Below are 53,578 nucleotides of genomic sequence, written 5' to 3'. Positions count from 1 at the left end.
CTTTTGTTTTTTAATATGCACCTTTTAGTTTTTAGCTACTGTTATACTCCATTTGCTACTTTTTGCATTTAGCTAACCTTTATTTATTTTGACGTAGCATGTTATATTTTAGCTTTTAACTAGTGGTTTGATACTTAACTTTTTGCCTAGCCTTTTGCAGCTTTTAGCTTCTGTATATAAATATATTTTTTTGTGTGCAAATTTTAGCCTTTAGCTACTGTTCTGTTTTTTAGCTAATCTTTTTTATACTTTTAGCATTTACCTAGAACTTTTACTACTTTAGATTTTAGCTACCCTTTTGCAGCTTTAGTTTTAGGCTAGCCTTTTGCTACTTTTAACTAGCGTTTTGCTCTTTTCTTTGCTCTATTCAGCTAATGTTTAGCTTTTTTGCTTTTGGCTAGCCATTTGCCGCTCTTACCTTCTAGCAAGCCTTTTGCTACTTTTAGCCAAACTTCTGCTACATTTTGCTTCTAGTTAGCATTTTTCTTCTTTTAGCCTTCAGCTAGTGTTCTGCTTTTTTAGCTTTTATCAGAGTTTCAGCTTCTTCATCCAGTTTCAGCAGTTGTTTTCAACATTCACTGATTTCCTGATTTTGTTTGTTATTCTCTCTTACCTTTACTTTCTCCATCACTCTCGATGTGCTCCTCCACTGTTGAAAACACCCCGAGATAAATGAAGCGTTTACGGCAGAAACATGAATGAAATTTATTATACTTCAAACATTTAGCTCGTCCCTCCACTTGTAAACACCATCTCTTGCTGTGAACAATTTTTATTTAATTTTGTTTGTTAGCAAATTATGTTCTGCTCTTTACATTATTTAACTAGTTTTGAAATTTATAAAATCTATAAATTAATAAATTTAAAATGACTGTTTTATGCATAACTTACCAGCTCCATCTAGAACAGCCTCTGTGAGGGTAAAGGTTAAAAATGTGTTACCAAGTTATCGGCTATTTGTATTTTTAATTATTTTGCATGCAATCATCATTTTAATGAACCTTACCAAGGTTACGGCCGTCTTCATTTTGTTCTTCTGTAACTTGAGAGGAAAGTATTTTATTTATTAATTACTCCAACTAATTTATTTTTGGTTCTTATTATTTAAACTTACCATTGATCTGAGCTGCCTTTTCTTTTTGGGCTGCCTCAAACTCAATCTGATCTGAAAAAACAAGATAAATTTATGCAAAAACAAGAAAACAGGGGAAACTACTGAGAACAAACACAGTCACTCTAAACATTTAAAACCAATTAGTGACACATTTTGTTCTGGAAAATCGAAAAAGGGCGACATTTCGGTTAAAAAGTCTCCAGGATCTTTAGTGTAATCAACTTCTTGTTGTATTTTACCTATTTTCTGCAGCTGAGTCAGCTGATCTGAATGGACAGAAAAGTTTTCAGTCACACATATTCCACTCTTTTGATATTCCTTTTGTCGTTTACTGAATAAAAGCACGCCCTCACCAGATGGAGTGACTTTTTCCTCCTCTTCTGCAGACTCCAGAGATGCTGAAATGACTGAAAACCATACAAACTGTCAGCTCAGACAGAAAAACTAATACTCTGTTAGGAAAAATTCAGATTATCAACACGAGTTTCACATATTTGTCATTTTTAACTTTACATCCACTCCTCTTACCAGTGTGAAGCAGTGCCACAGCACCGAGCAGTGGCAGTAGAAACCTCATCCCGGCTGCTGCTCTGGTTCATGGAAGATTTTGGGCGTCTGAGCTGTGAGGTGGTCGTCACCTCCTTTTTAAAATCTCCAGTCCTGTCACATGTTCTTGGTTGACAGGCGGCTCTGGTACCATTGTGCCCCCCCCACCCCCCACCCCACCTGAGGGGACAGCTTGGTAGACAAACACCACCAAACAGACATATCCTTATTCAGATGGTCAATGCCATCCATTGTTGCCCCCATGGGTCACATGAGCCTTTATTTGGGATTTCTGATAAAAGGAAAAACAAGTCTCCATATATCAGAGCTGGGAACAATGTTTGATTATTTTTTAGAAATGCGTCACAATAAAGAGGTTGTGACATTTGAAAAAGCTCCAGGACACCAAAATGTAGATGAAAACAAAACAATTCATCTGAACCAGGCTTTTTCAACAAGTGGCTCCTGGTTTGGATACGACCCTTTAAAAGATAATTCTGGTCCACACAAAGTCAGAGTTTTTTATTTGTCATTCCACCATATGTGGTACATGTGGTGGAATGAAATCGTGTACACAGGGTCCCAGTTACATCCAACAATAAAATGTCAAAGAAAAACAGTAGAGATCTAAGATAGGAGCTAAGAAAAATGTTAACTAAAAATACACAAAGCACTAGCATAGAAACAATACGTCTAACAGCAGCACGAACATGAGTCTGTGTGAGCAGATGAGCGAATGAACACAGCAACATGAGATCAGCGGCATGATGTGATTTTTCACAGTGATTATTCTGGTTAGAGATTCATGAGTCTAACAGTCTCAGGGTAGAAGCTGTTCCTCAGTCTAGTGGTTCTACACTTAATGCTCCTCAACCTCCTGCCTGAGGGGAGCGGGGCAAAAAGTGTGTGCGCTGGGTGAGTGGGGTCCTTCATGATGCAGGTGGCCCTTTTCCTGCATCTGTAGGTTTAGATGTCCGTGATGGTGGGGACGCTCCATTGCTACCAAAATCTGGGATTTGATTAAATGTAATGCTGAAACTATACATGTCAGAGTTACTTCTAAACATTAAGCATCATTTTAGACTAGTGCATCTGCTTCAAACAGACAATATTTGTTGAACCATGACAGCAGAGGGATGGGGGAGGTAAGCATGCACAGAAGCAGTTTGATTGACACGTCCATTTGATCCATGTAAAAGGCTGTGAGGCTGCAGGACGGACAGAAAATAACTAAAGTTAAGCTAAAAAAAACAGACGCACTTTGCCAACGGGTGTTTAGGAAAAAACACTGTAGCCATTTTGGTCAAATATTGAAAATACCGTTACTCACGATCTCATCCACACAGTGAGTCAGAAATCTCAGCTATTACATAAAATTTTAACTCAATATCTGTAAAGAATCACGAGTTAGAGACTTTTGTGTGCTTTTTAAGGTCAGTTGTGGTGGCCATCTTGAATTGTCCCGTCTTCAAAAAATATTCTAGATTATTATTTTTTTTCTCTGAAAGCTTTATTAGAGTTTATGCAGTGATTCACAAGATATTTTGCTAACAGACACATGCAGATATGGGCACAAACAGTCATTCATGTTATCCCATAACGATATTTACTACATATCTGGTTCTCTAACAACTTCTCTTGAAGTTTGATAGAAATTATCTAAACCAGTTAAATAAAAACGAATGTTTGCCGTTTATTATGTTGTAAATTTGTTTTCAAGTTACAAAAATGTCCTAATGACTTAAGAGCTGCACTTTGTACAACACATATGGTAACTGTTTTGAACATCTTTATCCCTGCTCTTAAAATACCAGAAAAACACTGACTATTCCTTTAAAGAGACAAATTACATTAGAAGATGAGTTCAAATTAATCTAAACCTTTATGATAAAGTGGATAGAAAATTAAAAATAAAGATTAAATACCACTAAAACACGTTTAGTTTATGAAGCAGACAGTAAAACTTTGCAACAGAAACTGAGCTCCTGATGAAAATATAGTTTTAGCTGAAAGGATTATACAGAAGTAGAAAGTTTAAATACAGATGAACTCTTTATTACTTTATTGTGATTGTAAACAATTTAAAACACAATAGTCTGGGAATTTTCAGTATTATCTTTTTCTAATCCACATGTAAAACTAATAAAGTGCGCAATGAGCATTTTGCGAACTCCTTTAAAAATCTAGAAAATAAATTAATCCTTAATGGTGATTAATGAACAATTTGTGTCCAAAACAAGGACCTGTAAATTAGTGATGCACAATATTGGATTTTTGGCCGATATCTGATATGCCAATTTATTAAAATTTATTTGGTTGATAACCGATAACAGTACTTTTTTTTTTTTTTTACAGACTACACAACTTTCTCTGCCGCGGAATTAAAATACTACATTATTCAACATGGTATTTGGATGGATGGACTGCTGGTGAGGTTTTGTTTCTCCGCTCTCTTGCTTTCCTTTCTGGCCACCATGAACTCATCGTAATGGTCAGAATGCTGGTTCTTGAGATGGTTAATTAGATTTCAAGTGTTGTAGGACTTCGTTCTCGCTCCTCCTCGCATCACTGACGCAGAGCAGTCATTGCAAATAGCAGTTCTATCAGTTTCCGACGCTCGTCCGATATTTAACTTTATCACTAATAACGGCCGATACCATGACAATATCGTGCATCCCTACTGAAAATACAGAACAAGCATCATTTCCCAACAAGACATCTGATAAAGCACAGGTGGAAAAGATTTCTCATTATTCTTAATTTACCTAAATGCATTATGAACTGAAAGACGTTTTCCTTGTGGTCTGGCTTTTACGGCAAAAAGTGGAAAAAAGACCAAATGCATAATTACAATGACACATAAATCCCCTTTGATATTAAGGCATAATCATATATTTCACCCCAAAAGCTGAATTTTTTGCACAGAATTTAGATTGGGGTTACTCACTCTTGATTATAGTTGGGTTATTGATTAAAAAAATAATAAAACAAATCATTTCTCGTTGTTTAGTGCAACAATAAATGCCCAGTAGTCTGATGAGGGGACAGACTGGAAAGCTATTAGAAAACACTTAAATTAGAAAAGGAGACATAATTAGAGGACCACAAGCAAAGATTTAACTAGTTGGAGAGGACATGGAGGTAGGACAGAGAGATGGAGGATGACTCGCTGTGGTAACCCCTGAAGAGGGAAAAGGCTGAAAGAAAAAGATGCAAAGATTTAGCTAAGGAGAAACTCAAGCAAATTTGACAAACCGTGTTTGTAAAATAGAAAAGTGACTAACAGAAACAGGGAGACTTGCATGTCTGCCCTTCAGTGCAGCTCGATTCACAGTGTTTAAACCATTCAGCTCAGTGATATTTAATTTTGTTGCACTGCTGCAAATAATCTGCTTCAGTCTGAGAACGCAGCACCTCACCTCCTCAGAGAAGCACTACTTTAACGAGAACATCGGTAATTAAACAGGTAGGTTTGATTGTACCGACTGCATCCTTTTTCTTTTTTTCAAAGTTCTCCTCTCAGTCGGGTGTGTAGGTCTTCCTGGTCGATCTTCCCGACCTGCTCGTGCCAGCGGTGGTGTGCCAGGAGGGCCGCGTTCCTGGCAGCGATGGCGCTCATCTCCATGGCGCTGGCCGCCCACTCTACAGCGTTGAGGTAGTACATCCGGTCGTGCAGGATGAAGGGAGGGGTCTTCCTGTGTGGCGGACGGTAAGCCGGGTAGGCGAGCCACGGAGTCTCGGACATAGAACTGTAGGAGAGGAACATCTGCTGCAGCTGCTCCTGGCTCAGAGGTCGTGGGGAGAACACCTTCCAGACTGTGGTATGACTGGCTGACGGTCGTTTATAGCTGTCGGGGATGTGCACGGGGTCGAGAGAGCCTAGGCTGTTGATGGCGCAACCTTTTGAGTCCGTGGTGAGGATATCTGACACGGTGAACTCTGAGGCCGGCTCGGAGGTACCCAGGTAGGACACGTTCAGCTTGCCGTGGACCATAGTGGTGACTGTTTGGTGGTAGAGACCAGAGTAGTGAGATGGTATGGGAGGGGAGAACCCCGAGAACACAATGTCAGATTTGCCCTGATGAAGTGGCGTTGCTATGACTACAATATCATACAGAGAGTGTGCCGAGCCCGATTCCCCAACATAGTTAACCTCATAGAGACTGATCGTGTTTCCTGAAAACGGAGAGCAGAAGAAATTTGGTGAAAGCAGAGAAGAAGAAAAAAGTCTGGTGCCAAATGAAGCATACGAATAATACCTTTCTTGGATGGTCGAACTTTTACTGAAATAGACGTCACTCTGGCTGGGATGAGCTCACTTTTACTGTTATAAAGCAGTCCTGTGCACACTCTCTTATTGCCACCATCCACTGCCCACAGACCTGAATCTGCCCCTGCTAGAGACACGGCCCCTAAACAACAAGATCCACTTTTATTTTACAAAACAGATTACAAAAAATAAAACAAACCATCGTCTAAAATAAGCTTCTATGCTGTGCAACTTACCCACAAAGCCATTGACGCGAACACTTTGGCCGTAGTTGACGCGAGTGATGGGTGCAATGACATCATTGATGAAGACCTGAGAAAACCCCTCTCCTATCATGGCCTCCTCCAGAGTTTGATTCATTAGAGTAAGAAAGCCGTCACCCCCCATGGCATGCAAGAGCCTCTCCACAGTGGAGAACGAGTAGCCAAACTGCTGATACTGGTAGATTCTGCAAATAAATATAGAATTTAAAAGAATCATTAGGACCCTTATGGTAATATAAGAGAGCCTTAAAAGATGCATTTAATGCTCACCTCATGAATTTGTCCAAAATACTCTCCACCCACATCTGCATCCGAAGAAAACCAAACCCATACCGCCACAGCATGCGGAAGAAGTTAACAAAAAACCAATCACTCTCTTCGAACACAAGCTCCTTTCCGTCGAAGATCGCCATTTTAGAGGGGAGATCTTTTCTTGGAGGAATACCTGACGAACAGAAAACATAAGCCGCTTTCAAGTTTTTAGACTAACTTTTTAATTCACACTTAAATATTTATGTATTTGAGCCTGTTATTTGTCTCCGTTTGCATTGACATCACCTAGTTTTTCAATAAAATGCTTCATGTGGAGGTTTAGGGGATGGATCACGGCGCCTCCCGTCTCGTACTCGTGCTCCCCAATTTTGACTGTCGCAAGTCGGCCTCCGACGGCGTCAGGCTCAAACACATCGATCTTGACTGCGGGTCCAAACTCCTGCCTGAGGAAATACGCTGCTGCAGTTCCACCGATGCCTGCTCCAACCACAGCTTTAAAAAAAAGAGCAAGAACAAAATTAAAGCAGGATTATTTAAATTTACAAAACAGAAGTTTGGAGACGTTTGCCGAACTCCCATTTACATTACTTTCCTATTTGTAATAACAGAAATGAGTGGTGGAAATCTTTTAAACCAGAGGAAGCAGCCCTAACGCGAGTTCTTTTTTTAAATATAAATTTTGTTACTCAGTGACTACACTTGTACTTACAAGCTGTCCACATACTGCACAGTGCAAGCTTTCAGCCAAACCTTACTTATTTATATTTTATTTACAGAAAATCAGATTTTCATGTTCGCTTTTAAAGTGGTCTCCAGGCTGTTGCAGCAATTAGAACCTTGAGAGTTGATAATCCGGGATGGAGGACCTGCATTAGCACTTTACAAGACCCCCCCGCCCCTATTTTTCTTATTTTAAGATATTATTCACATGCTGCATATAGATTTTTAGGCCTGACACATCTTCTTTGTCCTAAACTTGTCAAGTTTACTTAATGTTTTTAAGGACACTGTGCACAGTTTATCGACATCACGAGTTTTAGGATATTAAATCTTCTGGAATCACTATTTTAATGTGATAAATTGTTTATGCTTGTAAAACAGTATGACATGTAGTGATGTTTTATCCATCAATGGCGCAAATAAAACTGAAACAAATGATGTGTTGTTGTGACAAGATGCAAGGAGCATACAGATGTTGACACTTCTGGTTCATGCCATACATTGCATAAATAACATAAATACCCAGAAAGTGTAAAGAAATATTGCTAAATTAAAATTAGGTGAGACTTTCTACAATTCCCAAGAGATCTGCACATTTTAAGTGATATCCAGGATGTTTGTATGTAGCTTGAGACCCCAAAAAAGCACATTTTAAGTGGGTGCATGAACAGAATTACATGTTAAAGTCAGGACTGGGACTTGCCTATATTCTTGGGTGGCTCTTGAAAGCTAGCAGCTAAGATGAAGCTTCTCCTTCCGGGGTGCCAAACCCCCAGAAGGAGCAGTGCTCTCAGTGACAGAGTGCTGAAGCTCATCATTGTGGGCATCTTACTGATCTCTGAAGCATCTGCAGCAAAACAAACAAACAAACAAATAAACAAACAAACAAACAAACAGGAGCCACTCATATTATTAACTACAAGTCATCAGTTTTTATCAGCACGGGGCAAAGTTCACACACAGGACTGGAAAACAAAGAAACAAGTCATGTAAATTGTAGAGCTAAGCCAAACGTCACGGTTTTTAGCTAATATGAAGAGCGTGCACGCACTATTAAAGTCACAGGAAGAGAGTTGATTCAAAAGCAGCTTTCACGGAGTGAAAAACAACTTTAAAGCTCAATAAACATTTCTTATAAACAGTTAAAAGCACAAGCTAACAGCAGAAAATGGCCCACAGTAAAAGCAGAAAGTTACTAACTTCAGCAGCTGAACAGTTGATTTGAGTCGAACCGTGAACGTTGCACACACTTCCGGATACGCTTAAATTTGAGTTTCACAATAAAAGCCTACAAAGGTCAGCTTGTTGAACCACAGAAAATACTGTACTAACAAAGAGATGTTTCTTGGCAGAATTCTTACAATTAAATCAAAATTTAATCTAAACTAAGCAAGTGTTAAAGCCACTATTTAACAAATTCTAACCTCACATCATGAAGATGACCAATAACAAATAAATCTGTTAAAAACTCTTAGATGGTTACTTCATTGGAAATATTTCACTATATGTATCCCTGCTTGGTAATTTTTCATGTCTGCCATTTTTTGTTTATTGTGTACTTAAAAACATTATAATTTTTATTAACATATTACATGTTATGCTCAGATATGCACAGTTTCTCCCTCTCTCTTTTTTTGTCTAGTTGTTCTTTGAGCATCACCTTGTTGGTTAAAAAAAAAACTGCTTTGTAATTGACTGAACATTGTTTTTTTGTTTGTCTTTTTTACCTGGATTATTGAGCATGAACCTTGATGCTTTGTAATTCTTAATTTGTCATGATTACCATTTTTCACTAGAAGCAAATAATGAAATGTGGATTAATTGCATTTCTTTGTGACAAGATGACCATTGGGACATGGTGCTGATAAATCAGTTTGATAGTTTTAAAATGCTTCTTTACTAGAGGACCTTTTTATATTCAAGGATTCAAGGTTCTTTATTGGAATGAAAGTATGGGGTCCCAGTTACATGTTACAAAAGAATTAAAATGTAAAAGAAAAGCAGAAAAACTTATATTTGAATTATCCAGATTCAAGTAAATTTATAAAACCCTTGTCTCCAGTCCATACTAGTTTATTAATGGTTCACATTTTTCAGCGTTCGTTTGTCTCACATCTTTTACTATCAGTTTTCACTCATAATGGAACATCATCTTTTATTTTGAAAGTTGCCGGAGCTGTTTGGAAGCGGAAGTTATTCAGGAGAGGCGGAAGACAAGCGGAAGTGACGCAAGTCTCTCGTCTTGAAACATGCTTGAATGGAGGTGACCTTAGATAATAAATTGTACATAAACTTAGCGACAGCTTCTTAGAAGACATTACTTTTCCACTTTAGCAGTTCTGTTCTGTCTGATTTAGTTTGGGAACCCGTTTTAAGAGTTTATTTTTTACGGGTTTTTTGAGTGTTCAAACCGAGTGAAGATGGCAGAGGCACATCAGGCACGCGTTTCGAATGTGGTCGAAGAAATGGTCCAAAGTCTGGAGAGAGACCACATCCGGAAGATGCAGGTAGATGTCATATATTATGTATTGTACTCCTTTACAGAAGAATATGTCCTACTGATATATGTACCTTCCTGCTGCAGGGCCGGATGTTCAGGTGCAGTGCAGACTGCTGTGATAGAACCTCAGACTCCATGACTCGGATGCATCAGTGTATCGACAAGTGTCGCACTCCTCTGGCTCAGGCTCAGGGAATAGTCACCTCAGAGCTGGAGAAGTTTCAGGTGAGGTACACGGTCTTCACTCTGCACACTCACGGATCTTTACATCAACTAAAAACGTGTTTATGCAGGGATGGTAATGGATAAAAGTAGTGCAACTTTTATAGTTTTTAGATTGGTATGTCAAGAGTGTGTGGTAGCAAATCTGGACAGTATAAACCAGATGTAGGTGAGAGTAAAAATTTGAATTTAAAGTGGACAAAAGCATTATTCAATATTCAGTTTATTTATAAGTGCCAATTCGCAACAGAAGTCACTCTCATCACATGACATCTCATGGCAATGGATTCAGATTTAAAGCGCTTTGGTGATAATGAACAGGAATGACTTTTTAACAGGAAAAAAAACCTTCAGCAGAACCAGACCCAGGATGAATGGTCATCTGCCTCAACCTGCTGGGGTTTGAGAAGACAGGAAAGAGACATGGACATAGCAGCTATTGGTCCATGTGCGGTTTCTATGGGAAGAAAAACAAGTGAATGGCTGCAATAATTGGAAAAAACAAACGTGGAGAGTAAAGGCAGCAACAGAGTTAAGAAATTTCACTTTGTCCTTTACCAGTCTAGACTTATAGGAGTTTAACTAAAGGATAGCTCAGGAAACTCAAGCCATCCCTAACTATAGGATTAAAAAACAAAAGCGTTGATCTCACAGACAAACAAACAAAAGTTGGCTCCACAAGACAGGAGCCTGAATCTTGAATGTTCTGCCTCTTGTTACTCATTTAGAAACTATAGGAACCACATGTAAACCTGACATCTATGAGCATAAAAATAATAATGCTACGTTAGGAACATATTAAACAAGATTTTTAATATTAGATGGAGTTTATTAATTCTCTTCCTTTAAGCCCATGCTTTTATCTCTTAGACCATTAATATGTTTTAAAGGGTAAAACTACAAATCTGAGCAGGAACTCATCTTTCAACTTGTTCCATAATAATTATCAATTATAGTTGACCATTAGGAAATAAAGAAAAAAGAATGACTTTGTTTAAATGAAGAATAGTCATATAATCGTTTAGTTTTTGGTATGTGGCCATACTTCACTGGATAAAGAATAAACGATAACCTTTTTAAAGCATTTATCAGATAAGTTAAGTTTAAAGAACTTGGCTCAGTTCTGTGGTTTGAAAGTTTTTGCAAGATGTCGAACAGAATATGTGATGTCAGCATTCTGCGGCATCACCTCTTGCTTCAGGATCAAGATTTAGGTCTAAACGTTCGTGGTGTCTTGCATCCAAAAGCTTGTATAAGACTGATGTTATGGAGGAAAACCTAAACCTTAATTTTTCTCATGTTTGTAAAACGAGAAGAATCAAATTCTCGTGACTGATCTCGAGGCTGAACTCCTGTAACTTTCTGAAGTAGAAACCCTCCTCCTTGTCCTCAGGATCGTCTGATGAGATGCACGATGCACTGCAACGATAAGGCGAAGGATCTTGTTGACTCCGGTGCAAAGGAGCCGGCTGTTCATTCGCTCATGGACCGCTGTGTGGGCAGTTGTGTTGACGACCACATTAACCTGATCCCCAGCATGACCCGCAGACTCAAGGAGAATTTGGACTCTATACAGCAGTAAGGGACAGTTTGGACAAGCTAAGTCGGTCTTCGAGGCGGGCTGGATGAGTAGATGGACAAACAGCAGTCCGGGGTTAGAGACCCGAGGAATTCAGAGCTAGAACCACAAAACAGCGTGAAGTTCAAAGACTTCGACGTTTAGTCTTGTGAAAGATTTTGATATTAGGTCTTAATTTAACTGCATAAAGAGAGACATTCAGGAATGTTCCTTATGTCTTGTGTGTGTCAAAGACATTCATGGTGAATTTAACGAGCTATCCAGTGTTTATTCTGTCGTCTCAACCTCTCGTGCTCAGATCTGTTCATTTTTATGTATTAAAAAAACTGAAAACTGGATTTTTGTTGCATTACTCCTCGCTCTGCATACCACAAAATAGTTTTCTAACTCTTATTTTTAATCAATTATTCTCATTCTTTTGAATATCATGGTGTGAGAAACGGTAGTGATTGCCTGAGGACTAGATTGATATTAAGTCAGACTGAGCTGCAAATAATTATATATTGGGTGTTTCACACTTTAACAACCACTATAGAAGCAATAAAGTAATTTATAAGAAAAGTTAGATCAAAGTGTTGATGTAGACACATTTATCAGACTTGGAATAAAAACCATCATGTGATAGCACCACGGCCCTTGTCGAGGGGCGGTTTTATTAGCAGTAGAGCTTTAAACTTCCTCAGCAAAGAAAATAGATCCATAAAAATACAGTGAACGTAAAAAAATAAATAACAGCTAAACAAAGTAAAAACGAGTGTAACTGAACAATTGCAGCTGTACAGATGAGCCATACCAAGATCCTGAAGAGGTGGGAGTATGTCGGATTTACAACTGAGGATCCCCTGCTTTCCAAAACAACAAGGTAATGGCAGGTAAATAAAAGCACATTTTGAACAAAACGACTGAAATTAAAGTAAATTCTAAGATTTTGTTCCACTGAGCCAAACGGTGACTAAAGCTCAGCTGCAAAAGACAATCGGGTTGAACAACAGCGACAGTGTAGCAAGTAAATACTGTGAAAAGTGTGGAAATATGACGTGTTTCAGCATCTTTGAGTCCTAACAAAACGCAGAACATCACAAAGTTTAAAAAGAGGTAAAGCACAAAATGTTCTGCAGCCTTAAGTCGCAAGAACAACAAATTCCTGGGACATTTGGCCTGACTTCATATCATTTCAACACGTCTTAACACGCCAGTAAATATGAGGTGGAAGTCCCTTTTTTTTACCCCCTGCATTGTTGCTTTCACTGTTTTTGTCATGGAAGGATTAAAGCCACAACTGAGACGCATGCCTGGTTGTATTTTCTGCAAATCCTGAATTTATATTTTTTAATAAATCTACTAAATTAAACCACGATTCAAGCTGGTAGAATAATTGTTTTCTGCAAGTGTCAAATCAGGCAACAAACTGAAATGTGGCGACGCCGTTCAACCTTATGAAGTTCACATATTTCTAAATATTTACTTGGATAAATCTCATCCAGAGTTTTTTCAAATTAAAGACAGATGTCTGAATGAATTTGACTCACTGGACTTCACGTGTAGCTGTAAAGCTCTCAGATTTAAACCTCTAGAAGACTTGGGAGGATTTTTATCTTAAAAAGTGGTCCAGCAGCACGGAGCAGACAGATCAGCGTAAAGGTTGGTCTGATCCTTCTTGTGTCTGTTATGTTGTAAACCCAGTATAGAAAAGGCTAACTCAGATTGTGCCAACCCCCTGCAAGTGTAAAGAATGTCCCCGGTCAGCTAAAAAAATAATCGAGCATGCAGATGTTGTCCAAAGTGAAAGTGGTGTTTGATTGTAAATCTAAGACGGCATCAGTGTTTCCACTTCACCACAGGGATGGCGGCAGTTCATGTTTATTGAGACGGTATCAAGACACGAGCCGTGCCGTCTTGTTCAGAGGAATCTGGACGGTGGTCTGATAGAGAGGAAGTATACAGGAAGTTACAGCACACGTAGAGAGGGAATGATAACAACCGGCTGTCCAGGTTCATCACCACGTACTCCTGAAGGACAGAAGGGGAAAAATGAATACAAAGAAAGTTTACGGACTGCACTAAAACACAGAGACAGCTGAGCTCATCACTGACCTGGTCTTTCTCCAAGGTGAGGAGCTGGTAACCTGTTGAGCGGCTGCAGACCAGTTTCCCTCGGCTATCAAAGGAGGCGAGACGTAACCTTTACAAAATAAGAACAGTCAAAGTTAACTTAATGTTTTACCTGAGACCAAAACAATTTGAAGATGCACTGTGGTTTGGTTGTGAAGAATAAAAAGAAACATCATTTGGAGAAATCGCTTGTCTGCTTTATTTGCAGACAGTCATACTCAAGCAATCTTTAGAAAAAGCAGCACGGGTTTAACAGAGCCTGCCAGAATATATTACTATACTATAATTCTGATATTTCATGTACAGCAAGGAACAAAAATCAGCAACATTGCAAGCGAAACACGTGTTTAGGGACTTCCACAAACTGCAACATCTGGCTAAAATATTCAGTACCATCTATATTTGTGTCTGTGTTATCCCAAAAATCACATCAGATGTTTATGATCCAAACACCGGTGTTTTCTGTCATTTCAACAGTTAAATTACAAACATGTCCAACTCTATAATTATGGAGAATTTGTATCTTTGTTGTTCTTTACGTATGGTTCCTAAGGGCCCAGAATAAGACTTGTTTTAATTCAAATGATGCTGTAGTGAATTGTTTAATATCTGACATTAAGAGATGGTGGGATTTTTACAAGCTTCTAAAGCTAACAATCCTAAGAATATTTATATAATTTGAAATGTTATAAAATCCAAATGCTCATTTCCAGTCAGAGTAATGCTTGTTAGCAAATCGAGTGTGCATGTGCTTTGAAACTGAGGGACTAGATTATTACAACTTTTGTTTTATTTCAAACTACAGCACCTGACAGGTTCTGTACAGCTGCTTTCCAATAATTTTAATAAACCATTAGCTCTATTATGTTTGTTGTCTGTAGAAATGGAACAATAACAAACTGAGCTTATATGTGTAATGATGGGATGACGTAATGAACACAGCGTAAAGCCACACCATGCAATCCAGGTCTTTCCTGACAAAACAAAATGTCGATGCACTAAAAGACAGTTTGTAGCAGGAAGGTTTTTGTGGAAGAATTACTTTGGTTGTAACATTACTAAATGGCTAAATAATTACCATATACTTCTCTTTTAAATATCACAATATCTTCCTCTTTTCTGCTCATTGGAAACAATGTTTCTGTTTTAAGACCATCTGATTTCTGCTTCTTGTGTTGAAGTTTTGTGAACTACAGCACAGTTAGCTTTGGTGTTATGACCGGACTGTTCTCGTGATGAGGAAGCAGAATGAGCATCATATACTATTTATACTACTATTAAGGGTAAATCAAAGTTAACGAGAAAACGAAAGAGCATATTTCTCCAAATGCCTAAGAAAAATAATGTCAAACTTAACTGAAATGTAGCGACTTAAATGACACTGAGTGTGATTTTAAACTAACTTTAGTAAATGATGCATGCGTAAATATTTATCTGCTTATATACGAGTGTTTTAGACAATTCAGTTCCTATTCATGTTAGTTTTTTTAATTAAAAACGTCTGACCTGTAAGCAAGATGTCTTCGAGGTTGTAGACTAACAGCGCCCCCACATGGCTGACTCAGGGTATTTCTTTTAAAAACTATGAACCGGTTTGTGTAAGTCACCAGCAGGTCAAACCCAAAGTTGAAGCCCGTCCACCGCCAGCAGTACTGACAAAAAAGAAAATATCAGTTATTTTTGTGCAAAAGAACAAAAACAAAAAAACTAGTGAAGGCAAACTGCAACAGTGAAACTCACATCTCCATCTTTACTCAATTTCCTGCCACATCTCATACTGTTCAACTCAAACTCCTCTTTGTTGGGCTCTTGAGGACTGAAAATACAAAGAAAGCATCATGCTTATAACATTTGAACGCCATATAATGTAAAACCAGAGTCTAAAAGCTCCTTACAGAAGTTCATTTTCTGCTTCTCACCCATTATCGTTGTCAAATTCTGTCCGGAGCATGGCAAACCACTGGTTCTTGTACATTGCTGTTAGCCAGTCTAAAACATAAAATAGGAACATAAACATACATATAAACATATGTTGTACATTAAATTAAAAACACATAATAATACATAAAAAGAAGGAAGTGAAGAATGTTGATAATGAGTCAAACACAAACCCGGAGGTAAAATATTGTCTCTCTCCAGGATGCGTGCAGATGCCAGATCGTTGATGATATACTGAAGACGCACAAGCTTGAACACCGAGTGAAAAGGAGCTCCCTCCTCTGTGTTTAAGAACGGCTCCTTTTCACACAGGTCTGTGAACAAATGTTTAATAAAAAAAGACTGATTGACAACAAACACAACATAAATCCACAGTTTGAGTAGATGGAATTACCTGCTCTGCGTTTGCAAAGCCAGGCGTCGGCGTCGGCCAGAAGCTGCTTGATCGGGCCGTCCCATAACGGGTTGAGCTGCAGGAACATCCACTGCAGGAAAAACAAGGTAATGGTTGAAAACCACAGGATAAAATCAGACCACACTAACAAGTCTGTCATGAAAAGACTCTTTTCCTTCTACCTTCTTCAGAGCAGTGTAAACATCCATCTCCACCTGCATGACAAACAGGTCTGAGGACTGGATGAGCTGCTGCATCACGTCAACCCTGCAGACACAGAACAGAAACACAGTGACACTGTGACTGTTTTTGTAAACTGCAGCTGCATAGATTAAGATACATTTTGCCCCCACATCATCTCATCTTTAAATCTGCAATGTATCACTGCATGTATATGCACATAGATACATTTAAGTAATATAAGTCACAATTGTGTTGATAGGAAAATGCAGAAAACAAGAATCACACAAACCCAAGTTCCTTCATTAGATCGACATTTTGATGGGTCATCAGGTTGTTAAGAAGCCACTCAAGACACCTGCAGAAAGACATATATACATTATAAATATGTCTAATAATAAAACTGTAACATTTGTAATTGTGTGTAAAATCTGACTTTTTCATGACTGAATCCAGGCCGTAGATGCTTGCACAAGCGTAGTAACCACACACAGTCTTTGCACTGATGTTTTCCTTCATGGTTTCGCCACACTGCTGGATCAAGCCATCCTGTCACCATTAACACCAAGAAACTCGATTAGGTTTTCCACCATTTTGGTAGCACTTCTGCATAATCTGCATGGTCAGTTCAGATTGCAGAATATCACTTTTAATGCACTGACCAGCTGCAGCATACAAGCAGCAGCAAGAATACTGATGACCCTGCTGGGCTTGATCAGAACATCGTCACGATAAAGGGATCCAAACACGACTTGAAGAGCTGCACAAACGAAGAGAGAGAGTCGTTGGTAACTTCTAAACACGTTTAAAGCAGCTCTCTTTGTGACTCTCACCTTCAGTGTCAATGTTCTGGTCTGGGATCTCCAAATTAATTTCCATCATGCTGGACTCTTTCCAAGAGCCGCTGAACATACTAGAGAAATACCCCGACTGTAAAATGGAGCAATGATGGGAAAGAGCAATAGAGAAATATTAAATTTAAGACACAGAACTCACATTGATTATTTTTACAAATGTGCTTTTTTATTTTACCTGACAGAGATAAACTTTGTGGAGGTTCCACTCCTGCCCGAGGGCACAGATGCGAATGTCACTGTTTTCCCCATTAAGAAATAAGGTCTGGTAAATGTATTTTGACGTGCTTTTTAACTTCTTCCTGCTCACGCAGAACACAAAGCAAAGGCAGACAGAAAATTCAAGTGAGCGAAAGAAAAGGACACTGAATTAAAGGTGTTGACTGAACTTACCTGCGGGGCGTATCTAGTATGTCGTCTTCCTCCTCTTGTTCACTTTCACAGTCGCACTGAGCATTTCGTTTCCTCTTTTTACACTCGCAGCTATGCCTGCGACTGCTGTTTGTACCCTCTGCTGCTTCTTCTGGTCCCTGAGATGGGGATTGGAACCTGCTGCCCAGGCTTCCCATCGCTATAGAAAACAAAATAGAAAAATAAGCAACAGCTATCAACCACGATCAACGATGTTGCACATTTATATCATAAAAGAGCTTTAAATATAAATCCATTTGAAGCTGAGACTTTAGTATTTTACTACTGAGATAATAGGAAGTTGACTGTAGGTTAGCAGGTCAGGTGTCAGAACAGCTTCAGTGACATAGCAGTCATTTGAAAAGTGTTGGATGCCTCAAAGGGATGGAACATTCTTCTGAAACATATCTCCTAATTAGTTGTTAGGTAACAGTAAAGACCATAAAACATTTGTTTCATATCATGCTTATGCTCCAGAACTCTGTCTAATCTACTCCTTAAAGAAAGAGATGCTGGTAAACTTTTATCAGAAAATACAAGAATCATTATAGAATACAGGTCAGATCAACTATGCACTAATTTCTGGTTCCAATGTCCTCAATCGAAGTCAAAAGTAGCTGGTGTTATGGTTGTTTTCTAACTTTGTTCTATTTCAACATATGTTTCTAGATATCCTATTACAACAGTGCATTAATGTTTTTTGATTGACTGTTTAGTGTATTGTAAACAAAAAAACTCATTGCAGTTTCAAATGGAAAACAATGACAAAGTATGACTTGCTTTTTAAATTAACATTTAAAAAGTTGCACACTTGTGAAGCCTGAAACAAACTAAATCTTTCCAATTTACTGATTTAACAATTAAATTTTAGATCGATTTTTAACAATGTTGCTTTTGTCATTTAGCAAACTGAACTAAAAACTGCATTATAACGTAGAATTTAATTAAATTTGATTTATAAAATAGTCTACATTTATGTAAATTTATCTAAATAATGCTGAGACATATTAGCATCACATCAAATCTGCAGGAAATATCAATATATAAATAATGTGCATAAATAATATTAATTCTTTTGGTCCATCCATGATTAAAAAATCTATATGGAATATGGAAATATTGGCAAATTATTGATTAGAAAAAGGGAAATAACTTTTGTTGGCACTTGAAGTGATTGTATAGTTAGAAAATATAGTGTTTATTAGTAGTGGATGATGCTAAACTCCGAGTAAAGTGTAATTCATTACATATAACTCAGATATCCAGAAAAAGAAAGGAGTTACCTGAGGATTTCGGCAACTAAAGCTGGGGGATGATTTGAAGTGGACGAAAAACACGGCTGATTTTCTCTGTCCAACGTTGACCAGTCAGTTGAAAAACAGAGGAGCTAACCAAAAAGCTAGCAGCTGAGCTAACAAATTCGTCAACAAAAACAAGAATGAGAAGAGAACAGCGTCTTTCCTCGCCGGCTGCTGCCCTGAGAAAGCCTCCGGACCGCAAAATTTTATTTGGTTCCCGCCGCTACATTTTATTTTAAATAACGATGAATGTGAATCCAGAGAAGAGAGATGTTACAAATAATGTAGCAGGCAGAGCTTTGTTCTTCTTCTTCTCTCGGCGGTTAGCAACGCTTTTTTTTAGTCATTGATGCGACAAGTGCGCACTATGTTGCCCCCTACTGTCAAACAATGGAAGTAACAAGAGACTTCAGCGTCAACATTGACTTTTTAACTTATTGATTTAATGTATGTACCTCAAAATAAATAAATATTTTTTAAAAAAATATTTTGCCTGGTCACAACTATGACACACTGAAAAAAATATGACAATAATTAGTTTAGCTCATAAGACTTTCGAACAAAATTGAAAGGAGTTTGAAGATTAATAAAAATGTGTTTTAATAATTTAATTGTTTCTATACTGTAGTTAAAAAATAGGAGAACAAGACTGATTTTTAACTTGCTGTCTTTTATTTACCCAGCCAGAGTGAAAAGCAATTCAGTTTACAGTAATCGGTTATTATGTGACTGTCCTTATCTATACAAATGCTTTCAAGAGATAACATAATTTATGCAACTGAACTCTAGTATGGAAGAGGAATAAGACCACGGTGAAAAAAATTCAGAACTCGGACTATTTTTCTCTCAGAATTAGATAAAGTCAGAATTCTGATTTTAATCTCAGAATTTTGACTAAGAATTTTGGCATTTTTCTCATAATTAAAAAAAAAAAATCTGAATTCTGAGATTAAAGTCAGAATTCAGGGAAAAAAATGCACCGTGGCCCTAATCCTCTTCCGTAATCTTTACATTTATTATTGTATTTTTCATGATTTTATTTCATTTTATTTTGCAAGCCCAGAGGACATTATCGGATATGACGTAACAAAAGGCGGGCCCAAAGTAGATATTAGCCAATCAGCAGCGAGAACCTCTTTTTCTTACACCATATCAGTAGGTGGCGGTAATGCGTAACTTCCGTTGTTTGCCAACCGCCTTGAAAGTCTACACGAAGAAGAATCTCTTTCACAACATTCCATTCTCTCCCAAACTCTTCCTGGCTTCCTCCTCCTCCTCCTTTCTGCCCGTTCAGCCTGTGTGTGGAGCTGTGACACGTAAACTTTGGCGGTCATTGCCCACGCATGACACCTCCACCTGGGGCAGGGAGAGCAGCGACAAGAGCTCCACTGTCCCAAATTAAAATCCAGCTTTTAGTAACGCCATGGAGACAACAGACGCCATAGCAGGTGAGTTTATTGCTTGCATGACAGAAAAGTAGAAGTTCCTAATTTACTGTAATTACGAATTAAACCATTATTTAACAAGCTGTGTTTTAAACCACAGCTGTACAAGAGCAGAACATTTTGTAAACCTAGCAGGGATTTATTTATTTATTTATATATACAGTAAAGCACATTCAGTTCATTCAGATCGTGTTTATCCCATAAAAAAAAATTATGTTTTACTTCAAGGGGCTTTTGTTGGCAGTGATGGAGGAGAAAACGCGACAACAGAACTGGCAACATCTAAAGCAGTTAAACCACAGACCAAAAGCAGGATGAAGCAGATCTTTGGGTTTAGTAAGGAGGACCTGAGCTCCTGGGAGAGCCTGGTGACCCTCCTGAACCGTCCCACTGACCCTGCATCATTGGGCATCTTTCGCTGCTTGTTTGGTAAATAAATGCACTTTGCTGTGTTTATATTATTGCACAACAATAGCTGTTTACACTGTTTGCGCTATGTGCAGGTCTGCTGATGGCAATTGACGTCACACAGGAGCGGGGTCTCAGTCATCTGGACTACAAGTATCTGGATGGAGCCCCTGTGTGTCGCTTTCCTCTCTTTAATTTCTTGAAGCCGCTGCCGCTTGACTGGATGTACGTGGTGTACCTGGTGATGTTCCTTGGTGGGTTACGTCCTTAGTTTTGCGATAAAGTTTAGGCGTCACTCCTCACCGTTTTATTATAGTCTGAGCAGATGGAGTGATTCTTTTTATAGGGAAATTTCTGTAGGGGTGCTTGACTGCAGGGATAAACGCACATACCTGCACTCTCACGTCTGAAATTTTCCTGTTGCTCTTAATAGTTAGTGCAAAGGTTTTAAATGCAGATCTTACGCAATCAGTTAGCACTCAGATTATAAATTGGGATATTTTACTTATGGTACAGATAAAACTAACACATAGACTAAACTGGGCAATTCATTAAAAGCACTCTGGTTTGCCTTGTCCTGTGGGACTACTCTCAGTAGAGAATTAATAAAAAAAAAAGAAAAATTGATCCAACTGATTGAAGTTTTTGTTTCTAATTGAAGGAGCTCTGGGCATCATGCTTGGTTGTTTCTACCGCCTCTCGTGTCTCATGTTCATCTCGACGTACTGGTACGTCTTCTTCCTGGACAAAACAACCTGGAACAACCACTCGTATCTCTACGGCCTCATTAGTTTTCAGCTCACAATCATGGACGGCAACAGATATTGGTGAGGTGATGCTTATTACTCTACCTGCGTGTGTTTGCTCTTTTCTGATTCGTGTTTGTGCGTATTTGTAGGTCGATAGATGGACTGCGAAGGCCTTCTATAAGAAATGCTCACGTGCCTCTCTGGAATTACACCCTGCTGAGGACACAGGTTTGTGGGAGCTGTGAATTATTCATGCACACATTGTGAAAACAGCTGATTTAATGGCGGCCATGTTCTCCTTCTTTGAAGATTTTTATAGTGTACTTCATCGCTGGAGTAAAAAAACTGGATGCAGACTGGGTGGAGGGATACTCCATGTCGTATCTGGCTCACCACTGGCTTTTTGATCCTTTTAAGTTGGTGTTCTTTTCTTTTTTACGTTCTTTGACCACTTTTTGTTGATCTCATTATAAAATTTGTTTATATTTTCAGACTAATTCTTCCTGTGGATTTAGTAAGTCTGCTGGTCATACATGGAGGAGGTCTTATTCTGGATCTGACTGCTGGCTATCTGCTGTTTTTCGATGCAACGCGGCCATTTGCATTTTTCTTTGTGTCGTACTTCCACTGCATGAACTCTCAGCTTTTCAGCATTGGTTAGTGTTTTGCTTCTCTCTTTCTCTAAGGTGTGATTTTTAATCCACGTTGCATCATTTCACCTGAATCTTATTGAGGTTGTTGATCCTCCTCAGGGATGTTCTCCTACACCATGCTGTCCACCAGTTCCCTCTTCTGCTACCCAGATTGGCCCAGAAGGTTCTTCGCCCGTTTCCCATCTTTTCTCAGCGAAATCCTGCCGTTTACATCATCAGAGCTTCAGCCCAGCACCTCCTGTGTTTACCCCAAGAGCACAGAACAGCAGGCAACACAGAACATCGCCAAACCCCCAAAACTGAGACTTAAACACAAGCTGGCCGCTATTTTTACTATTCTTTATATAATCGAGCAGTTCTTCATGCCATACTCCCACTTCATCACAAAAGTAAGTGGTTTTCTTTATAAAGAGATTTTTCTGCCTTTTCCAGTGAACTCGGAGAGAGTTTAAAAGCTTTAAGCCCTCCCTGAGTTGACGCAGTAGTAGTTGCTCAATCAGAGTCAACAGTGATTCACAGCAAACAGGATCTCAGTTGAAACTCTGGAAGAAAAAAAAGAGTCAACACTCAGTTTTTGAAACCTAAACTTTTGCTTCTTTTTTTTTTACTTTCTTGGCTGTAATTCCAAATGAGAGGTGATTTGTTGCTTTTAAATTCATCTAAGAGTTTTCCGTTTTTTATCCAGGGTTATAATAACTGGACCAGTGGTTTGTATGGCTACTCCTGGGACATGATGGTTCACTCTCGCAGCCATCAGCACGTCAAGATCACCTACAAAGATGGGAAAACTGGTGAAGTCGGATATCTGAACCCAGGGGTGAGATTGTAGGGAAATATACTGTAACAGAATAAGCTTTATTATCATTGTACCGAAATACAGCGAGAATATGTCCGTACAGTCCTCCGAAAGATGGGTAGAGTGCACGTTGCTGCTGCTATGATAGCGCGCTCTCTTATCCTTTTCAGAATACTTTATTAGATACAAAAGGGGACAAAGCCATGAGGATAGGATAGTGGCATTACAAAAAAGATCTCTTCACACCTTGTCCAATTAAGACACGATTTTAAGACATAAAAAAAACTCTGCCAGCAAGTTCTTGGGGGGGGATAAAGCTTTTCCTTAGTTTACACATTTCCCAGGAGAAGTCGGCCTGTTTGACGCCAACCAGGGGAGTCAGATTCAGATATGCCACAACTGTTGATTTTTTTCAGGCAGACTGTCTTTTCTTGTCAGCCTTGAGTCTTACTGGTACTTTCAAGATCCAAAATGGCCAGATTAGGGTGCATTCTACTGGTCCGTTCTTACGAGCTCCTCCAAAGTCGTTTCATTCTGGTGAGTCCCAAGGCTGCAGTTGGCCTGCGATTCTCACAAATCACTTCCATCTTACGGTTTAGCTCGTAAATCAGCTGATTCTGAGTCCTCATAGCACAAACCTAACCTTCACAAGCAGGCAGCCTGACGAGGGTCAAATTAGCTGCAGCTGTTTTCTTGTATATTGATAGACCAGGAACCAGACAATTCCAAAAAGCAGGAAACCTGTTATCATAAATCCGATTATATATGTCTTGGTGTCCTCCTGAGATTCTCAGCAGAACATGAGTTCTCCAGGACCCTGTCGTTTTGTTGAAAAGATTTTGTCGATTGTGTTGAAAATCCACCTGATCAGATCCAGAACAGTAGTTTTCATTTCGGAAGGTGTGGAAAAAATAGGAGGTCCGATACACAGACGGAGAGCAAACAAGGCAGGAGGAGAACAGTGAGAGGGAAGAGAAGCATCCGCCTCGTACAAGAGTGAGTGAGGAAAAAAGTATGTAAGGGATAGTTTAAAGCATCTGTTAGATAAGGATCAACTTTAACATCAAATACCACTAACCTAAATGTTATTACAGTCCAGAATGTAATAAATGACATGTTATTGTTTTTTTGTGCTTCTTATCATGGTTGCCTTTTTCCCAGATCTTGCTCAGCTGATTGTTTTAGTTAATTTTTAAACCATTCCTGCCCATGTTGTGTAGGTGTTCACACACAGTCGTCGCTGGAAAGATCATGGAGACATGCTGAAGCAGTATGCTACGTGTCTCAGTGGCTTGCTGCCGACCTATAATATCTCTGATCCTGAAATCTACTTTGATATCTGGGTATCTATTAATGAACGCTTCCAGCAAAGGTATAAGAGCATTTTAGCCAGACAGAAATGTTTTTATGCTAAGAGTGTGAAGTTTGAATTTGTCTTTGGCCCCTCTTGAAGAATCTTTGACCCCCGTGTGGACATTGTGAAGGCTGATTGGTCGCCGTTCAAACCAAATCCATGGCTGATGCCTCTGCTGGTGGACCTCTCTCCCTGGAGGACCAAGTTCCAGGAGATCGAAGGCAGTTTGGACAACCAGACTGAGATCGTCTTCATTGCTGATTTCCCAGGTTGCTAACCCTCTTTATCCTTCTTTTCTTTAAAGTAGAAAGAGTGGATATTAAATGACATGTTGCATTTCAGGCCTCCACTTGGAAAACTTTTTGAATGACGATCTGGGCAACACCAGCATCCACGTGTTACAGGGGCAAGTGAACGTTGAGATTGTGGAGGAGAAAAAGAACTACACTCTGCAGCCTGGTGAGCAGACAAAGGTACAGTTACACACTGCTGCTTTTCAAACTGAATCTGATCTGCCTTCGGAGTAATGTGTGAAAGTACAGAGGTGGGTGAGGGGAAGGGGGGTTGAAATAGCTCCACTGGAGCCACACAGGTAGTCACAGAGCTGGGTTGGCATGTATGTGTGAAGTGGGGGACAGTGTTTAAGCTGCTCTAACAAATGATAGCTTGTTGCGTAAGCACACGATGATGTAGCTTTGAGCCGGTTTGGTCTGAGTGAACCATGAAAGAGGAGCAGCGACTGCTTTAAAAGGGTTTTAAACTAGGGCTTCCATAATCACCATCAGCAGCACATTTTATGCTTTACATATTAAAATAAATTGTTCATTGAATTCACTAATTCTCACTTGTGTCTTTGGGAAGACTATGTATTTTTGTAGGATATGCACCAATCAACCATCTGGAATATTAGTTGGAAAATAGATGTGGTCAATACTAAGAGGAAAGAAGGAATAGATAACAATACATTATGCATAAAAGTATATAGTGTTTTTGAACATCATTTGTCATTTTGACAGTGCAACACTTTAGTGTTTATTTGCTGTAACCCTGTTGTGTGCAGGTTCCTGCAGGGGCTTATCATAAGGTGTACACCACATCTGACGTCCCTTCCTGCTACATGTACGTGTATGTCAACACTACAGAGGCGGCGCTGCAGCAGAACTTCACCAAGCTGCTGGAGCTGCAGGAGCGCATTCGCAATGGAACAGGTGACCAGTCTCTGTATAATTCCAGTTGGACTCTTGCTCGGGGTGTGGGGTTTCTTCTGTCTACATTTGAGGTTACTGTTAAGATTGTTGAGCTGATGCATCTACAATATTTAAAACTAGAAAAGTTGTTACCGCTGAGTGCAGAATGACTGCTGAAATTTGCTGCTGGAGCTGAAACAGAGTTGTTAAAGCTAAAGAAATTGATACACCAGTTAAAAGAAGCAGAACGCTAAAAGCTAAAAGAAGCAGAACACTTGCCGATAAGTGCTAGCTAAAAATAAAAGTATCAAATAAATAGGTAAAAGTATCCAAAGGCTAGCTAAAAGTAAAAATGACTAGAAAAAAGTTGCAAAAGGCTAAAAATAGCAAAACGCTAGCCTAAAGGTAGCAGAATGCTAGCTAAAATCTACCTTAAAACTAAAAGCTAAACAGTACGAAAATACAAGAAAAAAGCAGAGGAATTCTAGTTAAAAGTAGCAAAAGGCGGCAAAAATACAGCAAATAAAACAAAAATAAAAAAACATGTATCTTGAAACGGTCCTATCAAACGCTGAGCAGTCGGTTTCACTTTTACAGAAACGGAGCCTCTCCCTCTTGAGCTGCAGCCTCTCATGGCTGCAGACGACGACGAGAAGGCAGAGGTCAACGCAACCGACCCCGTTGTGAAGCTCTTCCTGAAGAGGCAGCGTCGGCTGAAGGAGGTGAAGAAGCGCAGGGAGGCTGGTGTGACGGAGCGACTGGAACGCTTTACTGTTAAAAAGTACTACACAGTACGCAGGGGGTGAGTGCTCTGACGTCACAGGTCATGAACTCAGATTGTGTCCAACTGACCAGAATAACCCTTTAACTGTTTATCCTGTAGCTTCTTGATGACGGCCATCGCTGTTCGAAACTTGCTGTTTGGTCTTCCTCCTCTGGACCAGCTGAGAAGAGAAGTTGACTTCGCCAACATGAAAGAACCCCAAACAGAAGACAACCAGGTTGAGCAGCTCAAAGATGAAGTTGGTCACGGAGAACTTTAAAAGTAAACTTGCTGGTACAGAAGTATCGGGAAAAAAAAACTAAAAGTAAATGAACTCTGGGCGCTGAAACACACATTCCAGTTGATGTGTGTGACCAGTTGACTACTGGACTGTTACTGAATGGGATCCAAAGGATCAAAACATTCTTAATTTTTTTTTTATATTTTAGGTCCTCTGAAATGCTTAACGTTTCAGATTCAGAATCCTGTATGTTCATGATTGTGTTCTGTCATGAGTGATGACGTCACAACTTGGGGGCATTATATAATCTGAAGGAAGATTTTCTATTTAGCACGTTGAGCTATTAATGTTTTTAGAATGACGTGAAAGCAGGCGACTGAATGGGTTTTGTTTCTTGACGGGATAGTTCAGATTATTTGAAGTGGGGTTTGTGGAAATGTTATGAACAATTAATATCTTGCCTATGGTCCGTTTGGAGAAATATTGATTAGCTATGATAAGCTAACGGCTAACAGCAGCTCCAAAATTTAAGTGGATTTCCATAATAGCGTTTGCATGAAGCCACTATGAAATCTTGTGACATTGGAGTTGATTTAAAACGGCGGCAACCCACCTGGGTCTTGACACCTCTTGGACTAGCCATTAGCTCATCAATCTGGTCAGAATCATAAAAATGTAAAGAAATATTCAAACAAACTTCTCTGGGAGCTGAACCCAGCAGAACCCTGTTTATGGGAACTGATTTTTAAGCACCAGAGTCTGCTCACTAAACTCGAGGGATGAGAGGTTTTAAGTCCCGCCTACACAAAATGGCGAACTAAAACTTTTACTGGGACTGCTCTGTATCCCCTCTACACCAACTCCCAGGTTTCCGTTTGGTGTCCAGTGTTTATTTTCAAGTCTGTGATCAAAATTGAAGTAGTGTTAATAATATTTGATGCTGTGATCTTTTTTGTTAAGCACTTTGATAACAGTTACTGTTTTAAATGTGCTGTATAAATAAATGTGACTTGACTAGTTCAAAGAGCCATCTACAACAGGTAAGATATTATTTGTTCATTCCCGCTACAAAAAAGTCTGAACGGTTCTGAGGTTTCAGACTCTTGAACTTATTTTTCAAGGAATTCAGTTTTGTTACATTGTGATGGAAACAAGCACAACAACTAATGTAAAGCAAACATTTGCAACCTTTTTTAAACAATGGAATACATAAATTTAATAATAAAAAAAAAAAGTCTGACAGGAAAAATCTGTGGAAATCATGACTTATTTTTTATTTTTATTAGTGTCAGTTTTTTTTTACAAAGTTTTCTTTTTAAAGTGCTACAGTAAATCTCAGTCTTCACTGTAGTTTGGCAACACATTATATACTCGGAGCACATTACACAAAATAAATACATTTTCATGATTAAGGTTTCGACAACAGTTTTCTTAGTAACAACAACTCCATGTGTTCAGTTTGTCGCTGAGGTCCGTTATTCAGACTTCTTGCACTAATTACAAACATGTAGGTATCGGTGTTGGGTAATTTGCTCGTGTAAAAGGCAGCTCGGACAACTGATCGTTGACTACAGTCCAAACAAAACCACGTGCAACACAAGGTTTCACAAAACCCGAGTTGGCGAGTGTTCAGACCTTCAGGTGTTTTGTAGTTTCACAGGTTTGTTTGACTTGCGGACTAGAAGAGTTGTTTCATTTTATATTGCACAATATTTTACTGGCTACAAGTGTTTTTTTATTATTAATTCTCCATAAGCTAAAGCATCATTTTCATCTTTTTAATGCATCACTAAGCTCAAATAACTTCACAACTGGCCTATTATGTGTTAATTTACCTTTAAATGCCATAGTGTTAAATACGTCTTTAGTTTGAGTTCCATGTAAAATTAGGACGTTTTAAATGAATAACTTGTGTCTGCACCTTCCAAGCCAGCATTTGTACAGAAGCAAATCAATAAGAGCAGCCTAAAACTTTGATCTGACAAATAAAAACAGTGATCGTAGCTAAAATTGTTGTGCACGTCATCAAGTGCCAAAGAACATGATGACACAAAGCTGGTGATCAAGTTTCTCTCACATCCCTTCTCTAAACATTATAAACTAGATTTGTCTCTGGTTAGTGTGAATAATTTCAAACAAAATGTGGATCATATCTTGAATAAAGCACATTTAGTGTAAAATAAGAAGCATGCATCTCATATTTTACAGTGTGTATGTTCATTTGGCAGGTTATTTAAAGAACTGACACGGACTCACTAAATCCTGAACGAGAACAGCTACAATCAGAGTCAAGAAGGATTAAAAGTCTACTTGTAGTGCCACGTGTGTGTGGATCTGGGGAGGAAAGGAAGCAATGACCTGATGGATATTAGAATTAAAGTCCCCACAGTTTCTGTCACAACAGTTTAAGTCCAGTTTTATTTCAAGGCGTCCGTCTCCAATTGGGTCATGCCGCTTATTGAAATGTGAGTTTTTATTTTCCAGTTTTAAAGGTGCTCATTGCAAAGTCAAATTAATGTATTTTAAATGTAAAATGTTCAAGTAAAACTTGTCAACAGCTGCCAACTACCATATGTTTGTTTACCTCTGGGAACAGCCTTCGTTACTAAAAGGTCAGCAATGGCGACTGCCTTCAACGAGCCGCTTGGAATGGAGAAGTCCGACAATTTTCATGTACTTGTGTAAGCACAGAATTGTTGAGTAAAGTGTGCAAATAGGTATTTAAAACGATCTAAATTGCAACAGAACTGAAAATAAGGTGTATTTCACCCTTTTCGTGGGAAATTACCAGACTATGGCTCGCCTAATGTAGGTCGAGTTTTGGTGGATTTAATCAAGGGCTTTGTTTATATCTAGTGCGTACCCGCATTTCAGAATTGAAAATCAATACATCTGGAAAACTACTTGGAATATTCGTTCAAAGTGCACCATTTCATAGTTCAGCATAACTTTAATTGTATAGTTTGCAATGAGAACCTTTAAGCGAGCTGAACAGTGTCTGTCAAAACTGCGATGCTTTTTTTACAGGGATTTGAAGTTCTGTGACAAAAGTCCAAATCAAGAACGTACAAATGGGTTCTTCAATCCCTGAAAGAATCCACCCACATCGCCCCCGCTGGCTCCGTTTGGCAGCTTAAGACAAATTTTAAAAGTCGCAACAAAACTTAAAGCGGCTCCTGAAACTGTGTCCTCTCACACACTAAACTCTCTACAACACCTGTTCTTTTCCTTCTACACAAATAAGTTCCTTATTGATGTTTCCAGTTGTTTCCGTGTGCTGAATTATTTCATAACTTTCCCAAAAAATACAGAAATTGTTACATTTTCACACTCCAAAAGATCCAAATGTTTTAGCCTGTGAGGTTTTGAGTTTTAAAGTAAATTTATGAAAGTTAGTGTTCAAGATGCGACCGTTTTCTGCTGAAACCAGGAATCTTCTTTTTAGTTTAAAAAAATATCAAGTATTTGTTATTCGCATTAAAAACGGGGCTCAGAGTATCTTCACATGCACGTTCTTCCTGATGCAAACCTAAAACGGTGAGGAGCACGCGCTCGTGGCGACACGCCCTTCGTGCTCATCTCTGCGGCTCTACCTCGGCTGAAGGTCCGGGCAGAAAACTCCGTGTATCACCCCTTCAACCACAACGTTAGAAAACGCATCTAAAAAGGAGAGAGAAAGATTATTGCAGATTATCTTACAGCTCATTTCCTCTGATTTGTAGTTTTTAGCCTTTTTTATATGTAGTTTTGCTTCCGTTTGTGTCAGTCTGTTAGCGAAAAAATTTTATAAACCAGGGGACAGACTTTAATTAAACTCTCAGAACCTAAATCATCTATCATGAACTTTTGGAGTCAACCTGATTTAAGATGGCTGCAGCTAATCAACATTTGGCATGACAAAAATAGCTAAAACTCAGTCAACATTAATACTGAGTTGAAGTTTAAGGGGGTGGTAGCTGAGAGTCATCCTCAGAACATACTCTGAGCCATAACACACGTTGCACCTGATGCCATTGCAAGGTTTGACCAGAACAACTTCATCATTACTCATCATAAGACAATTTTAATTTAAATCTAACAGGAAAGGCGGTGGACATTTTTCAAGTAATGCACTGTTAATTTAAATAAGCGTTTTTAAATGTTGAACAACACAATGTGGATTGAAACGCACCGTGTGCAGAGGGGAGGAGGTAGGGATCTCTTAGATGCAGCATGACTGGCTGATGAGACAGTTTACTAAAGAAAAAAAGACGTCGGATTAATGCGTCGACACGATGGGTGAAGTTCAAGAGTTCATCCAACAATCTCTACCGGATTTAAAAGGTTAAACAAGTGAGGAAACCCACAACGACTCACCTCAGTTCCTCTGATTCTGTATCAAAAGACCTTAAAGAGGAGAAATCAAAGTTAAGCCACATGATTCTCCAGACTGGGAACTAAACTCCCACATAAAAAAAAAAAAAGCAACCCCTTATTTTGAAGCAAAACCAGCAGTTTCAACTCACCCACAGCTCTCTGTTTTTGGCACTGAAGGAAAATGGCGAATGTTGAGGAAATCCAGGAATATTTTGGGAAGAGCCTCGTTTTCCATAATTACAGTCTGACAGAAAAGAAAGCGCATTTCAAACAGAGACCAACTTGAACGTGTGTGTCTATCTGACAGAAGCAAATAAAGATCAAATAAATCAGCTCCTAATTTGGGGGGTATGGTACCTGCAGGTAGAGCTCCAGGCCCTGCCTCCTCTGCTCCAGGACTTTGGGAACCCAGTTTCTGACATGCTTTGAAGGAATCTCTGGAGGCTTTATGCTTTTCTTTAACTGGAAGGATTTAAATTTGTTAGAAAACATACGGTGGTTCTGTGGACGCACACTGTTAGCAAACTTACACAGGCATCCAAAGCTAAAATCCTAAATTAGCACAGTGGTAAACTTATATTTATCTCCTAAATGACCAGTCTGGGTTGCCATTTAAATAACATTCAATGAAGATCGAAGGACTTGTGACCCAGAAAGGTTAAAGAAGCAAACCAGAAATAAAAATCAAAACGAGGAACTTCAGCCAAACTGCAGGAAAGTTTGTTGAACTTTTGCTGCCTTTTAAGCTGAACTTTAATATCTGAAGATACATTTGGTTCTAAGATTAAAAGCTCAAATAATATTTTCTGAAAATGTGACGGGCACATCATGGAAGGGAGACTTAAAAAGAAAAGGAGGCACTTTATTTACCCAAAAATTTTTTTTTTTTATCTGAATGGGAGAATTGAAGAAAAAATTACTGTCAGAAAGGTAATGATCTGAAGCTCACCACTTATCTGATGACACAGAAAATAAGCCAACTAAAATTTATAATCCTGATCTGGACTTTATCACAGCCCTGACCTAAACCCTAAAAAAAAAAAAAATTGGGATGCAACAAAAACAAAAAACTGTTAGATGGATCTCTTTAGCAGAACATCTTGTGAACCACGGGACAACTTTTAATGACTCTCAGAACGTAATCGTCTACAACTCACCAAGAGTTGAAGTTAACCCAGTTTAAGATGACCGCCAGCAGTTTTAAACACAGCAGTTAACTCGAATAAATGCCACTGTCTGTGAACTAACTAAATATTTTAATGCTAGTTCATAAATGATGAAAAACAAGTGTCACTTTAAAGCATTTATCCACCAACAAAGTAAAACTTTTCAATTTAAACATGCGAAATGTTTAGTTTAGAATTTGGTTTTACACGGTTCCTGCACAAGATATGATTATTTTGTAAAATATTTTATTATTGGAGCACTCCGAGGGTCGAATAGAAGCGATACAGGGGCCTCAATTTGCTAATGTGTGTTATATAAAATAAAATAGAAGCAATAAATCCTGTTCAAGGTTTGCAGATGATGCAGAAAAACTAACTTGAACGTGTTAAAGTGACGATCAAATACCAGTTTTAAGGAGCGTCACAAATTGATTAGCTGTTACTGGAACAAACCCTTTCAATCAGAAGATCTTAATGTCTTCAGCTAAAAAAAAAAAAAGGTTACAAACGTAACCACAAAGCCCTATGAAGGAAGTCTTCCTCAACGGTGACAAATAACAACAAAACAAGGGGATGCGCCAAGTCTCACCATTTTATGCAAGGCGTGGAATTCACTGTAGCGTTTCTCAACACTGTGCAGCCTGCCATTCACCAACACGTCGATTTTGAAGACCTGAAAGAAAGAGAAAGAGCGCGAGCAATGCTCCTTATTCAGTTGGCGAGTGTGGTTGTTGAAGCTGGCGTCAGCAGAGGAAACATCTGGCTGTCAGGTTGTCATCTGTCAGCGTTACTGTTAACAGCCCTGAACAGACTGTTGTCTACTTCCCTCACTCGGATGGATTGTTCTGTAAAAACTTCACAGCTTGCACGCCACCGGATTTGTGAGGATGACAGCGTGGAAAGGAGAACAAAGTTGCGTGACCAGGAAAAACAGCAAAAATTACCTTAATATAAATTCAAAATCCATTTTAGGAAGTCTTTCGAGTATTCTTAATGTTACAGCTGTTAGGATCTTCCACTTAAGCTCATAAATTTATATATTTGTTTACAGTGCCAATAAACACCCACTAGAAATGACTGCCTCTTGTCTTTTAATGAATAATTTGGGCACCGTTCATATTTTAATCTGCCCTCCAGAGTTTTATCTATCATGATAGAAAAGGTGCAGTTGATGTCAAATAAAAGGACTGTGTGGGTGATGGTGTTCAGATAAGAAGTTGATAAGATTAAAACAATGTCAGGTCATCTGAGTGGGTTTATAAATAAAAGGTTCATTTCTCAAGATGCTTTAAAAAAATCAGTTTTCTGCTTCTAAGCTAATTATTTGTTGGTGTTTTTGGTTTATTTCTGTATTTTTATTATCAATACATAAGCTCCATCTTTGAATTATAAATTGAAAATGCCTTAATATGAAATAAGAATGTTAATCTGTAAATATAAAGCTGACAGTCAGTGTTTCTTCAGTTAAATGAAGGCTATGTTAAGACATTTCTAGGTCAAATCTAAGAATTATGAACGGACAAAAAGACAGTTTACATTTTGAAAGTGTATAATTTAATCCAAGTGCAAGGTTTATAGTAAAAAGAGTTGGCAGTAGAGGACACAGACAGAGCTTACCGTGTATCCTTTCTCCACCGAGTTGTTTTCTGAACGGAACGATGGAATCGAGACTCGGACTGGATGCATTTTCACCATAAAACAATTCTTCTGTGGGTTTAATTCGATCCTCTAAAGCTCAAAGACGCACTCACTCACACATCCACACACTCACTTCTGCTCTGCTGGTGGCGTTTTACTTCAGTGACTGACAGAGCTGATAAAATCAAAGTTCAAATAAACTCAACCAGCTGGCGGTGCCGCCCCCTGGCGGCGCGGAGGACAAAAGTCACATTTGTCTAAATTACTCCTATTTTAATAATGGGGGGAAAATGCTCTTTAAAATTAAAATTCAAACTATTCTTTGCAACCAAAAATAATTTTATGATATTAATTTATTGTTCTAAAATTTATACATACACATATCTATACACATTTATTAATTCCATATATTATTTTGTTATATTTGTAGTAGTCGTAGTAACAATAGTAGTAGTAGTTGTAGTATTAGTATTAGTAGTAGTAGTAAAATTAATGGTAGTAGTGTTAGTAGTGGTAGTAGCAGGAGTAGTAATAGTTGTTTATTGTTGTTCTTCTTCTTAATATTATACTTTGTATTTTTTTATTATAGTAGTAGGATTAGTAGTAGTAGTAGTAGTAGTAGAATCAGTTGTTGTTGTTGTAGTAGTAGCAGCAGCAGTAGTAATATTATTATTATTGTTATTATCATTAAATTAGTATTTGGAGTAGTAGTGTTAGTTGTAGTAGTCGTAGCAGCATTAGTAGTAGTCAAAGCAGTAGTAGTAGTAGTAGTAGTAGTAGTAGTAGTAGTAGTAGTAGTAGTATTTGTATATTATTATCATTATTAATATTGTATTAGTAGTAGTAGTAGTGTTAGTAGTAGTACTAGTAGTAGTACTGTTAGTAGTAGTAGTATTTGTATATTATTATTATTATTATTATTATTGTATTAGTAGTAGTAGTAGTGGTAGTAGTAGTAGTAGTAGTAGTGTTAGTAGTAGTAGTAATAGTAGTAGTAGTAGTATTTGTATATTATTATTATTATTATTATTATTATTATTATTGTATTGTTAGTAGTAGTAGTGGTAGTAGTAGTAGCAGCAGTAGTAGTAGTTGTAACAGCAGTAGTAGTAGTAATAGTAGTTGTATTTGTATATTATTATTATTATTATTATTTTTATTATTGTTGTATTAGTAGTAGTAGTAGTAGTAGTAGTAGTAGTAGTAGTAGTAGTAGTAATATTTGTATATTAATATAATTATTATTGTATTAGTAGTAGTAGTAATAGTGTTAATAGTAGTAGTAGTAATGTTAGTGGTAGTAGTAGTAGTAGTAATAGTATTTGTATATTATTATTATTATTATTATTGTTATTATTATATTAGTAGTAGTAGTAGTGTTAATAGTAGTAATAGTAGTAGTAGTAGTAGTAGTAGTAAAAGAAGAAGTATTAATTTGAGTAGAAGTATTAATAGAAAATGAAAGTCCCAAAGTCTGAGCATCCATCCATCCATCATCTTTTTACCCGCTTCTTCCATGTTGGGTCACGGGGGTCGCTGGTGCCCATGTCCAGCAATCACTGTGCGAGGGGCGGGGTACACCCTGGACGGGTCGCAAGTCCATCACAGGGACACACAGAGACAAACGAGACAAACAACCACCTTTCTGTTTTGGGCACAACATATTAAACGGTTTCCAACAAAATTTCATCAACGTTTTCATGTTGTCAGCGTTTATTTAAATGCTCCTTGCACACATACTGTATATGCATACTCTGAGTGTGGACACAAATAAGAAGTTAGTAAAGACTGTATTCACCATTTTTGGGCACAATGAGCAGTTTGTTATTGCACTCAGCCCTCTGAAAACTTTAGCAACATGTCCACTGTGGCTCTTCAGGAAATGTGTCAACCCAGAGAACATTTTCAGTGACGTTGTAGGGATGTCACCAGTTTTTCAACAGCACAACATGATCATCAGGCAAATCCTGCATTACAAAACCAGCTGTGGAGCTCAAATGTTATGGTGAGGCTGAGGGGAAAGGGGAAACAGAGGATGCAGTTTTTGTTTCCGAACTAAAGTCCAAAAGTCAGAATACCACAATGAGTCTGCTGAAATCATCACTTCACTACTAGAGGGATCATTTATGCACATATGAAATCATGAATGCAGAAAAAACTGTTTGTGTTGAGAAATAATAACAGAAAGAAATATATAAAGAATGAAGATAAAGGAAATACCTGTGAGACACTATCACAAAACTTTATTTTGAAACTCCAAATAAAAGCTTTTGAATAAAGACTTTTATCTGTTGTGTAAAAATTAAAAAAAAGCTTTTTAAATTTCAACCTAAATGTATTTCAAATTTTGTCGTACCTGGTCCATTTAAAAAAAAATTTTTTAACGTTCTATGTTCCTGGATTTTTATTTTATTTTTTATTCCTGTGTTGATTCAGTTAAAAAATAAAAATGTTAGTAAGCTTCCGTGTAAGGAAATTATCTCAAAGATGCAAGGAGGATTTGCTGTTATAGCTCGAGGTATTTGTATTTTTCTCAGCTTTTCCCCCTCAACACTGTATGAGCATTTATTATCATCTTATTTTATGTCATCGTGCACGTCCCTACAGGCGCTCCTCATCATTTACAGAACTGCCGACTTTCTCTGGATCGCTGCTGCTTCTTAATATCTGAAAGAAATTTAAAAAACACAAACATCAAGAGAAATAAGGAGAGAAGCAAAACCTGCGTCAGATAAGCATTTCATGTATGATACTTACGTTGACATGTGACATCCTGAGACGTAGGCGTAGCTCCCGGTGTAGCGAACGTCACAGCGCACAATGTTGTTGCTGTAGTCTGATTCTGGGACCTGATAGTACGGATTTACACTGATCTGTGAAGAAGAAACAAGAAAAGACATGGGGATTGTCAGCAAACGAGCAAAAATTACTAAACAAGATCACCAGCATAATGACATTTTACATAATTTGTTTCATTAAATGATATTTAGTGCGTTAGAAAAGAAGTTATTTATATTAAACCTTGAGGGTGTAGTGTCCGGGTTTCACATCTGTGATGTCAATCCACTGGCAGTCGATGTCGGCATTGTATGTATCGTAACATCCTGGGCTCAGGCCCTGCACATCGGACAGCGTCCATAAAAATCATAAATAAAATTAGCTACTTATTAAACATTTATATGTATAATTTTAACCCATTATGGACCTTTATTACAGTCTGATATTGAATGACAACAAAAAGGGCAATGATTTGAATTAAATGTGGAGTCATTTCAAATCAGCCCTCAAGAAAGATTAAACAGAACTCAATGAGGGACCATGAAAATGTCTCCTGCGGAAAATGAGAAGCTGCTGGATCAAACTCAGCTCCCTCAGTGGAAGAGCATTTGTTTTTCTGGGCTCCAGTCTCGCTTTTCAACAGTTATGATCTAAAATTGAACATCCAGTTCTTTAAGAGAAACAGAAACACATGATTTTCTTATTTAGTCAGGACAATATAACTGCACACAGTGATAATCCTATTGGAACTGTGGGCAATAAAGTCATGGAGAATTATGAGGCTTTATGAGCTGCTGCTGTGTTTTTGGTATGTTTGTTTCTTCATCTCTTCATAGTGATCGCAAATTTACAAAGAAAAGATCTGACTGTGTTTTTCAGGTGAGACGTAAGGGATGAAAGCAATAATTCAGGTCTTTTAAAAGGGTTCTGGAATGGTCATGAATAATTAACGTCTTACCTGTTGTAGATAGCTCTTGGAACGGCCTCAGTTTGGAGAAATAAGAGTTTAAATCTGATTAGTTTCATGAGCTTAGAGTTAGTCTAAACAAAGCTAAGAACAAAGTGATGTTGTCTTAAAACAACTCCAGTCTGACAGCAATTCAAGCAAATATTAAATTGTAAATATGTACACAACATTTATTTGTGTATTTTAATGCTATTCTAATAGTAATACTATATTCCTCACTGGAGTGCTCCAAGCTGCATCAGCTGATGCTGCTACTATTTGTGTTTGCAAATGTTCACAGGTCACAGTATAAATATTTTAATGTGAAACTGACAACCGAGTAAAGTTTGTAAAATAACCTGATGCATGCTCAATAATCAACAATAATAATAAAAGTTATTTGTAAAATAACGTTTACTTGAACCACAATGAATGTCAGAGACTTGGGAAGAAATCTGATCAGACTCAACGGTAGCTCATCAATCCAGGTCAAAATTTAATTTAATTTTTCGAAATTGATATCGTCCAAGGTATTATCTACAACAGGTAAGACACTAACTGCTCAAAAGTCAATTATTCCTTTAAGACCAAAAGTAAAACTTAATGTTTCTAGTAGAAATTGATTAAATAAATGCTGCAGCAATGGCGAAAAAGGGAAAATGTTTATAAGATACGAATGCAGTCGCCAGCTAAAACACGGAACCTGACAGAGCATCGGATAGAGTTCAAGGAGACTACAAAATATTTTCTGTTTTCCTTAAACCGATTTTTACGCAGATTTTTTTTTTTTATATGACCCAAAGCTTGAAAGTAAGAGCAAAAATGGATGAGGTTTGGGACCTGTGTGTGTGCAGTGCAGGCGTATCTCCTGTAGTATCCGTAGTCACAGGAAGTGTCCTCCAGGCAGAAGCTGGCCTTGTGGCCCTCTGCCACTGACCTGTGCGTGGTGGCATCCAGCAGTTCGTAGTGGCTGAACTCGTCCATGCTGTGGTAGTGCCTGTGGATCAGCAGCAGAAAACACACATCTTTTATCTAATTACTGATGAACACGTGTATTTTCATTTCAAAGTGCTCTGGTGATAACTGTATTAGTTACATGGCCCTGAAATACATCGGCTCTGGTATCGACAAGAAAAACAGTCTGGACTTTAACAGCAATTCACTTTCAAAACACTGACAAGAAAAGATACAGACTGCAGGAACAGTTCGTTGGATCTCCTCCAAAAGCTTTCCATCATCTCACAACATAACTATAGACTGAGGTAGTTTTAGGTGAAAAAAAAACCTTGAAGTTTTAAGCAAACTCAAGGAAGAATCAAAAATGTCTATGTTTACTTTTAGAACTATTAATCTGTTGGTTTTTTTTCAGGAATTATTTCGTTTAAAAAGTCACTTAAAGGTCAGTTTCACCATTTGTTGACAAGCTAAAAAGAGTTTTATTCTTTTTACACAGAAACCAAACCTATTAAATATTAAAACGTCAAAGGATAGCTCAGGTGAGACTGTAAGTGTGGCTCTGTGGAAAAATGAAGAGCAAACCTCATCTTGTCTGTTGTAAACAGATTTTTAATTTGAATTTGAAGAAATAGTTTATTTCTGACTGAACTGATGAGCTAATGGCTAGTTTGAGTAGAGACAAATCTAAAATGGACTGCTGTCTTCTTACATCGCCATAGGTTTCACATTACATGAATATTACAGCCAAAATGTTGTGATTTTTTTACAAGAAGTGGTCAAGTTTGCACTGGAAGTGCTACAGCAAGCTACCACTGCTGCTGTTTGCACCGAAAATAACCACGTAACGTGAAACTAAAAGTAAAAGTGTATAAAATAATGTTTGCATGAAACACGTTGACATTTTGGAACTGCAAACGAGCTTCAGGTAAAACAATGAACTTGACAAAACACACGGGGCAAAAAGAAAAGCAAATAAAGGTAGTATAGATTAATTTTTTTGATTGCAAAAAAGTGGAAAATAAAAAGATTCATAAATGCATTGCAACTAAACTTGGTTCTCATCTATTGTTTGCTGTATATTAAATGGTTTTGTTGGCCACTTTCTAATTTTTAGAACTAAGTCCACCTAAGTGAGAAGCTCAGCTTGCAGCTGAAATAAGTCTTTGCACCTGGAGCATTAAAAATGCACCTATGTAGACAAAAGCTGGATTTATATTCCACAAGAAGTGAAGAAATCTGCTCTCTGATGCAGCAACTCCAAGAGAAACCCCACCGCTGATCTCCAGGGAGCGACTGGGCCAGTTTCATGTGTTGCTGTTGATTTGTTGTGTTAAGATGACAGGAATGCACTCTGGTCTTTTCCCTGCTCCGATAGCTCATCAGTGTGGTCAAAATTAAACACTAGCTCTACAATCTGAAGCCAATCAAAGAGCTATCTACAACAGGTAAGATAATAATTATTCAAGAAATTTCCCAAGAGCTTCACTTTAAAAGATCTGAACTTTTGCTTTAGGACCTAAAACTAAATCAAAATGTGGAAAACAGCCTCAGTAAAGCAGTTGTTTAACAGGAGCTGTTGTGATTTGTTAAAAACGTTCTTATTTATGTGAAAATGCATCCAGTTTAAATGCAAATATTATTATTAAATCAAAAATGTTACATTTTTTGGCTGCATAATGTGTCATTATTGTGGAAAAAAAAAATCCAAAGGCAGATTTGTTTGTGCTGAAAAAAGAACACAATGCATGTGGTGTGCGAACAGTTTACAATATGACTCAAAGAGTCCGCAAACGAGGCCCAAGCAGGTCAGAGAGGTTGAGTGATGCTGATGTGGACAGCATAAACATTATACTCACTGGTGGCAGCTGTGCCACTCCCAGGAGTAGCGTGGCCTGTTGGGGAGGAAGTCGGCCGTCCCCTGGTTCTTGACTCTCTGAGGAAACCTCAGCAGCATCCGGGTGTCGTAGTCTCTCGCTCTGTCGGCTGAACTGCAAGCACAAAGCAAACAGATGATTGAAGGAGAGAGGGAGGAAAAAAAACACCTTTAATTTGTGGAAGAGCTGTTTTTCTGCTTCCTCTCCTCCTCAGAGTGGAGAAGACTCTCTCTCTCGCTCTGTAAATGATGGGTGGAAAAAAATCTTTATGGTTGTTTGGGGTAGTCTCAGATAATGTGTTTACCATTCGGGCTTTCTCTACCAGGACAAGCTATGATTAAACTTTTACAGAAATCCACCTCCCCACCCCACTTTTCTCCACCATGGCAGGATTCACTTAATTTCACAGCTCATATTCCTCAGCCCACAAAGTGGTTGTTATGGCTTGAAGCTCAGACATGGCTGCAAATCTCTCTTTTTTACTAAAAGGCTGTGGATCCATCCCAACAGTACCTTGACAAACAGTTTTCCTCAGCAGCACACCTCAGGCTGTACATAGGGACTCTTTGGGCATAAGCCGAGGCTTGAATGTAGTATGGATCAGGCACAAGGTCAGGCAGACCTAAATACACAAAATGCTGCATTATTAACAAAAATAACCAGGTCAGGGGTCTGCAACCTTTATGATCCAAAGAACCATACATCTTCATTCACTAAATTAAATGTGTTCAGAGACGCAACAACCTGCTACTGTGATTATCAACTGGTGGCCCATGGGCCACTTTAGGTTTGTTGGATGAAACTTTTGTGGCCAGTAGGGGTGATATTATAAAGCTAAAAAAAATCTAATGGTTTTTAACATTTATTGATAGTTTTACAGTGTAAGACAAAAGAAAAGATCAGATTCTTGTAAAGAGGGAGAATATAGTAAACTATGAACTGCAGACCTATATTTTTAAAGTGAGGAAAAATAAAGCAAAAAGTTAAAGTGAGTATTTGCAAAATAAAATAAAACAGCTAAAACTAGCACTTTTGTTGGTTGTAACCAATAAAATTCAGTTTTATGTTAGTTTTGGTCAGAGCTACCAGAGGGACCAAACATGTGGCTCCGGAGCCGCAGGTTGCAGACCCCTGCACCACATGCATGAAGTGCAGCAGGTTCCATATGACAGTCCATGAAGTGATACATATCTTCTTGAGATTTCTGCACTCTTACCGTACTGATGGTACCTTGTACCATATCCGGGTCTGGATCTCGGCCTCGGCCTCTCATACACATCATAATAATTGTAATAAGGATTATCAGGGTCGCTGGACTTGTATGGGTCGTACGGATCATCACCGACCATCATGTCTTCAATCCTGCTCGTGTTCACCTTCTCCTGGGTCTCATTGACTCTGCGCTCTTGGTGCGTCCCCGCGCGCCCTCTGGGACCCTCACCGGGAGGATGCCGGCCTCTCAGGAGCCTCTGGAGCGGCAGCTGCTGGACCACCGGCTGACTCCGGGCGTCCTGAGGTTTCGCCTCCTCATCCCGGATGATGGCGACGGGTCGCGGCTGCACTTGCTGCTCCTGCTGCGCGCCTCCTCTCCGCTTCGGCGCCTCGTACTGCGCCCCCTGGCTCAGAATGCTGAAGACCTTCCCGTTGTGGGACCACTGCAGCGTCTGCCGGAGAGCCCCCCTTTGCTCGCTCCCTCCTGGAGTCCTCTGAGTTTGGGCAAATTGAATGAGAAGCAACACGGAGCAGACGCGCAAATAGGGCGAAGCGCAAAACGCGCGCGATCCCATCATGAATTCAACCGTGTGGTCATAAAAACTAGAATTTTAAAACGCAAAACCCTTCATGTTCTTAAAGGATGTAGAGGAGAGGACGTGAAAAACCCAAGTTTCAGTGTATCCTTGTGAGCTCATCTCATCTTCCCCTGCAGTTGGCAGGATGATGATGATGATGATGTGAGGAGGAGGAGTTCAACTTTTGGTGTTTGTCTTCCTCCTGCTGGAAAAGAAGTGATTTTAACAACTGCACAGTTTTACAAGGTGCTAAATAAGGTTATAACAAGCTGCTTTCAGCCATCAGAGAAAACCATCTAACATGTGACTTACAATAAAAACTTGTTGAAACCAGTTTAAAGTGTTCTCAAATTAAAGGCCCAGTATCTCCCAGCTACTAATTTTGGCTCATTATTTGTAAAACTGAGTAAATTATCACCATTTTGTTCATTTGGCATCAGTTTGATACCAAAAGTTATTGGCAGATGCACAGCAGTGATTTGAGTTTCATTAAGCTCCGTCCTGTAATTCATGTGATATTTTGCTAACAGACAAACAGTTATTGTCATTGTTTTAAGTTAAAATATTGCTCTGTTGATTACTCTCACCTACTACCTCACCATATTTGAGCTCCATAGCTGTAAGTTATACTCATTTCAGTGTTTGTTAAATTTGCTTAGCTGGGGCGGCCATCTTGGATGAGATTGGCTCCAAAAGTGAATCAGCTCTAGATGAACATCCAGAGATCCTGAAAGAGTTTTACTCAAATCTGCTCAGTGGTTCATGAGAAATTTTGCTAACAGTATAGACAGAGTGGATAAAACGTACTGTCTTGGATCGTCTCCTCCTCCTGCAACCTTCTACCAGAAGCTTCATCACTCATCAGCTCGTAAACCTAAACACAACTCCTTATGGCCCCACAATATTTCATTTTTTTTCCCCAGGAAACCATTTTTCATAAACCAACCCTGCACTCCTTCGAGGCCTGGTCTGCATCAGAGCTCCCCTGAACAGCACATAGCCACATGTATCTCTTCTTTAAGGTCATAATTAGTTAGTAGTGTAAAAAAGGAAGGGGGGGCAGCAGTCTGCATGCTGACACTTGATAGCTGAGGTTCTCCATCTTGCTGGCAGCCTGCAGCTCCTCTGCTGATGAGCTGAAGTGATTTGCAGCAGTCCGGTCAAATCATGGCCCTGCTGGTAACTTCAGATGTATAATGTGTAGGTTGGGAAGCTTAATTCAAGGTTTTCATTTGACTCCAACCAGGAACATTTTTTTCTAGCGTCCACATGACAGACCGCAGGATGGAAGCTGTAAAACCACAGCGACTTTCTCAAGGAATTCACTGGTTCTCACAATGAAATGCGACCTTAGATTAAAAGATTGCTAATTAAATGAAGGCAACAAATGCAGCTGCAATGTTAATATTCTCATACAAGGAGGGAGATTACTGCAGATTAACAGCTACACATGGATGCATGGCTACATTCGTCTGCATGAATGAAAGCCTGCTACGTCTTCAACTTTCAGGAGTTAAACAACTCTCATTAGGAGATACGAAAACAAGAATTGAGCATTTTTGTTGATTTTAAGATTACTTTGTTCACCTGGAAACAGCATTTCATCACAGAGCAGTGACTCCCGAGCAGCTGGGCGTTAAAGGATTTGCTCTGGGGCGCCAGACTGATGATGAGGGGAGGGACAAACTCTGCTCGTTCACTTTCTCCGCTCCAAACCGTCTCCACCGTTCAGAAGCCACTCGTCTCATGGGACATGATGTGAAACCTCCGATCAGTCGTGACAGCTTTCTGTGCAAACATGGTTTTTTCAGCAGCATTCTCTTTTTCTTTTATATACAGCCATGCCTTGAATAAAGGAATGTAAAGACCTGTTTCTTTAAATAATAAGAATATCCAGGCTGGGTTATCCTTTCTATTGATCAAAGAATGCCATCTCCATCTTCTACTGTTTATCGGTGGTCGGGCGGTGAAGGTAGCAACAGGTCCAGGAGAGAAACACAAACATCCCTCTCCCCCAGCTCCTCCACCCAGATGATGGAGCCTCATCCTATATCTAAGGCTGAGCCTGGCCACTGTATAAAGGAAGCTCATTTTGGCCGCTTGTATCTGGGATCTAGTATTTTTTTCAGTCATGATCCAAACCTCATGACCACGTGACGTAAACAGACCAACAAATTGAGAGATCTGCAAATACAATATGAAAAATCATTGTTTTGGCATTACACGTCTGGAAAACTTTGTCAAAAACACACATGTCATTGCAAATATCAGTAGAAGTCAGCCATAAATAAATAGATAAATAAACAAATAAGCAACAATAAATATAATAATATAGAGCAATAATAAAAAAGCATTACTCCAACTTCAACAGCTGAGGTTTTTTACAAACAAACAAAACGTTTCTTAATGTGAACATTTGACTTATTGTTTTTATAGATAAATATTAAAAGGGAAAAGGAATTTGCAAATGGCAGCATGGCTGAAATCGTCAAGGAAATAAACAAAGTCATGCTAACTAATGAATTCAACAGAACAACAAGAACCTTTGGGAACAAAGGGTCTGAACTGCTGGACAGAAGACAAAAAAAGAGAAAATCTAAAAATACCTCACTGGGTTGGGTTTTAGTGATTAAATCATGCTGTAAATTACAGATGTGTTGTGCTTGGAGGGAACACATCATCGCACAGAAACGTGATCTTTCGTTTTCAGCTTCTTTAAACCGTGACGGTAAATCAGAGGAGCTCTAGAAAATACACTGTATCCTCCCTGGAGGCAAGGGTGATGTGTTCAAGATGTAAATAACCGTTGGTACAGATTTGAACGGGAGGTCCAAAACTCGAATCAAATATGAAACCAAGAAAGGAACAAAATAAGTCGAGAGACGTTTCTTTTCCAGTCTCGGTAACCTCAGCAATAAAAGCCTCCGTGTAAGTTTCCTGTTTTGTCTCGGAGACATCGCCTGGCAGTTTGGACCTTTTTCCAGCGTAAAACGGTGAAGAAGGGTTTTAGTTTTGGCTCGGCCGTGCTTTAGCTTTTAGGATGACTCACGGAGTTTGATTCTGCATACCAGCAGTTCCTCCTGAGATGGAAAGCTATGTGCAAGTGAGGCCTGATCGCCTCCCCTTTCTTCCCTGGAACACCAGACAGTCGAAACCAGCTGTTCTGGGTTACGGATGTATTCTGGACTTTTTCCACGTTGAGCCCCTTTCATTTCTCTCCACATCTGTCCCCAGCAACAGCAGCACACACTGTGCTCCTTCACATCATTGTCCGGAGACACATCTGCAAGAAATTAGCCCGGTTCTTTTGTGCATATTTCATCCAGACGCTTTAGGCACGTCAAAGAACTGTAGAGATTTTGAATCCATTCACATCTGAGATTAAGTGAAAGGCGGAAAAGCAAAAAAAAATAATAAAAAAAACTCACCTGATGTAAAACTGATCATTAAACTAAATCATTGCTTTTAGATGTAAACATAGAGTCAGATGTGAGTCATAAATTAACATATTAAATTTAAAACAACTATTGTTTTACGCAGACTTTACCATTCGCACATACCGGTAATTACTTTAATTTCAAAGGCGATCATGTCTTTGCTCCTGACGGCGCATGAGTGTGCGTTAGCAAAGTATTTCACGAACCAGATGAGGAATTTTAATGAAACCCATAAAAAGTAATCATTTGGCACACATCTACAACGGGTTAACTTGTAGAGTCTCTGCTATCCAAGAAAAACATCACATCTAAACGACATTAGCCGACTACAAAACAAAAGCTGTAACGCAGTCAGTTTGACAGATTGAGCTAAAATTTGGAGTGGTAGTAGCTGAGAGTCGTTCACAGTACACACAATGAGTAAAACATCTTATACAAGGTCTCGCAAGAGTCACGTTCTTTATAAAGTTTTATTGCTGTCTCTTTTTGTACGCGAGCTGATCTGAGTTTAAAACTGATATGAAATGGGCGATATGCAGTGGCGATTTTAGCCTTTTTTTAGGGGTGTTCAAGCACCTCTAAATTTTAACTTGGCACCCCTGAAAAATAAAGTAATTTTTTTTTTTTTTTTTTTGAGGGGGGCCAGTTCTGGGTTTTGGGTTCTGTTTATTGCATTTATGATTCAATGCAACAAAATAAACAAATTTAAAAGATAACAGATCATTGTAATACTTAGTTTATTTACATAATGACTTTAACTGATGAATGTCCGGCCCCCGAACTGCTGGCTTTCAGAAACTGCCCCCCCTCTCCCCCGAGCAGTTATGTTGAATATGCTTTAGGGTGGAATACAGTTTATTGAATACAACAATGATAAACAGGAAGTACCGCATGTTCATCTGTACGACGGTAACTGCAAGTAAGTCCTCCATTTTTGTCATAATTACATTGTACTGTGTGCTTAATGGTTAAATTAAAAGTTAACGCTTCAAGTTAGTTGTGCTTTGTTTTGTGTTTTGTATGTAGATATATGTTGCAACTTCTGGTTGCACAAGTTTAGTCTTTGTTATGAGCAGTTAGCACTAAACTGATTGTGTACAAAGCATTGATTGTGCAATATAAAGCATAGCGCTACATCTGTAGCATCTTAGCTAGCGCGTCTGCATTGCACATCGCTAGCTTAGTGCTAGTTCTTGTTGTGCTTACTGAATCAAGTGTTTACAGAGGTAAACATAAATGTTTAACAACCCATTAAAATACGCCAGAACGCAGGAAATGGCATCTACTTTATTCAAAATTTTCTGGGGGAGGACCCCTAGACACCCCCTGCCCCACTGATGGGTGCCCCCCACATTATGAATGCATCTCATGCCAATGGCCACCGCATTACCCAGTCAACACTGGGGGCTAAGCACCCCCTAAAGGGCAGATCCTAGAATCACCCCTGCAAATAAGCATTCATTTAAGGAATGCTAGGCTTTTAATTCCTGTTTTAGTTGTGAAATTATAAAAGTGCAAGAAAAACACACACAACTCTGAAAAAGACATCCAGGTCAAAGTTGACTGCTTTGCTGATTTCCCATAAAACTCGTTCAAACCAAGTTCAGCTCAGATCCGCCCTCTGTGACAGAAGCAGACATTTCAAATATTTTCAGCAGGTTTTTTTTTTAGTAAATGATGTGTATTTATTTCTCTTGGAGCACATTAGCTCTGGCTTTTATAACACGTACACACACACGTACACACACAGTCTGGTGGACTACGTGGCGATCTGCACATACACTCTATTTTCTTCAAGCAAAAGGAGGAGGAGGAGGAGCACTTTATCACGAGACAGCCCAGAAAACTTTACATCCTTATTCTTTCTCACTTCCAGTATGTCTATCAGATGTAAAGCAGTGACACACTAAGACAAAACGTGCTGTTTTCTTAAGTAATGCCAAAAGTCAAGTTTAGTGTGAGCTTCTAAAATCCAGTTGTGAACAGTTCAGTGTCCAGACAGCTGCTGAAACCTGTCCACAGTAAAGTGCAGATCTCTTCAAAAGGCTGCTAAGTATCCCATTTTTATGTGGAAGAAGAGGGCAGAGAGGACTCTGAATGAAGAGGAACCTATCAGAAACAAAAATGTAAAAAGCTGACAGAAAATAAACGCCATAAACCCAGACACATGTAGACTTTAATAACAGGCATCACAGAGTAAACAGCATGAGACTGACTGAGAACAGCTGGGCTGATGATCAAATGACGTGCAGGCGTGAGGGAGGAGCTGAAGGAGAGGACGACCGAGGGACAACAAAAGTGATGCAGAGACGAAACTAATGAAAAGCTGGAAAAGCTGAGAACCAGAAGGAAGCGTGCAATTAATGAACTCTGAACACAACAACAAATAAAAGTCTCCTCAAACAAACACACGACCTCCAGCTCTTTGAACAGCCCCACCTTGGAGAAATGGAGTTTAATCTGAGCTGCCATTTTAGAACAACTCACTGATTTTGTTGCAATTCGCACAAAAGCTGTTTGGTATGTTTTAACCTCACTTTTCATTTTGCATTTCACAGTCATTCTGGCAGAAATGTGATATTCAATGTATAACGTAAATGTAATACAGAAATGTGATAATGGTGATATGTGACTTATCTTATGCTGCTGATTATCTCATGCTGCTGATTATCTCATGCTGCTGTATTCATTCATACTTATCTGCCCACCACAGACTCATGTTCGGGCTGCTGTTTTGCCATATTGTTTTACATTATTAGCGTTTAGCATTTATCTTAGTGGGTTTTTTTTGTCACTCACTCGCCCTCGAGCAAGACGGATGCCTTTTCGTCCCTCTCCTGCCTTCCTCCTGTTTTTTGCTCTTTGTCCTGTGTATCAGAGCTTCTATTTGCACATCTTCTGAATCGTAAATTACTGTTGTGGATTTGATTATTTCAACGTAATTGATAAAAAAAATTTCAACCAAGCGACAGGGTGCTGAAAAGCCCTCATGCCCCGGACAGACGCACGTGGCTGGGTACGTCATGGATTCTGGGGATGTCAAAGATTTATACATCATTGGATTTATGATAGCAGGGTTTCTGCTTTTTGGCACCGGTGGACACCTATGTTATCGGCTATTAGGAAGACGTCGGCAGCAGTTTCGGCCATGGCAAAGCTGCCTACCTTATGTGAAGGATTAATTTGTGCTTCCAGCTCTCAGACTCAGCTGATTTACGAGCTCAACCGTAAGCTGGAAGTGACTGATGAGAATCGTAGGCCACTTGCGGTTTCTGGAACTCGCCAGCATGTTGGAATTGATCTCGGAGAAGGCTACTGAGCACAGACCAGCAGAAAGGTGTTGTGGTGTTGCAAGGTTGAATTAATGATTTAAAAAAGCAGACACGTGAATCAGCTTCAGTTCTCCTTTTTACTTACACTTTTGTTTTCATCTCTTTCTTTATCCTGCATACAGCGTATTTCAACATACAGTCTCATCGCGCCCACTGGTGCCCTTTTCAAGCAATAACCATTCAATTCAGTTTCAACAGCACAACACAACAAAAGCCCACAAATCTGGCCATTTTGGATCATCGAGAGTACCATCAGAACTCAAGGCTGACCAAAGAAAACCAGTCTGCCTGCACAAAAACAACTGTCGCTTATCTGAATATGGTCTCCCTGTTCAGCCTTGACTAGGCCAAATTATCAAATTGCTCCTGGGGATTTGTAAACCAAGGAAGCTCTGCTCTATCTACCCCCACCCCCGCCCGAAGAACTTCTGTGAGCGCTTATCAGAGCTGTACCGGCTGACACTTTAACATCTCATCAGGACTATGGTACTATCTGGAAGTGTTTCATGGACAAATCTCACCATCCTGTCATCAAATGCATATGTAATGTGTCTATAAATGCGCTTGCTGGTAGATTTTCTTGATGTCTTAAACCGTGCCTGACAAGGACAAGGTGTGAAAAGATCTTTTTTTTTTTAATACCCACTATCCTCATGGTATTTCCCTTTTTCTTATCTAAAGAATAAGAGAGCTGCAGCCACGTACCGCCCATCTTTCGGACGACTGTATGGAATATAATCTTGCTGTGCAATGACAATAAAGCTTATTCTGATTCTGATACTATATCTTAAATCCTTATTTACTGCTTCTTTTTATACTTTATATTTTGCTATTCTTGGGTGTAACTTTTACCCTGTCTACATAATTTTGTTCTACCTCATGTACCACATGTGATGGTACTGACAGAAAAACAGACTTGAACTTGATATTCATGTCAGGCTGCACTAGAAGTGCTGCAACTACCATCGAATTATATGTAAATAAGTGTACTGTGACAGCAGCAAATCAGCTGAACATGAATTGTTGTGAAGCTTTTTGAGATTTGTAGTTCCAGTACTGCACCTGTAGTAGTTTGTCTCTGGGACACCAGTTCTGTTATCTCTGTACTCTTTTCCTTTCGTTTGTTTGTTGGTATCACTGAGTTCCATCAGATTAGTTTCTATACAGACTCTGAACCTGCTCCAGATGTTTTCTCTGCATACTCTGACTAGATTTTCTTATTTTGGGCTGCTACTCACAACGGCACACTACAATGTAGAGAAGTGCACGTATGAATGACAGCTTCAGGATTTGATTTGTGTAAAAATTGGGATTAAAGCAAACACACTCAACAGAAGAATGTGCAAAATGCATAGGAGGAATGTTTGAACCATGCAAACAGCTGTTTGGAGGTTTCAGGAGATTTTGCAGAAGTGAGACCCTCATCCTGAGTTTGGAGAAGAGCGAGAATTGTGGGGGTGGGGGGGTGGGAGGGGATTAGGAATAGAAGGGGAAGGTTAGAAAAATGGGGAAAATTGGGATGATGAAACAAGTCTTTGGGATTGAATAGCAAAGGAAAAATGCTGATTATCATGATGGAGTTGCAGGAAGTTTGATAGTGGAAGGAAGTTAACTGTGGCAGCCATTTTTAAAAGGATCAACTCCAAAAGTTATTTAGTTGTACATCCAATAATCACTTTGAGTTTCTTTAAAACCAGTCCAGTGGATCAATGTCAACCGTTAACGTTAAAGTTTTTAAACAAACAAGTCATGCTGTTAGCGAAATATATCCAAACCATAAAAAATCTGTGTGCGTCTGAGAGGGAGAATAAGTTGTGTTTTTCTGTGTCTGTCGTCAGTTTCAGAGTATTTATGATTTCAGCTGCCTGCTGGGGCTAAAACACAAAGTAGTTGAGGAGATGGTGGCAAAATGGTCCGTTTCTACAGGTGAGAAACGACGAGCTGAATCAAAATCTGTGTCCAAAAGGTTGCCATGTTGAGCGATGGTGCACACTTACGATTAATATAGTTGTTTGGATCAACCTTAACCTCGTGAGAACAGACTAAAGGAACAACAATCAGGCAAACCAGCTGCTCCTCTGCTGTTTATTACACCGTGGAAAGAAAAAATAATAATAATAACTCATGGACTGATTTAATGGAATTCCTGAAAATGTGGGCCGACTTTCTCTTCTCAGTTACAAATCAAAAACTTTATTTTTTTAAACGCCCTCAAGCATACTGCCAAAAAGAATGACAAAGATCAAGATTTTCTCTCTTTGTCTGTTTTTCTGTATGTGTGTGTCCTCCAGTCTTCACCGCTGTTTACTCCGAACACACCTCTGTCTTTAGCTCAACACGTGCCGCCCAGGTGGGCTGGAAAACACACATCTGAGTCAGACTGGTTTGTGGTGGGAGGGGAGAATCTGCCATTCATATTATTAAACAGTGGAGGATGAATGGGGACAAATTAATTAATCGTTTTTTATTATTATTTTAATGCTTTTTCTTTGAAGATAAAATGATAAATAATCAAATTATAGAACACCAATGAACAGAAACTGGGAGACAAATCCCTTTTTGTTCTTTTTTGCTGAAAAATCTTGCAATAAATCAAAATGTATTCTTTAAAACAGGACACGTTAATTAAGGTAACTTTTTATTTTTAACTAAATGGAATATTTAATTGTCAAATTATATTAATAAAATAAGGCAAGAATGACTGATTTAAAAAAAAAAAAATTTTTAATTTAACTGTATTTTACACAACGTACACACATTTTTTTTTTCCATTTAGAACATTGGCCCCATCTATTGGAGGTTCATTTTAATACAAGTTTACAGATTCTGATTTGCTTGGTTGCTAAAAATCAGAAAGAAAAAAAAATCACATAGTTAAAGAAGATTAAAAGTTTGGGATCTCTGACTGAAATAAGTCCTATAGTGCAATAACAGTTTTGCTTTAGTTTAAGTGTTAAATAACTTGCTGCATAATGCACATGCCATTAAAAAAAAGAAAAAATACACATTAGAAGGGATTTTGTTTGTAAAAACAAAAAATACTGCAATAATTTAAGTTACACATGTGCAATTTTTTTTGACAGTGATGATGTAAAAAATGTAGCAAAAATAATTTATATGAAATGCTCTGCAGATTCTTTCCTGTCGTGCCACAAGTAAAGCTCAAGCAATTTTCTCATTTTCTGCAATTTTTATTTTATTTTTAATTAACCTCTTTTCATATAACAAATAAGGTGAGTTGTACATCAGCTGTTTTTGCTTTTGTTGAGATAAAACATTACTTTAAATTTTAAAATTAAGTCACTTCATCCATATTTGTTAAAATCCTTTATTGAATGCAAAATGCAAAATAAGAATGTAAACATCTCTGTTTAAAAAAGCAGGCAAAGCATAACTTTTCATTTTATCAGGACATAAAAATATGATTATTTTTAATAATATGTTATTATAAGCCAGGCAAAGTCTTTCATTGCAAAAGTTTAAAAGCTTGCATGATGTAACAGAACATAATTTGAATTAACTACACTAAAACAAACAAACAAACAGTGTTGATTTCACAGTAAAAAATAAAATAAAGGATTCAGTTGCATTGATCTTTGTCTTTTCTGTTGGTCAAAATGAAAATCTGATTAATTTAATGTGCAGAAGCTGACATCTACAGACAGACGCTGTCACTGACGGTGTCTGAGGTGGAGTTTGAGCCTGAAGGAGGTGTGTTTGTGTCACAAAGCAGCGATCAGAAGCTTCTCCTCAGCCTGAAGGTCTCATTTCTTATCTCCTCTCTCCAGCTGGAGCACCACGTCTCCTGACTGTTAGTGCTACCTGACAGAGCTTGATTCTGCACAGCAGCAGTTCACTATCATGACACAATCTACACTTCCTGCGCCGACGAAGGGTGTGCAGAGGCTGACAAACACAAGGGATGTAAACAGGCATGTCTGCGTGGTGTAATAGTTCTGTTGAGTGTAAACGACCTGACAAAGACAAATGATTCTCTCCGAAGATGGGTTGTACTCGTCAAAAAGGACTGAAAAAGGAAACTCTTGTGATGCTAGAACACCGGTGGTCCAAGAAGTGGTTCTACAGGATCTGAGGAGGAACATAAATGATTTTTTTTAATTATTAGGCTTAAAACTATCATTAAAAAACACCAAATAGAACAATCTGCAAGTGGAAGCTGTTGACGTTTACCATATTTTCCGCTGTATAAGTCGCAGGTTTTTTGCATAAATTAGCATGCTATGACTTGTACAGTGAAGCGACGTATTCATGTTTTTTTCCCTATGCTTATAATAATTTTTGGCTGAGATCTGACGATTTCATTCATTCTGACATGGAAAATATTGAACACTACAATTTTTAGCCACTAGAGGGCCCTTGAGCTGTATGGCAAGCCAAGTGTCTCATTAATAGGTAAAAGTGGCTATAACACTTGGCTTGCCAAACAAAGCCACATTCGTCTCGCCCCGGAACTCCTGGAGCAAACGTCAAATCAGCTGCATTTCACCGCGCCGCCCAGGCGAAATGCAGCTGATTTGACCTTTAAAGTGCATTTATTAAGGAAAAGTTCAACTGAGACACACCTTTGCTATAATGTCAAGCAAACAAATAATTGTTTTTAAGTTTTAATCTTGTTAAGTTCTTGTTAAAGTCCTCCCGTGCATGCTCCCACAGCAGCCATTTGGCAGCCAATCGATTTTTGGCACAACACCGGCCGACGTTTCCGGTAGGGGTGGGCAGATCGGTCCAAATATAGATGTTATCGATACCAACACAGATATTGATATTGATCTATACCAGTGAAACGAGATCGATACTTAAACTTCAGTTTCTCCTGTACGCGCTGATGCGGTTTCATCAAAGATGTGAGTCTACGGTGTAAGTGCCGCTCCTGTCACAGCACAGAGCAGGCAAGTTTGCAAAGGTCTGGCTTTGGAGGTTGTTTTGTTATTTACACTTTATTTATTGTATTTTCATTAAATATTTTTGATTTGTAATTATTTTTTCAAACCCAGAAAAGAAATTCACTTAAGA

General features: G+C 38.7%; 6 protein-coding genes across 6 annotated transcripts; 2 read left to right on the top strand and 4 right to left on the bottom strand.

The window, feature by feature from the left end:
* Positions 1 to 4,803: 4,803 nt before the first annotated feature.
* On the bottom strand, positions 4,804 to 8,446 carry pcyox1 (prenylcysteine oxidase 1). Its single transcript, XM_037692189.1, has 7 exons — positions 8,387 to 8,446; positions 7,890 to 8,033; positions 6,752 to 6,958; positions 6,464 to 6,638; positions 6,167 to 6,378; positions 5,920 to 6,072; positions 4,804 to 5,836 (listed from the first exon to the last, which is right to left on the bottom strand). Exons 2-7 carry the CDS (start codon positions 8,011 to 8,013, stop codon positions 5,166 to 5,168), a joined length of 1,542 nt encoding a protein of 513 aa, XP_037548117.1. The 5' UTR covers positions 8,014 to 8,033; positions 8,387 to 8,446; the 3' UTR covers positions 4,804 to 5,165.
* Positions 8,447 to 9,378: 932 nt separating this feature from the next.
* On the top strand, positions 9,379 to 11,823 carry fam136a (family with sequence similarity 136 member A). Its single transcript, XM_037691800.1, has 3 exons — positions 9,379 to 9,693; positions 9,771 to 9,911; positions 11,302 to 11,823. The coding sequence occupies exons 1-3, from the start codon at positions 9,607 to 9,609 to the stop codon at positions 11,488 to 11,490; spliced, it is 417 nt and encodes a 138-aa protein (XP_037547728.1). The 5' UTR covers positions 9,379 to 9,606; the 3' UTR covers positions 11,491 to 11,823.
* Positions 11,824 to 13,151: 1,328 nt separating this feature from the next.
* gmcl1 (germ cell-less, spermatogenesis associated) lies at positions 13,152 to 18,986 on the bottom strand. Its single transcript, XM_037691728.1, has 15 exons — positions 18,660 to 18,986; positions 17,359 to 17,536; positions 17,144 to 17,267; positions 16,945 to 17,041; positions 16,774 to 16,871; positions 16,548 to 16,660; positions 16,404 to 16,469; positions 16,114 to 16,198; positions 15,932 to 16,022; positions 15,711 to 15,851; positions 15,519 to 15,588; positions 15,340 to 15,415; positions 15,106 to 15,251; positions 13,582 to 13,669; positions 13,152 to 13,497 (listed from the first exon to the last, which is right to left on the bottom strand). The coding sequence occupies exons 2-15, from the start codon at positions 17,532 to 17,534 to the stop codon at positions 13,348 to 13,350; spliced, it is 1,521 nt and encodes a 506-aa protein (XP_037547656.1). The 5' UTR covers positions 17,535 to 17,536; positions 18,660 to 18,986; the 3' UTR covers positions 13,152 to 13,347.
* A 951-nt stretch (positions 18,987 to 19,937) lies between these two features.
* ggcx (gamma-glutamyl carboxylase) lies at positions 19,938 to 26,699 on the top strand. Its single transcript, XM_037692604.1, has 15 exons — positions 19,938 to 20,122; positions 20,348 to 20,548; positions 20,623 to 20,781; positions 21,189 to 21,354; positions 21,426 to 21,504; positions 21,586 to 21,692; positions 21,769 to 21,932; positions 22,029 to 22,318; positions 22,615 to 22,746; positions 23,946 to 24,097; positions 24,179 to 24,348; positions 24,422 to 24,552; positions 25,140 to 25,287; positions 25,864 to 26,068; positions 26,150 to 26,699. The coding sequence occupies exons 1-15, from the start codon at positions 20,098 to 20,100 to the stop codon at positions 26,307 to 26,309; spliced, it is 2,289 nt and encodes a 762-aa protein (XP_037548532.1). The 5' UTR covers positions 19,938 to 20,097; the 3' UTR covers positions 26,310 to 26,699.
* A 2,704-nt stretch (positions 26,700 to 29,403) lies between these two features.
* On the bottom strand, positions 29,404 to 33,588 carry snx24 (sorting nexin 24). Its single transcript, XM_037691879.1, has 7 exons — positions 33,410 to 33,588; positions 32,382 to 32,465; positions 30,984 to 31,088; positions 30,776 to 30,870; positions 30,627 to 30,656; positions 30,442 to 30,506; positions 29,404 to 29,930 (listed from the first exon to the last, which is right to left on the bottom strand). The coding sequence occupies exons 1-7, from the start codon at positions 33,485 to 33,487 to the stop codon at positions 29,860 to 29,862; spliced, it is 528 nt and encodes a 175-aa protein (XP_037547807.1). The 5' UTR covers positions 33,488 to 33,588; the 3' UTR covers positions 29,404 to 29,859.
* Positions 33,589 to 36,118: 2,530 nt separating this feature from the next.
* Positions 36,119 to 41,775, bottom strand: loxa (lysyl oxidase a). The gene is made up of 6 exons (XM_037692541.1): positions 41,202 to 41,775; positions 40,499 to 40,607; positions 39,968 to 40,099; positions 37,995 to 38,151; positions 36,452 to 36,547; positions 36,119 to 36,303 (listed from the first exon to the last, which is right to left on the bottom strand). Exons 1-6 carry the CDS (start codon positions 41,773 to 41,775, stop codon positions 36,184 to 36,186), a joined length of 1,188 nt encoding a protein of 395 aa, XP_037548469.1. The 3' UTR covers positions 36,119 to 36,183.
* Positions 41,776 to 53,578: the final 11,803 nt, after the last annotated feature.

The sequence above is a fragment of the Nematolebias whitei genome, chromosome 18 (genome assembly GCF_014905685.2).
Source record: "Nematolebias whitei isolate Nwh7 chromosome 18, NemWhi1, whole genome shotgun sequence".
Lineage (NCBI taxonomy): Eukaryota > Metazoa > Chordata > Actinopteri > Cyprinodontiformes > Rivulidae > Nematolebias > Nematolebias whitei.
Note: the sequence above shows the minus strand (reverse complement) of the source record. Positions and strands in the feature narration are given on the sequence as shown.

Excerpts from the sequence above, each read along its gene's own strand:
- snx24 (XM_037691879.1), bottom strand. The coding sequence starts at position 33,487 with ATGGTGAAAATGCATCCAGTCCGAGTCTCGATTCCATCGTTCCGTTCA. Across the intron at positions 32,466-33,409 it reads CGGTGGAGAAAGGATACACG|GTCTTCAAAATCGACGTGTT; the intron begins GTAAGCTCTGTC and ends TCTTTCTTTCAG. Across the intron at positions 29,931-30,441 it reads CCTCCTCCCCTCTGCACACG|ATGCGTTTTCTAACGTTGTG; the intron begins GTGCGTTTCAAT and ends TCTCCTTTTTAG.
- loxa (XM_037692541.1), bottom strand. The coding sequence starts at position 41,775 with ATGATGGGATCGCGCGCGTTTTGCGCTTCGCCCTATTTGCGCGTCTGC. Across the intron at positions 40,608-41,201 it reads TACAAGGTACCATCAGTACG|GTCTGCCTGACCTTGTGCCT; the intron begins GTAAGAGTGCAG and ends TTGTGTATTTAG. Across the intron at positions 36,548-37,994 it reads CCTGCACTGCACACACACAG|GGCCTGAGCCCAGGATGTTA; the intron begins GTCCCAAACCTC and ends TCCGATGTGCAG.
- fam136a (XM_037691800.1), top strand. The coding sequence starts at position 9,607 with ATGGCAGAGGCACATCAGGCACGCGTTTCGAATGTGGTCGAAGAAATG. Across the intron at positions 9,694-9,770 it reads ACCACATCCGGAAGATGCAG|GGCCGGATGTTCAGGTGCAG; the intron begins GTAGATGTCATA and ends TTCCTGCTGCAG. Across the intron at positions 9,912-11,301 it reads CAGAGCTGGAGAAGTTTCAG|GATCGTCTGATGAGATGCAC; the intron begins GTGAGGTACACG and ends CCTTGTCCTCAG.
- ggcx (XM_037692604.1), top strand. The coding sequence starts at position 20,098 with ATGGAGACAACAGACGCCATAGCAG. Across the intron at positions 20,782-21,188 it reads GTACCTGGTGATGTTCCTTG|GAGCTCTGGGCATCATGCTT; the intron begins GTGGGTTACGTC and ends TTCTAATTGAAG. Across the intron at positions 21,693-21,768 it reads TGGCTTTTTGATCCTTTTAA|ACTAATTCTTCCTGTGGATT; the intron begins GTTGGTGTTCTT and ends TTATATTTTCAG.
- gmcl1 (XM_037691728.1), bottom strand. The coding sequence starts at position 17,534 with ATGGGAAGCCTGGGCAGCAGGTTCCAATCCCCATCTCAGGGACCAGAA. Across the intron at positions 16,872-16,944 it reads CCAGAACATTGACACTGAAG|CTCTTCAAGTCGTGTTTGGA; the intron begins GTGAGAGTCACA and ends TCGTTTGTGCAG. Across the intron at positions 15,252-15,339 it reads AATTGAGTAAAGATGGAGAT|TACTGCTGGCGGTGGACGGG; the intron begins GTGAGTTTCACT and ends CTTTTTTGTCAG.
- pcyox1 (XM_037692189.1), bottom strand. The coding sequence starts at position 8,013 with ATGCCCACAATGATGAGCTTCAGCACTCTGTCACTGAGAGCACTGCTC. Across the intron at positions 6,639-6,751 it reads GCATTTTATTGAAAAACTAG|GTATTCCTCCAAGAAAAGAT; the intron begins GTGATGTCAATG and ends TCTGTTCGTCAG. Across the intron at positions 6,379-6,463 it reads ATTTTGGACAAATTCATGAG|AATCTACCAGTATCAGCAGT; the intron begins GTGAGCATTAAA and ends ATTTATTTGCAG.